This window comes from Pteronotus mesoamericanus, unplaced genomic scaffold (assembly GCF_021234165.1).
Source record: "Pteronotus mesoamericanus isolate MK-2021 breed Mesoamerican mustached bat unplaced genomic scaffold, CSHL_Meso_final contig_37, whole genome shotgun sequence".
NCBI lineage: Eukaryota > Metazoa > Chordata > Mammalia > Chiroptera > Mormoopidae > Pteronotus > Pteronotus mesoamericanus.
This window is the reverse complement of record NW_026555144.1, coordinates 2,360,123-2,432,211: the sequence shown is the minus strand read 5'-3', so window position 1 is coordinate 2,432,211 and position 72,089 is coordinate 2,360,123. Positions and strand designations below refer to the sequence as shown.

At 38.1% G+C, this 72,089-nt stretch overlaps 1 protein-coding gene and 1 pseudogene across 1 annotated transcript; one reads left to right on the top strand and one right to left on the bottom strand.

Moving 5' to 3' along the window:
* The first annotated feature begins 17,096 nt into the window (after positions 1–17,096).
* On the top strand, positions 17,097–18,866 carry LOC129073218 (RNA-binding protein FUS-like). Its single transcript, XM_054576910.1, has one exon. The coding sequence runs from the start codon at positions 17,135–17,137 to the stop codon at positions 18,713–18,715; it is 1,581 nt and encodes a 526-aa protein (XP_054432885.1). The 5' UTR covers positions 17,097–17,134; the 3' UTR covers positions 18,716–18,866.
* Positions 18,867–21,599: 2,733 nt separating this feature from the next.
* LOC129073249 (deoxyuridine 5'-triphosphate nucleotidohydrolase-like) lies at positions 21,600–44,671 on the bottom strand (annotated as a pseudogene).
* Between the last annotated feature and the right edge of the window lie 27,418 nt (positions 44,672–72,089).

The window sequence follows — 72,089 nt, the reverse complement described above, 5'->3', positions numbered from 1 at the left end:
GCCAATGGGTAGCCATAATTTTAATGCATTTAACATTATATTACCACATTGCCCTCCAAACTGCATCAGTGTATAGTCCCACCGAAAATATACGAGAATTCCTTTCTTCCCACATCTTTGTTAGTACTGGATATTAACAATGCTTGTATTTTTATTGTTTCTTTTAATTTATTTTTTCAAATACATTTATCTCTGCCTACTCCTCACCACTTTCCCTTGCCCCTTCCCTCGTTCCCTCCCTCAGCTCTTCCCCTTTGGTTTTGTCCATGAGTCCTTGCTATATGTTCCTTGACTTTACACTTCCCTTCCTTTTCCCGGCCCCACCTCCCTCCTTCCCTCTTGTCTCTGTTGATTTCTTTTCATTTCACTCTGACTGGTCTTATTTTCCTTGCATCCTTGTATTGTTGGTTAGGTTCTACTTATAGGTGAGATCATATGGTATTTGTCTTTTGCCCCCTAGCTTATTACACTTAGCATAATGCTCTCCAGTTCCATCCATGCTGTCGCGAAGTTTAGTAGTTCTTTCTTTCGGCTGCGTAGTATTCCATTGTGTATATGTACCATTACTTTTTGATCCAATCATCTACTGATGGACATTTAAGTTGCTTCCAAAAACTGGCTGTTGTAAATTGGGCTGCGATGAACATTGGGGTGCATAGATTCTTTTGTATTGGTGTTTTGGTATTCTTAGGGTATAGTCCCAGCAGGGGAATCACCGGATCAAAAGCCAGTTCCATTTTCAGCTATTTGAGGAAATTCCACACTGGTTTCCACAGTGGCTGCACCAATCTGCATTCGCACCAACAGTGGACTAGGGTTCCCTTTTATCCACAGCCTCACCAGCACCTGTTGTTTGTGGATCTGTTTATGATGGTCATTCTGACCAGTGTGAGGTGGTACTTCATGGTGGTTTTGATCTACATTTATCTGATGGCTAGTGATGCTGCACATCCTTTCAAATGCCTCTGGGCCCTCTGTATCTCCTCCTTGGAAAAGCATCTGCCCAGGTCCTTTGCCCATTTTTTGATTGGATCATTTGTCTTCTTGGAGTGGTCGAGAGAGTTCTTTATATGTCTTGGAGATCAAACCTGTATCTGATGTATCATTAGCGAATATATTTTCCCATACAGTTGGATCCCTTTTCATTTTGCTGATGTTTTCTTTAGCCGTGCAGAAGCTTCTTATTTTGATGAGGTCCCACTTGTTTATTCTTTCCTTTCTGTCCCTTGCTTTAGGAGACATATCAGTGAAAACATTGCTGCGTGGGATTTCTGAGAGTTTCCTGTCAATATTCTCCTCTAGGGCTTTTATGGTGTTGCAACTTACATTTAAGTCTTTTATCCATCTTGAGTTTATTTTTGTATATGATCCAGTTTCAATTTTTTGCATGCAGCCATCCAGCTCTCCAAGCACCATTTGTTGACGAGGCTATTTTTGCTCCATTTTATGCTTCTTCCCCCTTTGTCAAATATTAGATGACCATATAGACGTGGGCTTATTTCTGGGCTTCCTATTCTGTTCCACTGGTCTATGGATCTGTTCTTGTGCAAGTACCAGATTATTTTGAGTATAGTGGCTTTGTAGTAGAGTTTGATGTCCGGTATTGTGATCCATCCTACTTTGTTTTTCTTTCTCACAATTGCTGAGACTATTGAGGATCTTTTATGGTTCCATATAAATTTTTGAAATTTCTGTTCTATTTCTGTGAAATGTGTCATTGGTATCTTAATAGGGATTGCGTTGAATCTATAAATTGTTTTGGGTAGTATGGACATTTTGATGATATTAATTCTTCCAATCCATGAGCACGGTATATGCTTCCATTTATTTGTGCATTCCTTCACTTCTTTCTTCAATGTTGTATAGTTTTCTGCGACAGGTCTTTTATCTGTTTGGTTAAATTTATTCCTAGGTACTTTATTTTTCATGTTGCTATATCGAGTGGTATTTTTTTTCTGATTTATTTTCCTTCTATTACATTGTTGGTGTACAAAAATGTCTTTCATTTCTGAATGTTGATTTTGTATCCTGCTGATTTGCCAAATTCACTTATTAGGTTGAGAAGTTTTCTGGTACAGTCTACAGGGTTCTCTATGTACACTATCATGTCATCTGCAAACAATGATAGCTTTATTTCCTCTTTCCTATTTGGATAACTTTATCTCTTTCTCTTTTCTGACTGCTGTGGCTAAGACTTCCAATACGATGTTGAAAAGAAGTGGTGAGAGCAGACATCCTTGTCGTGTTCCCAATCTTAGTGGGAAAGCTTTTAGTTTTTGCCCGCTTAGTATGATATTGGCTGTAGGTTTTTCCTATATGGCCTTTATTACATTAAGGAATGCCCCATTTATTCCCATTTTGCTGAGTGTTTTGATCATAAATGGGTGCTGTACCTTATCAAATGCTTCTTCTGCATCTATCGAGATGATCATGTGGTTTTTGTCTTTTCTTTTATTTATGTGATGTATCACATTTACTGATTTGCATGTATTAAACCATCCCTGCATGCCTGGGATGAATCCCACTTGATCGTGGTGGATAATCTTTTTAAAGTATTGCTGGATGCAGTTTGCCAATATATCGTTGCGGATTTTAGCATCTATGTTCAACAGCGAAATTGGCCTGTAATTTTCTTACTTTGTAGTGTCTTTATCTGGTTTTAGAATCAGGGTGATGCTGGCCTCATAGAAAGAGTCTGGGAGTCTTCCCTCATCTTGCATTTTTTGGAATAGTCTCAGAAGGACAAGGGTAGCTTTTCTTAAATGTTTTGTAAGATTCTCCTGTGAAACCATACAGCCCTGGGCTTTTGTGTGCCAGGAGTTTCTTGATTACCGCTTCCATTTCCCCAGCTGTTATTAGTCTGTTCAGTCTTTCTGTTTCTTCCTCCTTCAGTGTTGGAAGATTATACTTTTCTAAAAATTTGTCTATTTCATCAAGATTTTCAAATTTCTTGGCATATAATTGTACATAGTAGTTTCTGGCGGTCCTTTGTATTTCTGTGGTATCAGTTGTTATTTCTCCTCTTTCATTTCTGATGTTATTAATTTGGGTCCTCTCCCTTCTATTCTTGATGAGTCTGCTTAAAGGCTTGTCAATTTTATTTATCGTTTCAAAGTACCAGCTTCTGCATTGGTTGATCATTTGAATTGTTCTTTTCCTCTCTATGTCATCTAGTTCTGCTCTAGTCTTCACTATTTCCTTCCTTCTCCTTGCTCTGGAATTTATTTGTTGTTGTTTCTCCAGTTCTTGAAGTTGTAGTGTTAGGTCTTTTATTTGAAATGTTTCTGTATTTTTTAGGTAAACCTCTATTGCGATGAACTTCCCTCTCAGAACTGCCTTTCTGTGTCCCATAGGTTTTGGACTGTTGTCTGTTCATTTTCGTTTGTTTCCAGAAATTTGTTGATTTCTTCTCTTATCTCATTCTTGACCCATTCATTGTTTAATAGTGTACTGTTCAGTCTCCATGAGTTTGCAAGTTTTTGAAGTTTCTATTTGAGGTTGATTTGCAGTTTCAAGGCCTTGTGGTCCAAGAAAATGTTTGGTGTTATTTCAATTTTCCTTAATTTGCTAATGTTTGCTTTGTGTCCTATCATTTGGTCTATCTTTGAAAAACTGCCATTAGCATTTGAAAAGAATGTGTATTTTTGGGGGGGGGATGTAACGTTCTATATATGTCAGTGAAGTCTCTTTGATTCAGTATGTCATTCAGCGCCACAATATGTTTATTAAAGTTTTGTTTGGAAGATCTGTCCATTTTTGACAGTGGGGTGTTGAAATCCCCTACTATCAGTGTGTTGCTGTCTATATCTCTTTTGAAGTCATCCAACAATTTCCTTATAAATTTGGGGGCTCCGATATTGGGAGGAAATACATTTACAATGTTGATGTATCTTGATAGATTCTTCCTTTAAGTATTATAAAGTGCCTCTATGGGTCTCTTTTTATGGCCTTTGTTTTGAAATCTACTTTGTCTGATACAAGTATGACAACTTCAGCCTTTTTCTCTTGCCCATTTGCTTGGAATATTTTTTTCTATCCCTTTACTTTCACTCTGTGTAGGTCTCTTGCTCTGAGATGGGTCTTTTGTAGGCAGTATATGTGTGGATCATGTTTTCTTATCCCTTCAGCTACCCTGCGTCTTTTCTTTGGGGCATTTAGTCCATTCACATAAAGAGATATTACTGATGGAAACTTACTTATCTTTTCTCTTTGTACCTCTGTTCCTCTCTCTCATTCTTTTCCTTCATCTTCTTAAACCAGTCCCCTTAGCATGTGGTGGACTGTTGGTTTGGTAGAGATCTATTCTTTTAGTCTTCTCTTGTCTGGGAAACTCAGTGTTTCCCCTTGTATTTTCATGGAGAGCCTAGTTGGGTAGAGCAGCCTTGGCTGTAGGCCCTTGCTTTTCATGGCTTGGAATATTTGTTGCCATTCCCTTCTGGCTTGTAGTGTTTCTGTTGAGAAGTCAGTTCCTAGTCGTATCGGGGCCCCCTTGTATGTTACTTTCTCCTTCTCCCTTGCTGCCTTGAGGATTCTCTCTTTGTTTTTGATAGTTGCCATTTTAATGATGATGTGTCTTGGAGTGGACCTCTTTGAGTCCCTCTTGAGTGGGGTCCTCTGTGCCTCCTAGATCCATGAGAGCTTTTCTCTCCTCAAATTAGGGAAATTTCCCAGCATTACTTTTTCAAGGAGGGTCTCTATCCCTTGCTCCTCTTCTTCTCCTTCTGGTATCCCTATTATACGGATATTATTGCGTTTCTGTTTTCCTGCCTTTCCCTAAATGCCTCTTCATTTTTTTTGAGTCGTTTTTTTCCATTTCTTGTTCTTTCTGGGGGCTTTTTTCTACCTTATCCTCCATCTCACTGATTTGATCCTCGGCTTTATCCAGCCTGCTTTTGATTCCTTGTACTATGTTCTTCGATTCAGAAATGGTATTCTTCATATCCTGTTATGTCTTTTTGATAATTTCTATGTCCTTTTCCAGGTTATTATAGTTTTCTGTAAGATCCTGATAGTTTCACTGCAGTTTCTCATAGTTATCTTTGTGCTGACTGAGCTCATTGAGATTCCTTAGAACCACTGTTTTGAATTCAATATCTGATAGTTCCCTTGTTTCTATTCCATTTAGCTCTTTCTGTGGGGAGTCCCCTTTTCCATTCATTTGGGGAGAACTTCTTTTTCTTCCCATTTTGTGAGAGTCTGTTAAGTAATTCACTTATTTTTTAAATTTATTTTTGCTTCTGTTTCAATTGGGCTGTCTAGATTTCTAGACTTTGTCGATTAAATTTCTATGGTAGCAGGCAGGTCTTTTATTTATTTATTTATTTATTTATTTATTTATTTATTTGTTTGTTTGCTTGCTTGTTTATCCCTTTACTTTTCTTTCTGGGCCTTCCTCTTATGATATCAGTTGTTGACCCTATATATCCTTGGGTTGTTTGTTTGAGTCTTCCCGATGTCTACTGTCTATGTCTGACTCCTGCTTGGGGCAGCTCTGTGACTCCTTCCGTCAGGGCTGGACTATTTTTTAGGATCGCTCTGCACTCTCACGCCAGGTCCTTGAGCGTGCTCTCTGGCGGGGCAGGATCCCTTGCCTGCCTGGGCTCCCCCTGCTCGCCCCAGACCAGGGTGCTTATTAATGACCTCGTGTACGTGTATGGCCCCCGTGGCTTGCAAGCTCCCCGGCACTGGTCATGTAGGGTCGTTTATTGTGTGTTTTCCCCGCTTTTGGCTCTTTGGGTGCGTTGCTTGCCGTTGCCAAATGGAGACTACGGAAATGGGAGGAAGTCAGCTCCAGGACTCTCCGGTTAATCCTGTCTCAGGTCTCTCCTCCAGGGACTCTGGGCAGCTCTGTGACCCCTTCGGCTCAGGATCTACTAATTTTGTGAGCCGGTCTGCAATTGAGGGCTGTGTGGATCAATTTACGGCTGCCCTTGCCGCTCTGTGTACTCCCTTGCAGGCCCTATAGGTGCCAATCTGTGGGAGGCCTTGCCGGCCATTGCAAGCTTTCGCCAGCCCACGCGGGTCACACACATTCTCGCCAACCCTCCCCAGTCACTGGGCGCAAGTGCGCGCGCCTGCACTGGGTGGCTTTGGGGTGCCTATGTGTGCTTTTCAGCTTTTGGCTCTTTGGGGGTGTGGCCTGTTCCCACACAATGGATACTATTGCAAGGAGAAGGAGTCGTGACTCCCTGTTTTCTCCTCCCATTCTTTCCCCAATGCCTCCATTTCCAGTCTCTCCTCAGGGGTCCCTGGGCAGTTCTGTGACCCGTTCGGCCAAGGATCCACCACCTGTGCAGACTGCGATTCAATCGCAGGCAGTCTGGTTTTGCATGCCCCTCTTCTGCCTCTTTTGGGTCGCGCCTTTCCAGCCCACAATGGAGACTACAGAACGGGGAGGGAGTCAGGACTCCCCAGTTCCTCCTCCGGTTCTTTCCCCAATGCCTCCCTCTCCAGTCTTTCCTCAAGGCTCTCCCAGCCAGTCTGCACTCAGCCCCTTAGTTCGCATGCAGAAGCTGTGTGCAGAGCACACAAAAGGCAGGTTAATTGATTCCCTTATGCCTGAGCGAGATGGTAGCTGCAGGGTGGGAGGTGCGTCATCACCGGGGCGCCACCGGCCGCCCTGTCAATTCTCTTCACAAAGTTTTCCTCACCAGTATTGTACCAGGCACCAGGCCACCCTGCTGCCCCCTCTACCCAGAGATCAAGGAGGGTGACTGCCACTGCAATTTTTGCGTTGGCCCTGTAAATGTCTTTTTGCATCCCCAGCCACCTGTCTCTGGCAGAGAGCACCCCTAAGTTTTTCGGGGTTGCGTTTTGTCTGTATTGTCTTGGTTTTAGCTGCTGTAGTTTAGGGGCCCCTGTTTTTGATTCAGACCCCATTCTTCTCGGGGGAAGCTAACTTGCCATTTCAATGTCCCTCTGTTGCTAGTGCCTGCGGGCACCGAGCCCACCCTCTCGAGCCTCCCCTCCACTTCTCACCCGTTGGGATGTGTGAGAGTCGAATCCACTGTCCGCAGCTCCAAGGCTCCTCTCCCACTATAGTTCCATTGTTTTCCAGGTGATTACTCCACTATTTAGTCGCAATTCCAGTTTTGTCTTCGGAGGAGGTCAGCGTGACTCCCATTCACTCCTCCGCCATCTTAATCTCTGTGTGATTTTTTTTCCCTCCCTAGGGCCAGGGACTGCCAAATTTTGGCTCTCCGATCTGGAGCCGCTTGGCCCCGCTGGGCCCACGGAAGTGTTGCGTCGTGGGTTCCCCACTGTCTGGCCACTCGGGCCTCTTCTTGCTGCTCCCAGTTTCTTCCCCTCTTTAAAAATAAATAAATAAAACCTTTTAATTTTTTTTCTAAAAAAATTTCCATATTATCCTAAGAAATCTATATATTTAACACAATTCTCAAATACAATACTAATGGCATATTTCACATTTCTATAATAAATATTCAAAAAATGTACATGGAATCAAAAAGACTCTGAGTAGCTTCATCAATCTTTAGAAAGAAGAATAAAGTTGGAGGTATCATGCTATCTGATACCAAACTATACTACAACTTTATAGTAATCAAAACAGCCTGGTCCTGGCATAAAACAAACATATAGATCAATGGAACAGAACTGAATGCCAACAAATAAACCGATACCTTTTTGGTTAAATATTATTGACCAAAATGTTCACAAGGGAGTTAAGACAGTCAGTTCAATAAATGGTGTTGGGAAAATTGGACAGGTAGATGCAAAAAATGAAACTAGATCACCAATTTACATCATACACAAGGAGAGACTTGTTGTCTTCAAGAGACACACCTCAGAATTAAAATCCACATTAGTAAAATAAAACTGATAGAAACAGTTATTTCATGCAAATTGAAAGGGAAAAAAAGCTGGGAGGGTACTACTTATATCTGACAAAATACACTATAAAACAAAGGCTAAGTAAGAGACAAGGAAGGATACTACATAATGCTAAAGGGAAAAATCCAAAAAGAGGATATAACCTTTGTAAATGTCTATAGACCTAACATAGAGGCACCCAGATATGTAAAGCAAAGCTCAATGTACATATAGGAAAAGGCTTACAGTAATACATTTGTAGTAGTGGATTTTAACACCCTATTGACATCATTGGATAGATCTTTCAGGTAGAAAATCAACATGGAATTGGTGGCCTTAAAGGACACAGTATATCAGATATTTAATTGATATCTTCAAAGCATTTCATCAAAAAACAGCAGAATATACATACTTTTCAAGTGCACATGAAACGTTTTCTAGGATAGGCCACATGTTAGCTCATAAAACAAATCTCAATAAATTTATAAAGATTGAAGTCATATCAGGCATATTCTCTGACCATAATGGTATAAAACTAGAAATCAATCAGAAAAAGAAAACTGAAAAACATACAAAGACATGGAGGCTGAATAACATGTTACTAAACAGTAAATGGGTTAACAATGAGATCAAGGAAAAAGTCAAAAGTTACCTTGAAGCAAATGAAAATGAAACACAACCACCCAAAATCAATAGGGCATGGCAAAAACCATCCTAAAAGATAATTCTATGCTTTATCAGCCCATCTCAGAAAACAAAAAAAAATATTGAATTACCAATCTCACTTTACACTTAAAGATTCTTGAAAAAGAACAAGATGTTAAAATCCTGAACAAAATATTGAAACACCACATTCAGCAATACATTAAAAAGATCATAAACCATGATCAAGTGGGATTCATCCTAGGGGTGCAAGGATGGTATAATTTTTGCACATCAATAAAAATAATACTCCACATAAAGAAAACGAAAGACAAAAATCACATGATCACATCAATAGACACTGAAAAAACATTTGATAAAGTAAAACACCCATTTGTGATAAACACATTCAGCAAAGTGGGAACAGAGGGAGCATTCCTCAACATACTAAAGGCCATGTATGAGAAACCTACAGCCAACATCATACTCAACAGTCAAAAACTAAAAACTTTCCCACTAAGATCAGAAACAAGACAAGGATGTCAACACTCACCACCTTTGTTCAACATAGTATGGAAATCAGACAAGTAATCAGACAAGAAAAAAAATGAAAGACATTCAACTTAGAAAGAGGTAAATAAAACTGTCATTGTTTGCAGATCACATGAAGGTGTACATAGAAATTCCTATAGACTCCACCAGAAAACTACTCAACCTAATAAGTGAGTTTCACCAAGCAGTGGGATACAAAGCCAATATTCAGAAATCAAAGGCACTTTTGTACACCAACAATGAAATATCAGAAACAGAAACTAGGAAAAAATCCCATTTACTATAGCAACAGGAAAAATAAAGCACCTAAAAATAAACTTAACTGAAGAGGTAAAATACCTGTGCTTGGAAAACTACAAAACACTGAATAAGTAAATTAAGGAAGATACATCGAATGGAAACATATACCATGTTCATGGATTGAAATAACCAACATCCTCAAAATGTTCATACTACCCAAAGTAATGTACATATCAACTGAAATCCCTATTAAAATACCAATGACATATTTCACAGATATAGAAGAAATATTTCAAAAATTTATATGGACCCAAATATGGCACTGAATAGCTGCAGCAATCTTGAGGGGGAAAAAAAGACAAAGTAGGAGGGACCATAATACCTGAATTCAGACTATACTAAAAGACCTCTCTAATCAAAATAGTCTGGTACTGGCATAACAGACACATAGATCAATGGAATATAACAGAAACCCCAGAAATAAACTTATGTCTCTATGGACAATTAATATTTGACACAGAAGGCAGAAGCATGGAATGGAGTAAAAGTAGCCTCCTTAAAAAATGGTGCTAAGAGATCTGGAATGGCACATGCAAAAAATGAAACTAGACCACCAAATTACACCATACACCAGAATAAACTCAAAATGGATAAAAATGTAAACATAAGCTGCACTACCATAAAAGCCCTAGAGGATTACATAGGCAGTTACATCACAGATATTCCATGCGACAATATTTCTGCTGATACATCCCCTAGGGCAAGGGAAATAAAGGAAAGTATGAAAAAATGGGACTACATCAAACTAAAAAAATTCCTGCATGTCTAAAGAATACATCATTGAAATGAAAAGGAAACCAACCATATGGGAAAACTTATCTGCCAACTATACCTCAGACTAGGGTTTGATCTCCAAAATGCATAAAGAACTCATATGACTAAACACCTGGAAGACAAAAAAAAAAATCCAGTTAAAAAATGAGCAAACGACCTGAGCAAGCATTTCTTCAAGGAGGACATACACAGGGCCCAGTGACATATGAACATCAGATGCTCAATATCACTAGCCATCAGAGATGTGCAAACTAAAACCATAGTGAGATACCATCTCACACTAGTCACAATGGCCATGATGAACAAATCAATACGCAAAATGTGCTGTTGAGGTTCTGGAGAAAAGGGAACTCTAGCACACTGTTGGTGGGAATGCAGACTGGTGCAGCCACTGTGGAAAATAGTATGGAATTTCCTCAAAAAGCTAAAAATGGAATTGCCTTTTGATCTAGAAATTCCACTGCTGGGATTATACCCTAAGAATACTGAAACACCAATTCAAAAGGACCTGTGCACTCCAATGTTCAGAGCAGCATTATTTACAATACCCAAGTGCTGGAAAAAGAGTAAGTGCACATCAGTAAATAAGTAGATCAAAAAATTGTGGTACAACCCTGGCTGGTGTGGTTCAGTGGATTGACTGCTGGCCTGTGAACCAAAGGGTCACCTGTTCGAATCCCAGTTAGGGCACATACCTGGGCTGTGGGTCAGGTCCCCAGTAGAGGGTGCATGAGAGGCAACTACACATTGATGTTTTTCTCCCTCTCTTTCCCACTCCCTTACCTGTCTCAAAAGATAAATAAAATCTTTTTTTTTTTAAAGGCTCACTTTCCCTTAAAAGAAAAGAGAGATAAAGGTCATTAAAAAAAACCCTGTGGTACATTTATGCAATGGAATACTACACAGCAGAAAGAAAGAAGAACTCTTACCTTTTGTGACAGCAAAGATGGAACTGGAGACTATTATGCTAAGTGAAATAAGCCCAGAAACTAAAGACAAATACCATATGATCTCACTTATAACAGGAACCTAATGAACAAAAAAAAAAAAAAAAAAAAAAAAAAACAAGTGAGTAAAATGGAACCAGAGGTGTGGAATCAAGGAACAAACTGACAGGGACCAGAGGTGAAGAGGGGGATAAGGGAGGAAAGAATGTCAAAGACCTAGTTAAAGAACAAGTATAAATGGCCCATGGACATAAAGGACAGGGTTGAATTGACCCTGGGTGCAGGGTGTGCGTGGGGCAAGGGAAAGCAATTGGGGAAATCTATAATAAAACAACAATTTAAAAACATAATTACAAAAGAACAACAAACTTAACCCAAGTGAGTAGAAGTAAATAATTAAGTTCAGAGCAGAAATAAATGAAATAGAATATAAAGAAAGACAAAGATTAATAAAACCAAGAGGCAGTTCTTCAAAAAGGCAAACTAGATTGTTGAACCTTTAACCAGACTTATGAAGGAAAAAAAAAAAGAAAGAAGGTACAAATAAATACAATCAAACTTAAATATTAAACTTGAAACCATAAAAATCTTAGAAAAAACATAGACCATGAACTCTTGAGCATTTTTCATAGTTCTATATTTTCTGATATTCCTCCTCAGGCAAGGGAAACAAGAAATAATTAAATGGGACTACATCAAGCTAAAAAGGTTTGCACAGAAAAAACAAACAAAAAACAAAAAGAAACCATCAACAAAATGAGAAGAGAGGGAATACGGCTGAAGAGTGAGTGGAAGTCACACTGACATCCTCCCAGGACCAAACTGGAATTGCAACTCAATTGTGGAGATATCACCTGGAAAACAATGGAACGATAGTGAGAGAGAAGCCTCGGAGCCTCGGACAGACAGTGGAATCGACTTTCGCACTTCTTAATGGATGAGAAGTGCGGTGGAGGCTCAAGAAGGTGGGCTGGGCGCCCACGGATGCCAGCACCAGAGGTATACTGAAACTGCCAATTGTATCCCCCTGAGAAGAACAGGGTCGGAATCGTAAGTGGGGACCTCTAGCCTACAGCATCAGAACCCAAAAAAGCACACAGTAAAAAGCTGTGAAAACTGTAGTGGTGCTCTTTGCCAGAGATAGGCAGCTAGAGACCCAAAGACGTTTAAAAGGCCAATGAAAAATTTGCAGTGGAAGCCACCTACCTTGGTCTCTGGGCAGAGGTGGGGACAGAGTGGGCTGGAGCCTGAGGAAAGATTGGTGAGGAAAGCTTTGGGGATAGAACTGAGACAGTGGCCAGCAGGGCCCCGGTAATGACTCACCACCCACTCTGCAGCTTCCATATTGCTCGGGCATAAAGGAAACAATAGCTCTGCCCTTAGTACACTCTGCCCCAGCCAGGAGTTGCATCCAGGCCTGCATGCTGAGTGCAGAGCGCCCGGCACAGAAAGTGTATCACTGGCTCAAGGGGATACAGAGCTGTCTAGAGATGCCTGAGGAGAGACTGGAGATGGAAGCATTGGGGAGAGAACTGAAGAAGTGGCCAGGGGGCTATCAGTGATGAATCTTCGCCCACTCCTCAGCTTCTGTCTTCCTCAGGCAGATAGCTCCCATGAGTGGCAGCAGACTGTAAGGGCACAATAGCCTCGCTCTCAGGAAGCACTGCCCCACTCTGTTTTGCCTAAGCCTAAGGGATGAGGGCAGAGTGACTAGATTAACAATTGCAGGAGACAGACACAGACAGTAGATTCCTGGAAGTCTCAGACAGACTGCTGAAGAACAGATGAGGTCAACATATGACATCATCAGGGGAGACCCAGAAAAAAATAACCAGTCTAGTAACATAGAAGTTCACACAACAAAGTCAGGAAATCAAGGCATATCAATTTAACAAGCAGAAGAAAAAAGAAGAGTCTCACAAATAATGTGACAGAAAACAAACACCCCCAAACAGGGGTAAAGGAGGAATCCCCAAAGACAGAACTAAATGAAAGAGAGGCAAGTAAACTATCAGATATTGAGTTCAAAACAACGGTTCTAAAGAAACTCAGTGTTCTCAAAGAGAATTACCAAAAAACTACAGGAAAAATATGAGGAACTTATTGCAAACTATACAAGCATGAAGAAGGACATAAAAACTATCAATAAGAGAAAAGAGGGAATGAAGAATACCATTTCTGAATTGAAGAACACAGTAGAAGGAATCAAAAGCAGGCTTGATGAAGCACAGGATCGAATCAGCAAGGTAGAGGACAAGGTAGAAAAAAGCTCCCAAAAAGAGCAAAAAATGTAAAAAGACTAAAAAAGAATGAAGAGGCATTTAAGGAAATGCAGCAGAACATGAAACATAATAAGAGCCATATAATAGGAATACTAGAAGGAGAGAGGAGCAAAGGATAGAGACCTGCTTGAAAAAGTAATGATGGAAAACTTCCTTTATTGGAGGAGAGAAAAAGTAACACAACCCAGGAAGCAAGAGGGTTCCATTCAAGAGGAACCCATTGAGGCCTATTCCAAGACATATTATCATTAAAATGACAAACATCAAAGACAAAGAAAAAATCCTAAAGGCAACAAGAGAGAAACAGGTAGTAACATACAAGGGAGCCCCAGTGTGGCTAGCAGATAACTTCCTAACAAAAACACTACAAGCCAGAAGGGAAAGGCAAGAAATATTCCAAGTAATGCAAAGTAAAGGCCTACAACCAAGGATGCTCTACGCAGCAAGGCTCTCAATTAAAATGGAAAGTGAAATAAGAAGTTTCCCAAACAAAGTAAGTCTAAAATACATATATATATATATATATATATATATATATATATATATATATATATATCCACCAAACCAGGACTACAGATATGCTAAAGGAACTGGTTAAAGAAGATGAAGAAAAAGAGAGAAAAGGACAAAAACACACGTAGAAAGAAAAAAATGAATAAGTACCTATAAATCATAATTTTAAATGTAAATGGACTAATGCCCCAATCAAAAGACACAGGGTACCTGAATGGATAAGAAAACATGACCCACACGTATGCAGCAAACTTCAGAACAAAGGACCCACACAGACAGAAAGTAAAGAGATGGAAAAAATATATTCCAAGTAAATGGAGAGGGAAAAAAATAGCAGAGGTAGCAATACTTATATCAGACAAAATAGATTTCAAAACAAAGCCATAAAAGAGACCCAGAAGGACACTTCATACTAATCAAAAGAAGAATCCATCAAGATGACATAAACATTATAAACATATATGCACCCAACATAGGAGAACCCAAATATATAAGAAAAGTATTGGAGGATATCAAGAAAGATACAGACAGCAACACATATTTAGTAAGGGATTTTAACACCCTATTGTCAAAAATGGACAGATCTTCCAAAAAAAACATAAACAAGTATATTGTGGAACTGAATGATGCATTAGATGAAATGGACTTAACTGACATATATAGAATTTTCCATCCCAAAGAAACAAAATACCTGTTCTTCTCAAATGCACACAGAACATTTTCAAAGATAGACCACATGACAGGACCAAAACAAGCCTCAACAAATTCAGGAAAATTGAAATAAGAACAAGCATTTTCTCGGACCACAAGGACTTGAAACTGGAAACTGAACTCAAGGATAAAACCCAAAAGCTTTAAGAGTCATGCAGATTTAAAAACACACTATAAAACAATGAATGGGCCAATAATGAGATAAGAGAAGAAATCAAAAAGTTTCTGGAAAACAAGGAAAATGAACACACAACAGGCCAAATCCTATGGGACACAGCAAAGACAGTCCTGAGAGGGAAGTTCATAGAAACACAGGCTTACCAAAAAAAGAAAGAAACATTTCAAATAAATTACCTAACCCTACAACTTCAAGAACTAGAGAGAACAAATGAATCACAGAGAAAGTAGAAGGAAGGAAATAATCAAGATCAGAGCAGAACTGAATGACATAGAGATGGAAAGAACAATTCAAAGGATCAACCAAACCAGGAGCTCGTCATTCGAAAAGATAAACAAAATTGACAACCCTTTAAGCAGACTCATCAAGGAAAAAAAGGAGAGGACCCAAATAAATAATAACAGAAATGAAAGAGGGGAAATTGCAATTGATACCGCAGAAATACAAAGGATTGTAAGAAATCATTGTGAAGAAATAGGGAGGGGGGCAGGGGAAAAGGAAGGGAAGGGGAAAGTAAAGGAACATATAGCAAGGACTCATGGACAAAACCAAAGGGGAAGAGTTGAGGGAGGGAGCAAGGGAAAGTGGTGGGGGGAAAGCAGAGACAAATGTATTTGAAAAAATAAATATTTTTTAAAAAAGGAAATATATGCCAAGAAATTTGAAAACCTAGATGAAATGGACAAATTTCTAGAAAAGAATAACCTTCCAACACTGAATGAAGAAGAAGCAGAAAGCCTGAACAGACCGATAACAGATGGTAAATTGACAGAGTGATGAAAAAACTCCCAGCACACAAAAGCCCTGGACCGGATGGTTTCACAGGACAATTTTACAAAACATTTAAGGAAGAGCTAACTCCTGTCCTTCTTACACTATTTCAAAAAATCCAAGAAGAGGGAAGACTCCCAGACTCTTTTTATGAGGAGAGCATAAACCTAATCCCAAAACCAGATAAAAACAGAACCAAGAAACAAAAATACAGGCCAGTATCGCTTATGAACATAGAGAGTAAAATCCTCAACAAGATATTGGCAAACCACATCCACCAATACATTAAAAAGATCATCCATCATGATCAAGTGAGATTCATTCCAGGGATGCAAGGATAGTTCAATATATGCAAATCAATACATGTAATACATCACATAAACAAAAGGAAAGACAAAAACTACATGATCATATCAATAGATGCGGAAAAATAGTTTGGTAATGTACAGCACCCATTTATGGTAAAAACACTCAGCAAAGTGAGAATAAAGGGGGCATACCTCAACATAATAAAGGCCATATATGAAAAACCTATAACCAACATCATGCTAAATGGGCAAAAACTAAAATCTTTCCTACTAAGATCAGGAACCAGACAAGGACGTCTGCTTTCAAAACTTCTATTCAACATAGTATGATAATTCTGGCCAAAGCGGTTATAAGAGAAAAAGAAATAATAGCCATCCAAATTGGAATCAAGAAAGTAAAGCTATCATTTTTTGCAGATTACATGACAGTGCACATAGAAAACCCAATAGACGACACCAAAAAACTTCGAGACCTAATAAGGGAATTTGGAAAAACAGCAGGATACAAAATCAATATTCAGAAATTGAAGGCATTTTTGTACACCAGGAATGAAATAGCAGAAGCAGAATTCAGGAAAAAAAATCCCATTTGCCATAGCATCAAGAAAAACACCATACTTAGGAATAAATTTAACCAAGGGAGTTAAAGACCTGTATGCAGGAAAACTATACAACACTGAAGAAAGAATTTAAGAAAGACACACACAAAAAAAATGGAAGCAAATACCATGTTCATGGATTGGAAGAATTAACATCATCAAAATGTCCACACTGCCCAAAGCAATTGATAAATTCAACGCAATCCCAGTTAAAATACCAATGATGTATTTCACAAACATAGAACACACATTTCAAAAATGTATATGAAACCATAAATGACCCCGAATAGCCACAACATTTTGAGAAAGAAGAACCAAGCAGGAGGGATCACAATACTGAACATAGAACAATGTTACAAGGCCACTGTAGTCAAAACAGTCTGGTATTGGCACAAGAATAGACACGTAGATCAGTATAACACAATAGAAAGTCCAGAAATAAAACATGTCTCTATGATCATTTAATATTTGACAAAGGGGGCAGAAGCATAAAATGGAGTAAAAAAGCCTCTTCAACAAATGGTGTTGGGAGAGCTGGACAGCTACATGCAAAAAAATTGAAATTTGATCATCAACTGAAGCCACACACACACAAACACACACACACACACACACAAATCCTCAAGATGGATAAAAGACTTAAATATAAGTCATGACACCATAAAATTTCTAGAGAGAGGCTCAGTGCTCGAGGCATCGGTGCGCCGCGGTACTTAAGTCTTATCGCATGTCGGCCAGCTGCGCGTGCACCAACATGGCCTCAAACGACTATACCCAACAGGCAACCCAAAGCTATGGGGCCTACCCCACCCAGCCGGGGCAGGGTTATTCCCAGCAGAGCAATCAGCCCTATGGTCAGCAGGGTTATGGTGGCTACAGCCAGTCAGGGGACACTTCAGGCTATGGCCAGAGCATCTATAGTTCTTATGGACAGACCCAGAACACAGGCTATGGCACTCAGTCAGCTCCCCAGGGATATGGCTCAGCTGGTGGCTATGGCAGTAGCCAGAGTTCTCAGTCGTCTTATGGGCAACAGTCCTACCCTGGCTATGGCCAGCAGCCAGCTCCTAGCAGCACCTCGGGAAGTTACGGTAGCAGTTCTCAGAGCAGCAACTATGGGCAGCCCCAGAGTGGGGGCTATGGTCAGCAGTCTGGCTATGGTGGACAGCAGCCTGGCTATGGACAGCAGCAAAGCTCCTATAATCCTCCTCAGGGCTATGGACAGCAGAACCAGTACAACAGTAGCAGTGGAGGTGGTGGAGGGGGTGGTGGAGGTAACTATGGTCAAGATCAGTCCTCCATGAGTGGTGGCGGCAGTAGTGGCGGTTATGGCAATCAGGACCAGAGTGGTGGTGGTGGCGGTGTCTACAGGGGAGGCCAGCAGGGCCGTGGAGGACGAGGCCAGGGCGGTGGCAGTGGTTACAACCCCAGCAGTGGTGGCTATGAACCCAGAGGGCGTGGAGGTGGCCATGGAGGCAGAGGCGGCATGGGTGTAAGTGACCATGATGGCTTCAATAAATTTGGTGGTCCTCGGGACCAAGGATCAAGTCATGACTCTGAACAGGATAATTCAGACAACACCACCATCTTCGTACAAGGCCTGGGTAAGAATGTTACAATTGAGTCTGTGGCTGATTACTGCAAGCAGATTGCTATTATTAAGACAAATAAGAAAACAGGACAGCCCATGATTAATCTGTATACAGACAGAGAAACGGGGAAGCTGAAGGGAGAGGCAACAGTATCATTTGATGACCCACCTTCTGCTAAAGCAGCTATTGACTGGTTTGATGGTAAAGAATTCTCTGGGAATCCTATTAAGGTCTCATTTGCTACTCGGCGAGCAGATTTCAGTCGGGGTGGTGGCAATGGCCGCGGAGGCCAAGGGCGAGGAGGACCCATGGGCCGTGTAGGCTACGGAGGTGGTGGCAGTGGTGGCGGTGGCCGGGGAGGATTCCCCAGTGGAGGTGGTGGTTGTGGAGGACAGCAGCGAGCTGGGGACTGGAAGTGTCCTAATCCTACATGTGAGAACATGAACTTCTCTTGGAGGAATGAATGCAACCAGTGTAAGGCCCCTAAACCAGACGGCCCAGGAGGGGGACCAGGAGGCTCTCATATGGGGGGTAACTATGGAGATGATCGTCGCGGTGGCAGAGGAGGCTATGATCGGGGTGGCTACCGAGGCCGAGACGGGGACCGTGGGGGCTTCCGAGGGGGCCGGGTTGGTGGGGACAGAGGTGGCTTTGACCCTGGAAAGATGGACTCCAGGGGAGACCACAGACAGGATAGCAGGGAGAGGCCATATTAGCCTGCCTGCTGAGGTTCTGGAACAGCTTTTCTTCTCTACCCAGTGTTACCCTCATTATTTTGTAACCTTCCAACTCCTGATCACCCGTGGGTTTTTTGTGTCGGACTATGTAATTGTAACCATATCTCTGGTTCCCATTAAAAACCATCATTTTAGTTAAATTTTCTCACTCTACCCCTTCTTCAGAGGATTGATGTCTGGGTCAGGAATGCGGGGTGTTTTTTCTTCAGGTCATTCTGCTTAGCAGGAACTGGAATAAAGTGTTTGGTATTTGGTCCAGGGGGGAAAAAAAATTCTAGAGAGAACATAAGCAGGAAACTCTGATACTCCACGCAGCAACATTTTTGCCGATGTCCCCTAAAGCAAGGGACAGAAAGGAAAGAATAAACAAGTGGGTCCTCATGAAAATAAGAAACTTCTGCATGGCTAAAGAAAACATCAGAAAAATAAAAAGGCAACCAACCATATGGGAACATACATTTGTCAATGATACATCAGATAGGAGTTTGATATCTAAAATATATAAAGAACTCACACAACTCCACTCCAAGAAGACAATCTTATAAAAAAATGTGCAAAGGACTTGGACAGACACTTCTACAAGGAGGACATAAACAGGTCCCAGAGACAAATGAAAAGATGCTCAGCATCACTATCCATCAGAGAAATACAAATTAAAACCACAATGAGATACCACTTCACACAGGTCAGAATGACCATGATAAACAGATCAACAAATGGGTGCTGGTGAGGCTGTGGAGAAAAGGGAACCCTAGTACACTCTTCGTGGGAATGCAGACAAGTGTAGACACTGTGGAAAATAGTTTGGAATTTCCTCAAAAACTAAAAATGGAACTGCCTTTTGACCCAGTGATTCCACTGCTGGGATTATACCCTAAGAATCCCAAAACACCACTTCAAAAGAACCTATGCACCCCAATGTTCATAGCAGCACAACTGACAATAGCCAAGTGCTGGAAGCAACCTAAGTGCCCCTCAGTAAATGAGAAAACTATGGTACATTCATACAATGGAATATTGTCTTAGAATATTTTTTCCTTCCCTTTACTTTCAATATGTGTATGTCCTTTGTTCTGGGGTTGGTATAGGCAGCATATATGTGGGTCATCTTTTCTTACCCATTCAGCTATGCTTATCTTTTGATTGGGGCATTTCATACAATTACATTTACAGTTATTATTGACAAGTACTTTTTTATTTTTTCCTTTTGTACATGTGAACCTCTCTTTCTCACTTCTTTTCTTCATCATCTTAAAGCAGTAACTTTAGCATGCCTTGTAATGCTGGTTTAGTTGAGGTGTATTCTTTTAGCTTGCTTTCATCTGGGAAAATCCTTACTTTGCCTCCATTTTAATTGAGAGCCTTGCTGGGTAGAGTAGTCTTGGCTGCAGGCCCTTGCTTTTCATTACTTGGAATATTTCTTGCCATTCCCTTCTGGCTTGTAGTGTTTTTGTTAGGAAGTCATCTGCTAGCCATACTGGGGCTCCCTTGTATGTTACTACCTTTTTCTCCCTTGCTTCCTTTAGGGTTCTCTCTTTGTCTTTGATATTTGTCATTTTAATGATGGTGGGACTTGGAATGGGCCTCAATGGGTTCCTCTTGAATGGGATCCTCTGTGTTTCCTGGACTTGCGTGACTTTTTGTCTCCTGAAATTAGGGAAGTTTTCCGTCATTATTTTTCAAACACGTTCTCTATCCTTTCTTCTTTTTCTCTTTCTGGTATTCCTATTAGATGGATATTATTACGTTTCAGGTTGTCCTGCATTTCCCACAACAGCTCTTCATTTTTTTCCAAGTCTTCTTTCATTTTCTTGCTCTTTCTGGTAACTTTTTTCTATCTTGCTCTCCAGCTCACTGATTTGATCCTCTGCATCTGTGAGCCTGCTTTTGATTCCTTCTAGTGTGTTCTTCAATTCAGAAACTGTATTCTTCATTCCCTCTTGTCTCTTATAGATAGTTTCTATGTCCTTTTTCATGCTTATATAGTTTGTGATAAGTTCCTCATTTTTTCCCTGTAGTTTTTGGTAATTCTCTTTGAGCTCACTGAGTTTCTTTGGAACCGTTGTTTTGAACTCAGTATCTGATAGTTTATTTGCCTCTATTTCATTTAGTTCTCTTTGTAAGGATTCTTCCTTTCCATTCTTTTTGGGAGTGCTTCTTTTCCTTCCCATTTTTTGTGAGACTCTCTTTTTTTGCTTCTGTTTCTTAAATTGATCTGTCATGACTTCCTGACTTTGTGGTGCGAACTTCTATGATTGGAGACCACTTTTTTTTTTCCATTCTGGATCTGCCTCTGGTGTTGTTAGCTGTTAAGCCATCCGAACTTAGGCAGTCTTTAAGAAACTTCCAGGAATCTAGCATGTGTGTCAGTCTCCTCCAGTGGTTAATCTAATCACTCTGTCCTCAACACTCAGGGTAGGGTAGAGTCTCTCCTTTTGGTAGGGCTTTTGTGTCTTTCACACTACTGCAGCTCAGTGGGAGTGCTCCATCTGAACAAGAGGGCTGTTGCCATATGGGGGAGGAGTCAACCCCAGGATACCTCTGACTACTCCCTCATTCCTTTCCCCAGTGCCTTCATCACCAGACTTTCCTCAAGTGTCTCTTGTCCACTCTGTGTCCCATTTAGCCATGGATCTACTATCTGTGACTGCTGCTCTGTACTCAGCACCCAGGTCTGTGCAATGCCTGGCTGGGGCCGAGCCTCCTGGGGACGTGGCTATTGTGTCCTTTCACTCTGCTGCCACTTGGGGGAGCGGTCTGTCTGACTAAGATGGTTGCTGCCGTGTTGCGGAGGAGTCAGCACCAGGATCCCCCTGGCTACTCCTTCAGTTCTCTCCCCAATGTCTCTGTTGCTAGACTATCCTCAAGTGTCAGCAGACCAATCTGTATCCCCTTCAGCCGGGGATCCATCATCTGTGATGCCTCTCTTCACTGGGCACCTGGATCTGCACAATACCGGGTCGGGGCCAAGCCTCCTGGGAGTGTGGCTTTGTGTCCTTTCTTGCTGCTGCTGGTTGGGGGAGAGGTCTGCCTGAGCAAGATGGCAGCAGTTAGATTGTGCCAAAGCCAATTCATCTGTCTGTCCAAGGTTTTACCGGTTCCTCTCTCTCTATTGTTCAGTTGTTTTCCAGGTGATTTCTCCACAATTTAGCTGTAATTCCAGATTGGACGTGGGAGGAGGTCAGTTTGACCTCCACTCACTCCTTTGCCATCTTTAAGTCCCTCTCTCAATTTTTCTTGACTTAAATTTTCTACCATACATTGTATGCTAAATACACAGTTTGATCCCCTGTCATACTCAATCATTTACTTTAAGAACTCAAAGAAAATTTTTAAAAAGTTGTTATGCCTACAGTTAGAGTTTATTACAGTGAAAATTCAGGTCAAATAGATGAAAATATGAAAACAGTACATGAGATAAAATCCAGGAGAAACCAAGCTCAAGCTTCCAGGTGTCCCCTTTCATTGGATTTGTATAGGAACATGCTTAAGTCCTTCCAGAAACAATGTGTGACAACACATGTAAAGTGTTGCTAATCAAGGATGTTCACCTAGCCCTTGGTGTTCAGAGATTTTGAGGAGGTAAGTCACACAGGCACATGACTGACCTCGCCTACTCAGACTTCCACTCTGCCCATTCCCTAGCCAAAACAGCTTTTACCATAAGTTATAAACTTATCTGGCATATAAAAACAACTTATCGGGTAGAGTATTACAGATTATTTCACAGTAATTAGTCAAAGTCTTGTTCAAAAGACAGTACTTTCTTTATAATGTTCAGTGTTTGAGGAAATCAGGCTAACTGAGTTACATATTTTCTATCCAATCACCTCCCCTGACACTAGGTTTAGGTTCTCTTACAGCAAAGCTGTCACATTTTGTTTTGTGCATCTACCTTCAGTGTACCATTTATATAACAGATAAAGCAATGGTATCTGCATGAATATGCCCAACAGTTGGAGAAACAAGAGGAGGGAAGGAATATATTTAAATAAATAACTAATCTACCCTATATAAGAAAAAATATTTTATATTTTATATTAATTTCACTACTCATTTCCTCCATTAATCTAACATTATTTGTACCTTGTAATAAACTTGTGCAGAACTATTTAACTTAGAATATAGCTGATGGTTGTTAGCTAAATTCAGCTCTTCTACATTCCAGTCATTACTTATCAGTATTATATCCTGAAAAGGCTTTCACTCAATCTCCCAATACATTTGATCATCAGTATTGATATTTCCATATGACTTATTTACCTAAGGCAGTTACTCAAGGTGGGGGAGTTTAACTTATCATGTGATATTTTATTCCCATCAGAAATCCTTTTATTTTTTACTGTTCCATTTAATAGTTTTCTATCCACAAAACAGGGGTAATATATATATATATGCACACAATAAACTGTGGGATGTTGGAAATGCTACTGCTACATTTAATCTGTTATAACCAGGGACCTTTCTACTTATTGGTCACCAAGGTTTATTAGTTACACATTCTTCCTGGAGCTTCTACTCCACAGACCAATGGCCCAGTAGGGAGTAGCTCCTGGATTCCTTCTCAATTATACCTTATGTAGTAGATGCAGCCAGAAAAAATGATTTAAAAGATACTGGCACATGAATATAGTTCCACACGGAAATTAACTATAGGACTCATTTCATCATATTATATGACCAAAATGTGTCCCAGAGAAATGCCACTCAGGTTTTCATGTTTCCATTTGATCTTATCAGGTTCAAAAAGTAAGATTGGCCTTGGAAAATACAACTCATATGGTTTTATCCTGCTTGAGCATTAGGGTATAATTATGCTAAGAGTCAATATCATTTTCTTGCTCAGCCTTTTTCAAGACACCAGTGTAATATTGTAGTATTTCCCTTTTTACATAATCTAATTAGTCATTTCTTTAACTTCAACTATTATTACACTTTTTCTCAATTTTTTGATTTTTATCCAAACTTTTTCCATCTTTGGAAAGAATGTTAGTTTGAGCCATTGTGTTGGTCCAGAATACCAGTCTATCAAGTGCCTGACCCCAACAATTTCTGTGTAAGGATAAACCCAGTCCATTCTGATCCACATAGGATTTGGTAACATAAGTACAGAACTAGTGGGCTTTCTTGACCACTAGGCAAATACAGCTTAATTCACTATCAAACCCTATTTTTCCAGATGAAGTGAAGGAATAATCCATTACAGGAGATCCTTAGGAATACTAGCATAAATGTTTAAAGTTATAATTACAGTTTCTTGGTTAGGAATCATTCCTGCATACAGCACCTACAGCCCTTGTTCCAGGACCACTGAATCAGGTAGGAAAAAATAAAGTTTTGGTGATTTAGAAAAACATGCTATAGGTGCAAGTGGAATGCATTGACAATCAACCAGTCTCTTCATTGCTGAAGTTACACTATGCCCACTAATTTTATGGACCCAGCTGGCCACCTCAAATAGGCACACAAACGTGTCCTGTTGTGGATTCCAAATACCTTCTGGTTTGGGAAAGAAGCAGCTCTTCAATGTGCATCTTACATTATCATAGTGATTTCCACAGGGCTCTGATATATGCAGGAATCCTTTAATAGTCTAATTTTCCTTTGTCCATCTCCCTGCCTTGTATGGTGAGGCCACTGACCACCTCTATATTCCACTTATCCTACCCTCAGACTCTTAAAATTTTATTGTTCAATTCTTCCATCACTCCAAAGAAAAGAGCATGCAGTTTAGCCCATTGAACTCATTTACTCTTATCTTCTTCAGAGTTTTTCCATCTGTAGGTTAAAGAGCAGCAGCCTTCTAAACAGGATGTTTCTCATTTACTTTGTAACCAAGACCAAAGCAGATTTTGTTTTTGCCCATTGAAAGCTGTGCATAGAACACCACCATGTGGCAATGGGATCTAGTAGTTCTTCTGGTGCTTGCAAAGTTGACCTGAGGGAAAAGTAGCTCTTTAGTTATGAACACAATGAGTATATCCTTGAATTATTTCAGTGACATGTTACTTCTGGACACTGATTTTCTTATTAGAAATCACATGAGAGATATTTAGGTAATGGTTTCAAGATTATTATATGTTCTCCACTCATGAGGGCATTTTCAGTAAGTGTCCAATAGCAAATCAATAATTGTCTCTTAAACTGTGTATAGTTTACTTCCATGTCTGTAAATTTTCTGGATGAAAATTCCAGTGGTAACTGCAGGGCAGCAATCATGGGCTTTGCCTAGGCTCCAGTTTTCATAAATGCAAGTTTCAGAAATCTCCAAAATCAAATCTGTGTGTATATCATAAGGGTTCAAAGTCACCGAGTGCATTTCAGCTTGATATTGTTCAGGTCCCCACTCAAATGTGGCCTTCTTACATATAGCTTTAAGGATTGGAACTAAAAATATTTTTAGGGGTGAAATATGCATCCTACAAAATTTAAAAAATCCAACCATGTGCTATGATTCTTATTTATTTCCAAGGGTAAATAGTGACAGCATTTTATTTTTAGTCAGCTACAGAATGTCATGGTACATACCCCACCATGTTATTTCTACAATTTCACCATTTGGAAAGACCCTTGGACCTTTGTTGGACTTATCAACCAATTTTTATTAGTAATTTTTGTCACAACTACATTTAAATAAGTTGAATATTGCTCTTCAATTTCTAATGAAGAAGTTCACATGAACCTTGGTGGTTTTTACTGGAATTCAATCACATAGTTATGAAGTAACTTTGTGACTGATCATAGTTACTCAGATTCCAGTCCATCCCACAGAGCCCAAATAGGCATTAACAATAAATCACATTATTAGGGTAAACATAACTGGTCAAATAGCTACAGCATGGGCCAAAGACTCAAGCATATAAAGGGAAACTTATTGGAGAGAATATTCCAAGGGCATAGAAGTTACTTCTCAGGACCCAGAGAAGGACCAGCCCAAAAGATAGGCCCTTCTTTGGAAAGCACATGGTTGGGAACAGTCAAAGCTTTCTGAATTAATCTTTTCCTGTCCAAAATAAAATTAACTCAAAGAGCAAACATTGATGTTTCCAAATTCATTCACAAGAATTTAAAAATTTCCTAAGAACCAACAGGAAATAAAATGCCCAAATGAGGAGTCTTTAATCCCCATGGTTTTAACAAAGTGATTCATTTTCTACTATTTCTGTTAAGTCAAAAACAAAATCACTAAACAAAAAATAGTTTTATCTTATGTAATGAAAGTATATTCCTTGCAAAGGTATTAATTTAGAAGTTAAATTCTAATGATCTCTACCCAGGTGGTTAGTTAACATATACCTAAAGAAAAAGAAATCATAGTCATAGAATTTCCTTTAAATACAAGCATGCTTTATAATATGATCCCTGTAGAAGTGACTGAAAACAGGGTGAGTTGAGGAAGTAGTTTTGTTCCCTATCTGACCCTTCCTCCCACACACAGCGCCATAAAGCAATGAAGTGTGTTGCCCCACCCAGTGAATACCTAAGGCTCTGCCCCTTACAACATAACAAGTGTGTGAACATGGGGAGTCAAAGCAGCACTACCTAATACACAGAAACACAAGGAGGCTGCCAAATTGAGGCTACAAAGAAATATGGCCCAAATGAAAGAACAGATCAAAACTCCAGGAAAAGAACTAAGTGACACAGATATAGCCAACATATCAGATGCAGAGCTCAAAACACTGGTGATCAGGATGCTCAGAGAAATGAAAGAGTATGGCTATAAAATAAAGGAAAAAGTGAAAGCTATACGAAGTGAAATAAAGAAAAGTATACAGGGAACCAACAATAAAGGGAAGGAAATTGAAACTGAAATCAATGATTTGGAACAAAAAGAAGAAATAAATATTCAACTGGAACAGAATGAAGAAACAAGAATTCAAAAAAAAAATGTTGAGAGGCTTAGGGACCTCTAGGACAATTGTAAATATTCCAATATCCTAATCATAGGGATGGCTGAAGGAGAAGAGCATGAGCAAGAAATTGAAAACTTATTTGAAAAAATAATGAAAGAAAACTCCCCCAAACTGGTGAAGGAAATAGACATAAACTCAAGGAAGTTTGAAGAGTCCCAAACAAGTTGGACCCAAAGAGGAACACACTAAGAATCATCATAATTAAATTGCCAAAGATTAGAAATAAGGAGAGAACCTTAAAAGCAGCAAGAGAAAGGGAGAAAGCTACCTACAAAGGAGTCCCCATATGATAATCAGCTGATTTCTCAAGAAAAATTTTGTAGGCAAGAAAGGGATGGAAAGAATTATTAAAAGTCATGAAAAGCAAGGACCTAAATCTAAGATTACTCTATCCAGTAAAGCTATCATTTAGAATGAAGGGGCAGATAAAGTGCTCCCAAGACAAGGTACAGTTAAAGGCATTCATCATCGCCAAGCCCTTATATATGAAATGTTAAAGGGACTTATCTAAGAAAAAGAAGAACATAAAAACTATGAACAGCAAAATGACAACAAACTCACAACTATCAACAACTGAACCTATAAAACAAAAACAAAAACTAAACAAACAAGCAGAACAAGAACAGAATCACAGAAATGGAGATCACATGGAGGGTTATCCATTGGGAAGGATGGGGAGAGAATGGGGGGAAAGGTACAGGGAATAAGAGCCATAATTCGGCCTTAGCTTGTGTGGCTCAGTGCATTGAGTGTCGGCCTGCAAACCAAAGTGTCACTGGTTCGACTCCCAGTGTAGGGCACATGCCTGGATTGCAGCCCAGGCCCCCAGCAGGGGTCATGTAAGATGCAACTACAGATTGATGATTCTCTCTCTCTTTCTCACACCCTTCCCCTCTCTAAAAATAAATAAATAAAATCTTTAAAAAAATAGCAATAATTGGTAGGTAGAAAATCGACAAGAGGAGGTTAAGAATAGTATAGGAAATGGAGAAGCCAAAGAACTCATAAGTATGACCCATAGACATGAACTATGGTGAGGGATGCTGGAGGGAATGGGGGTACTGAGCACAGTGGGATAAAGGGGAGAAAACAATGGGACAATTGTTATAGCATAATCAATATAATATACTTTAAAAAAGAAAGAAAGCAAATAATTGAAAATGAAAAAATATTATCAGCTGATTTCTCAAAAGAAACCTTGTAGGCAAAAAGGGAATGGAAAGAAGTATTCAAAGAGATGAAAAGCAAGGACCTACATCCAAGATTACTCTATCCTGCAAACCTATCATTTACAATGGAGGGACAGATAAAGTGCTTCCCAGACAAGGTAAAGCTAAAGGAGTTCATCATCACCTATTCCCCATTACATGAAATGTTAAAGAGACTCATCTGAGAAAAAGAAGACCAAAACTATGAACAGTAAAATGTCAACAAACTCAGAAAAATCAACAATTGAACCTAAAAGAAAAACCAAAAGCAAACCAAGCAAACAACTAGAACAAGAACAGAATAATAGAAATGGAGGTTGGAAGATGGCTGTGAAGTAGGTGGGAGCTGAAACCACTTGCTTGTGTGCCAAACTGGGGCACCTAGCTGATCTTCCAAAGAACAGAGTGAGCAGCCAGCAGAATCATAGCTTATATGAAGTTTGGAAGCCAAAGATTGCAGAGGATGTTTAAAAATGGAAGGTAAGGAGATTTTGTAGGTTGCCAAGAAGGTTCCCACATCAAGTGCAGGGGACCATGGTTGCCACAGGAGCTCTGGAGGAAAGCCAGGTCAGTGCTTGTAACTTGGCAACTCCCTCCCCTCCCAGAGTGGTGAAGTCATAGACCAATGCCAGGAGAGACAAGAATGCTTGAAGTCGCTAGGGGGATAAATTATATTCAAGTTTGTTGTTGTTGTTGTTTGATGTGAGAAGGAGGAGGAGAAGGAAGAGAGAGAGGGAGAGAGAGAGAGATTTGTTGTTTCACTTATTTATACACTCATTGGTTGATTCTTGTATATACCCTGAATGGAAATCGAACCTGCAACGTTGGGGTATCAGGACTATGCTCTAACCAACTGAGCTACTCATTCAGGGCCTATTCAGGCTTTAATCATAGAAAGACATGCGGCACTCTGCCTCATTGTATCATGAGAATCAACCACCCTTCTAACACTTTCCACAGAAGATCATTCCAGCCATACCAAGATTCTTATTATTGAAGATGATAATATAAAAGAATTGAAAAGTCCTACACAGAAGTATAATTCTCTTAAATCTGTTTTTTAGAAGACTTTATCCTAACAACAAGCCAGCAAAAAGGAAATTTCAAAAGCTTAGTTAAAATCATGCAGTTATATCTCCGATTGTTTTGTCTCAAAAATTGTTTAAAGCTACATAGCTCTTGTATAAAACCTGTCATAATATTATTATAGGATCCTTCTAAGTTAATCTTTTGTATTACTTCGTTCTCTATCTGTGCCATGGACTGCTTAGAAAACAGTCTGAAACAGCCAGATATATTTATCAATTGCCATGGTTTTTAATTCTGGTATCTCCTCCCAGAAGTTCTAAATATCTCTGTTAAATAGAACTGATTATTCCAGCGATTATGGCCTGTAGTTCTCCTAACTCACCTAGATAATGAAATCCATTATTACTAAGCTCCTAAGTTTACAGAGATGTAAACTTACCTAGGGAAGCCTCTTTGGACGTTCAGGAAGAATCTTTGAGGAACTAGAGGGAAAAGTATATGGCACGTGGCTTCTATTGATTGCATCATGAATTGTCCTTACTTCACCCTCTTCCTTTTATATTCCCTGTTTCAGAGCAAGAAACAAAAGAGTAAGGGGGGAGATAAATGAAAATAACATAGAACGATACTCAGTAAATTAACATTTAAGACATCTTAAGAAAATAATAACAAAAAACCACAGTCATAGTGAGCTACCATAAAGTTCCAAAAAATCTCCTGTATCTAGAGAGAAAATGTTTAAAAACAGAAGGGTTTTAAGAAAACTAGACAGAATACAATTTCAGCTGTAGACAGGACTGATGTTTGAGTAGCCAGTCTGAGATACATACAAGAATTGCTATTCAGAGAGGATTGCAGTTAAGATACCCTGAAAGTTAAATGCCATAGTCAAGGGCTTACAGGTAAATTTGCCTATAAGGCAAAAAATCCTTTAGCTCAAATCCCTACAAGAGCCTTGTCATAGGAGGGCAAAGCTAACGAATCAATTTTCTGGAATACAATATACCGTATGAAAAGCAGAGCCTTCCCTTACTAGGTGGGTTTCCTACAAGCAATTACTTCCCCATCAGTAACTCTGAAAGCTTCCCAATAAATCATATGTATGCATACATATATGAATCTCCCTCACATGAAGAGACAAACATCAATGCCTCATTTCTGGAGATGTGTTCTGTTATTAATCGGAGTATTTTTAGTGTCCTTTGCAGATATAGAATGCACTATTCCAACAACTCAATTACAAATAAAATGTTTCCAGAAGAAAAACAAAAGCAGAATATGTAAGTGGTGGTTCTTTTCACATAATACTCATTTCATGAAGCATGGATTTGGGGCAACTGTGACCCTTCCTCCTCATGACTATGTCTAGACTTTGAGATCACACTCTTTGTTCCCATAAAAAAAAAACACACACACTTACTCTCTTATTTGTGTGGTCTGCACAAATGAGTTCACTCCCCCTCATTTCTTTCACTCCTATCTCACTGTCGTTATAAAACACTGACTGTTATAATTTTTGGAGACTAAGAAATATTCAGAAAAAGAAGAAAAAAAGAGAAATATTCACCTAGGAGATTGTTCCAATAAACTGGCCTCATGGTTATTGGAGACCCTTTTCTCCTGTAATCTGGACCTCCATCCTACCTCAGTTACTTAATCCTATAGTCATACCTTTAACCTTAGTGTTATAATAACTAAAATAGCTCCATAACTTTAACTTCAAACATTCCAATTTTTAACCACCACTTCTTATCTTTTCAGCTAATGTTCTCTGATACTTTGACTGTAACAATCCTTCCACTGAACTAAGACACATAATCCTTGATCTGTCCATCTCCCACTTGACATCCTGCCTTATTTTCCTCTTGATGAAGCTTAAATTCTAAAGTCCATTAGTATAATGAATTTTGTGCATATACCCTCCTATGCCTCCCATTACCTCCTATGCTTCTCTTCCTCACTTCATTTTACACACCTGAGACTAAATCAAATTCTCCAGCTACTATACTTACTGTATTTATACTCCTGCAGCTGAATATAGCCATAGAAAATACAACCATATTGCATGGTCTCACATTTAATTCATGACCATTAGCCTCAAATAGGCCTTTAAGCTGACTGGCTATTATGCCATATTTCCTTAGTACATTCACTATCCCAAACTTCCAGCTGACTATTCTATACTTGCTCCTGTTCCCTTAAATGTTTACTCCCTCTTTCTCCCATCCTCATGCCCAGATTATGATATTGCCTCCTATTCCATTGAGAAAGCTGAATAACCAGATAAAACTTCCATACATTCTTACCACATTTACCTAACCACCTGTATCTCTACCCATATATTCTCCTTCACTTCTGTTTCTATGAATGGGTTGCCCATGGTCCTTTCCAAGGCATCTCCCTGTGAATAAGACCCTGTCTGTCACCACCATTGAAAGGCATTGCTCCAAATATCCTCCCCCCTTTTAAATCAAGTTGTTCTTTTTTAATAATTATATTTTATTGTTTATGCTATTATAATTGTCCCAATTTTCTCCCTTTGCCTCTCTCCACACAGAGTCTATACTCCCTCAAGCAATCCCCACACTGATGTCCATGTCCATAAGTCATGCACATATGCTCTTTGGCTACTATATTCCTTATGCTGTACTTTATACCCCCATGACTATTCTGTAACAAGCAATTTGTACTTCTTATCCCTTCACATTTTTGCCCATCCTTCTGATCCCCCTCCCGTCTGGCAACCATGAAAACTTTCTCTGTATCTCTGATTCTGTTTTTATTCTGCTTGTTTTTTAGATTCAATCGTTGATAGATATGTATTTATTGCCATTTGATTATTCATATCGTTGACCTTCTTCTTAAAGAAGACCCTTTAACATTTTATATAATAGTGGTCTGATCATGATGAACTCCTCTAGTGTTTTCTTGTCTGAGAAACTATCAGTCCTTCAATTCTAAATGATAGTTTTGCTGGGTAGAGTAATCTTGGTTGTAGGTCCTTGTTTTTCATCACTTTGAATATTTCTTGCCAATCCCTTCTAGTCTGCAAAGCTTCTGTTGAGAAATCATCTGAAAGTCTTATGGGAGCTCCCCTGTAGGTAATTAACTACCTTTCTCTTGCTGCTTTTCAGATTCTCTGTTTATCTTTAACCTTTGGCATCTAATTATGATGTTTCATGGTGTGGGCCTCTTTGGTTTCATCTTGTTTGGGACTCTCTACCTTTCCTGGACTTGTATGTCTGTTTCTTTCACAAAGTTAGGGAAGTGTTCTGTCATTTTTTTCAAATGGTTTTTCAATTTCTTGCTCTCTCTCTCTTCTCTGTTTGGCAACACCATGATATGAATGTTGGTACACTTGAAATTGTCCCAGTGACTCTTTACATTATCTTCATTTTTTGGATTCTTTTTTATTCTTGCTGTTCTGATTGTCGATTTTTTTGCTTCCTTGTATTATAAATAATGGATTTGATTCTCATCTTCATTTACTATACTGCTGATTCCCTGTAAATTGTTCTTTCTTCAAAAAATGTATTCTTCATCCGATTGGACTTTTTGTATACTATTGAGGTTGTTACTAAGTTCTTTGAGCATCTTTATAACCAGTGTTTTGAACTCTGCATCTAGTGGATTGCTTGTCTCTAATTTATTTGGTTCTTTTTCTGGTGTTTTGTACTGTTCTTTTATTTGGACCATGTTTCTATGTCCTCTCATTTTGACATCCTCCCTGTGGTTGTTTCTGTGCATTAGGTAGAGCTGCTACATCTCCCAGACTTGGTTGAGTGGTTTAATGTAGTAGGTGTCCTGTAGGGTCCAGTGACACAGCCTCCACGATCACCCAAGCTGGGTACTCAAGGTACACCCACTGTATGGACTGTGTACACCCTCCTCCTGTAGCTGTGCTTTGGTGTGGTTGGCAGACAAATGGGAGGGATTTACCCAGGCAATTAATCTTCAAGGACTGGCTGTGACCACTGACCACCAACCTCTGACCACCATGGAGAGTCAGCTGTACAGGGGCCAACCCCACATAGCAGTACTTTTTCAGCATGGCTCTGATGCCTGCTGAGTTTGCCCCTTGAGTGTGTTGCTTGTGAAGGTGGTTGGGCTGTGATGCTCTAATATGATCTGAAGCTGTCCACTGGGTGCAGGCTCTGGGTCTTTCTTCCTGGGAGGTTCAGGCCAAGGTCAGCCAACACCTGTGTTCTGCCTAGGGTCATTTATCATGAGCTACAAAGTGATCTGCAGATGGCTGCTATTGTGCTGGGCTTGGAGGTTCCCAGGTGAGGCCAAGCTGTGAAACAAGTCAAGATGCTGCTAGTGTCAGGCCTGGTACCACTTAGTGAGGGGTACAAGGCTTGCTGAGGCCATATGCTGCTTGTTGGAGAGAATTTAGGAAAATCTGAAGCATGAGCTAAGACAAGCCATTTGTATGGAAAAAGCCACCAGAAACAGCTTGGGTGAGTCCAAAATTTGGGTGGAGTGGTGTCCCAGAGAATCACAAGGATGTGGCCAACATTGTAAGCCAAGTTGGTGGAGTCTCATTTATGGCACCTGCTTTCTGGTTTTGTGGGGGGAGAGCTCATCACAGGAACAATGGCTTCTGTTAGCACTTTTGTTTGGGAAAAAGCTTCCCCCACCCAGGTCGTTCCCTGATGCCAGACACTTCAGTTCTTCCCCATATGTCTCTGGTGTCTTTCCAGCTGCTGCCTACCCTCCCACCATCCACTGGTGATCAGAGGGAGTGAGTCTGAGTAAGTCCATGTGGAGGCCCTTTAAAAGAAATGCCTGGAACTCCAAGAGTTTCTGTCTCCCACAGCCTCAGTCCCCACTGCTTTTTACAGCAGACATTATGGGGACTTATCTTCTTGGCACTGGAACCCTGGGCTGGGGGCCTGGGGTAGGACTGGGTCCCCTCACTCTGATATATTCCTCCCCAACTTTATCCTCCACATGTGGATGTGTGGCCAGCCAGTTTTGTGTCTCCTTCCCTCCTACTAGTCTTGATGTGGTTTCTTCTTTAATTCTGTAGTTGTAGGACTTCCATTCAGGTTAATTTATGGTGGTTCTGTTTAATTGTTGTTTTGTAGTTTAGTTGTAATTTTGATGTTGTGTGAGGAGGCAAGCCATGTTTACCTACATTGCCATCTTTTGGAAACATCAAAATTTTTCCTCTTTACTAAATAATCTCCATCAGTACATGAACTGTTATTTCTCCCATTACAAACACAAAAATTCTCTTGACCTGATTTCTTCTCCAGTTACCATGCTACATCTTTCTTTTCTTCTATGAAAAAAAATTATGAATTGACTATATGCCTCTCTAATTTCTCTTTTCCATTCCCTCTCGAATCCACATCCATTGGGTATTCATACTCAGCTGAACACAGAACCAGATTTTCTCTCTCATAGTTGCTAATAACCTCATATGCAATGGTCATTTTTCTGTTCTCTTCTTTGACTTAGCAGCAGCATCTGTCAGAGTTTATCACTATTTCCTCCAAAGACACTTTGTTGAATAAAGGAATTGCTACACTCACCTAGATTTCTTATTTTTATGACTTTTTTTAAATGTCTTTCGTTAGTCTTTTCTACATTAGTCTAAAAACTTTGTGTTTCCCTAAAGTTCAGTCTCCTTTCCTATTTATACTTACTTCTTTGGTAATCATATGCAGTCTCAAGGCTTTCATTATAATCTACATCTTGGCTCAGACCTCTTCTTTGACTTTCAGACAGCTATTGCCAATTGCTTTTTTGATATCTTCACTTGGACGCCTATTAGTCACTGAAGCTTAATACGTTCAAATTCAGTTCCCATTATTATTTCCCAATAATTTTTTCTTCTTGAAGTCTTACCCATCTGAGCTAATTTCAGTTATTTTTGTCCAAGGCCTTGACTTCACCTGTGATTCTCCACATTCTCTCACAGCTCATCTCTATTACATCAGCAAATCCTGTTGCACTAACTTCAAAATATATTCAAAATTCAACATTTCTACTACTTCACTACTACTTCCTTGGTCCAAGATACCATCATCTCTTTTCTAAATTAATAAAATAACATTTTTTCAAATGTATTTATTTATTTTTCAAATACATTTGTCTCTGCTTACCCCCCACCACTTTCCCTTGCCCCCTCCCTCCCTTCCTCCCTCCCTCAACTCTTCCCTTTTGGTTTTGTCCATGAGTCCTTGCTATATGTTCCTTGACTAATAAAATAACCTTTTAATTGAGCATTCCACTTCCATTCTTAATCTCCTAAAGTCTTTTCTCCACATGGCACAAAGAATGATCCTGTTAAAATCTGTCAGGAGATGGCAACAAGATAACTGGGAGCTGAATCCATTTGCTCAAACACCTAACAGGGACACCTAGCTGATCTTCTGAAGAACAGTGTGAACAGCCAATGGGATCTCAGCTTATATGAAGTTTAGAAGCCAAAGATTGCAGAGGATGTTTAGGAATGGATGGTAAAGGGATTTTGAAAGCCATTAGGAAGGTCCCCGGACCGTATGCCAGAGACTGTGGCTGCCATAGGAGCTTTGGAGGAGAACCAGGTCAGTGATTGTAACTTGGCAGCTCCCTCCCCTTCCAGAGTGGGGAAGTCACAGACCCACACCAGGAGAGACCTGGACACTTAAAGTCACTGGGGGGGATAAAGACATACTAAGAGACACACAGCTGGTAGCAGGCCCCAGCTGGGTCTGTGGTCACTGGCTGGGACAGTACCAGATAAATTGAGCAGCTAGGTGACACCTGGAGATGGGAGAAGAGAATAGATGCAACTGGCTGTGACCTAGAGAGTCTCTGCACTGGTAAGAGAGCTGGGCTGTGTGAAAAACTGGTGCTTGTTAGGAATGGCCACCCACAACCAAGGGAGATTCACTCAAAAATGGCTCTCAGCTGCTGTGCAAGGACTTCTCGCATGCAATAGCCAGGCCAGTGAAGAGGGAGGAGCAGGACATGATTTTCTCCCAATCAGGGTGCCTCTTGGATTGATCAAAAGGATGCAGCAGGGGTTCAGGGAGGTAGCAGCCCTCACAGAGACTGAATTTAATAAGGGAACTAAACTGCCCTGAAGGGATGATTTGTGCATTCAGTGCCCAGGCCAACAAAGAGGGAGAAGGAGGGGTGCGATTTGCTCCCACTCAGTGTACCTTGGACTAATCAAAGGGCTGTACAAGGAGGTGGATAATAGGGGCCAGCATGGCGCATATGGACAGTGTGGGCCATGCAGTGCTCTGAATTGTGTAGGCTGGAGGCTAGGCACCAGTAAATGTTGTAGCCCAGATGGAGCCTCCATCCTCCTAGAACCACAGGAAAGGAAAAAAAACAGAGCCCAGCCTACCTCTGTCTGCAGCATCCAGGAAGACCAGCAAAACTCGCTTGGCAGGGTTTAAAGTCAACAAGAGGCTTTTTCTTTTTTTTTTTCCTTTTCTTTTATCAAGTGTAATACAATAAGACCTGGAGCTGTGACAGAACAAAGACAGATCCAGAAAGAGGTCAGAGGCTAACATCAACAACTGAGACAAATTTCTCTTTGCTATTCCTCAAAACTTGCATTTTATTTTCTTTGTTGTTTTTATTTTATTTTTTATTTCTCTTCTTTCTGTTTAGTGTTTTTGTTTTGTTTGTTTGTTTGTTTTATTTCCTTGTTTGGTTGATATTCTTTGTTCCCCCTGCCATATTGCATTTTAATTTTTCTTCTTTCAAATCACTCGTGTTCCAATAACACACTACTCTTGGTTTTTTACTTTATATTCTTTTTATTCAGGTCATATATTTCCTGTAATATTATTGTTATTCTAAGTCCCACATAGTACCCTTCTCTGGTCTTGGTCCTTTACACTATCCTCCTGAGATTTATTACTATTGTGGTTAATTTTATTAACTCACACACTATACCGAGTTTCTATCCCTTACTCCCACTATAATTCACCATCTAACCTTGAATAAGTGCTCTGCTTTCTAGAGTCAACTCACATTCTTTTCTCAATCTAATAAGAGTCTTAACTCTTTTTCATCTTTTATAAAAAGTGACTCCTTGGGTGACATATCACAGTTATTGTATACTTCTCCAAAGGATCTCCAATGTGTTCTCTATTTGTTGGTACTTTAAATCTAATATAAAATTCTCCTGCTGTCTTACTCCATTTTGCCTTCACCCTGTCCCTGACCACATACAAGTTAAGGTGGAAGTTGTAAATACCAGTAAACTTGCTGGAGGGGAGAACCAACCAACAAAAGAGCCACCAACAGGTGAAGCCCAAGTAAACAAGAGAGCCCACACAAACAGAAGAAAGGGAAACCCTAGAGCATCCAGACAAGAAGATCAAAGAGACCACACCACTGAGTCCCACAGAACTCCTACCATAGAAGTTCATCCTACGAACACAACCCATGAAACAGAACATCAGGAATCACAGAAACAAACAAAAAGAGTCACCTAAAATGGGGAGACAAAGAAAAAACCTGCAATCGAAAGGAATGAAGATTCCCCAGTAAAAGAGCTAAATAAAATGGAGTCAAGCAAACTATCAGATACAGAATTCAAAAAGATGGTAATAAGGATGTTCAAGGAACTCACAGACAACTACAGGAAACTGAGGGAGAATGACAACAGTATGGAAAAGGAAATAAAAACTATTAAAAAACCTGGAAGAAATGAAGAATAAAATTTATGAAATAAAAAAAATACACTAGAAGTAATTACAAGGAAGCTGGGTGAAGCAGAAGAGAGAATTAGTGAGCCAGAAGGCAAGGTAGAAGAAATACTCAGGTAGAGCAGATACATGAAAAAAGGGACTAAAAAATATGATGATAAATTAAGGAAACTGCAAGAAGACATGAAACTCAAAAACATTCCAATCATAGGAATACCAGAAAGAGAAGAAAAGCAAGGGATAGAAAACCTGTTTGAAAAAGTAATGACAGAAAACTTCCCTAACCTGGAGAACAGAAAAACCACACAAGTTCTGGAAACACAAAGGGTCCCAATCAAGATGAACCCAAAGAGACTTACTCCAAGACATATCAAAATTAAAATGCCTAATTTTTAAGAGTATGAGAGAATCTTAAAAGCAGCAAGAGGGAAACAAGAAATAACATACAAGGGAGCTCTGATAAGGCTAGCAACTGATTTCTCAAGAGAAACACTACAAGCCAGAAGGGATTGGCAAGAAATATTCCAATTAATGAAAGGCCAAGGCCTGCAAACAAGACTACCCTACCCAGCAAGGCTATCAAATAAAATGGAAGGCAAAGTAAGGAGTTTCTCAGACAAAAAAAGCTAAAAGAATACACCTCTACCAAACCAGCAATACAAGACATGCTAAAGGGAATGCTTTTAGAAGGGGAAGAAAAAGAGTGTGTGAGAGAGATACAAAAGTACAAGGGGGAAAAATAAGTAGCTATCAAAAATAACCTTATATATTAATGTATTAAATGCTCCAACCAAAAGATATGGGGTAGCTGAATGGATAAGAAAACATGACTTGGAAATATGTTGCCCACAAGAGACCCACCTCAGAACAGAAAATCTTCACAAACTGAAAGTGAAGGGTAGGAAAAAATATTCCTAGCAAATGGACAGGAAAATAGATAAGGTAGCAATTCTTATATCAGACAAAATAGACTTCCAAACAAAAGCCATATGAAAAGGGACACAGAAGCACACTTCATAAATACTCAAGGGAAGAGACCATCAAGAATACATAAAAATTATAAACATAAATGCACCCAAAATAAAAGCACCCAAATATATAAAGAAAATCCTGGAGAACTTCAAGAATGATATAGGCAGCAACAAACTTATACTATGGGATTTTAACACCACACCAAAAAATGGATAGATCTTCCAAACAAAATATCAACAAGGATACTGCATCATTGAATAAGCCCTAGATCAAATGGACTTAAATGATATATACAGAATGTTTCTTCCCAAAGAAGCAAATGCACATTCTTTTCAAATGAATAGGGAATATATTCAAAGATAGACCGCATGATAGAACACAAAACAAGTCTCAACAAATTCAAGAAAATTGAAATCATAACAAGCATTTTCTCAGACCACAAGGGCCTGAAACTAGAAATCAACATCAAAGAAAAAAATAAAAACAATCACGTTCATGAGGACAGAATAGCATGCTATTAAACAATGAATGGGTTAATAATGAAATCAAGGAATAAATCAAAAACTTTCTAGAAACAAATGAAAATGAACACACAACAGTCCAAAACTTATGGGACACAGCAAAAACAGTCCTGAGAGAAAAGTTCATAGTGATACAAGCCTACCTAAAAAGGATAGAAACATTTCAAATAAACCACCTACACCTACATCTACAAAAACTGAAGGAATAGCAACAAACAAAGCCCAGAGCAAGTAGAAGGGAGAATATAATCAAGATCAGAGCAGAATTAAATGACAGAGAGATGAAAAGAACAATTCAAAGGATCAATAAATCCAGGCACTACTTCTTTGAAGAGATAAACAAAAAATTGACAAGCCTTTGAGCAGAGTCATCAAGAAAAAGAGAGAAAGAATCCAAAAAATAAAATCAGAAATGAAAGAGGAGAGATTACAACTGATACCACAGAAATTCAAAGGACTGTAAGAAATTACTACAAACAACTATATGACAAGAAATTTGAAAAATTGGTTGTAATGAAATATATCTAGAAAAAAATAATCTTCCAAAACTGAATCAAGAAGAAGCAGAAAGCCTGCACACACCAATAACAGCTGGTTAACTCAAAGCAGTAATCAAAAAATTCCAAGCATACAAAAGCCCTAGGCTGAACTGTTTCATAGGAGAATTTTACAAAACAATTAAGGAAGAGCTAACCCCTGTCCTCCTCAGACTATTCCAAAATATCCAAGAAGAGGGAAGACTCCCAAACTCTTTTTATGAGACCAATAGCATTCTAATCACAAAACCAGATAAAGACACAACAAAGAAAGAAAATTACAGGTCACTATCGCTGATGAACCTAGAGGCTAAAATTCTCAACAAAATAGTGGCAAAGTGCATCCAGCAATGCATTAAAGAGATCATCCACCATGATTAAATAGGGTTCATCCCAGGAATGCAAGAATGGTTCAATATTCACTAATTAATAAATGTAATACATCACTTAAACACACAGAAAGAGAAAAATCACATAATCACATCGATAGATGTGGCCAAAAAAATTTTTGATAAGGTACAGCACCCATTTATGATAAAAAAAAAACACTCAACAAAATGGAAGTAGAGGGAACATACCTCAACATAATAAAGGTCATTTACGAGAAACTTACAGCCAGCATCATACTCAATGGGCAAAAATTAAAATCTTCCTCACTAAGATCAGGAGCAAGACAAGCATGTTGGCTTTCACCACTTCTATTCAAAATAGTGTTGCAAGTTCAAAGCACAGCAATCAGACAAGAAAAAGAAATAAAAGGTATCCAAATTGGAAAGGAGGAAGTAAAACTGTCATTGTTTGCAGATGACATGATAGTGTACATAGAAAATCCTATAGACTCCACCAAAAAACTACTCAACCTAATAAGTGAGTTTGGCAAAACAGTGGGATAGAAATTCAGTATTCAGATATCGAAGACATTTTTGTACACCAACAACAAAATATCAGAAACAGAAACCAGGGTAAATAAACCTATTTGCTATAGCAAAAGAAAAATAAAGTACCTAGAAATAAACCAAACCAAGGAGGTGAAGGAACCTGTTCTCAGAAAACTACACAACACTGAAGAAAGAAATTAAGAAGGACACCAATAAATGGAAGCATGCACTGTGCTCTTGCATGGGAAGAATTAAAATCATCAAAATGTCCATCCTTCCCTTAAATAAATAAAAAAAAAAGAAAAAGAAAAAGATAAGAAAAAAAATGTCCATCCTACCCAAAGCAATTTATTGATTTAAGGAAACCCCTATTAAAATACTGACATATTTCACAGACATAGAACAAGCATATCAATTGTTTATACAGAACATTAAATGACCCAGGGCAGCTGCAGCAATATTTAGAATGAAGAACAATGTAGGAGGGATCACAATACCTGACATCAAACTATAGTACAAGGCCACTGTAATCAAAACAGTCTGGTACTGACATAAGAACAGACAGATAGATCAATGGAACAGAAGAGACAACCCAGAAGTAAATTTATGTCTCTATGGTCAATTAATATTTGAAAAGAGGGACAGGAGCATAAAATGGAATAAAAATAGTGTCTTAAACAAATGGTGTTGGGAGAGGTGGACAGTTACATGCAAAACATTGAAATTCGACCACCAACTGACACCATACACATAAATAAACTAAAAGTGGATAAAAGACTTAAATATAAGTCAGACACCATAAAAGTCCTAAAGGAGAACATAGGCAGGAAAATCTCTGATATTCCACACAGCAATATTTTCACTGCTGTATACTCTAGAGCATGGGATACAAAGGGAAGAATAAATATATGGGAACTCATCCAAATAAAAAGCTTCTGCACAGTAAAGGAAAAATCAGTAAAATGAAAAGGTAACCAACAGTATGGGAAAGTATATTTCCCAATGATACCTCAGACAGGGGTTTGATCTTCAAAATATATAAAAAACTTATACAACTCCACTCCAGGAAGACAAACAATCCAATTAAAAAATGTGCAAAGGACCTGAGCAGATACTTTTCGAAGGAAGACATACAGAGGACTCAGAGACATATGAAAGGATGCTCAGCATCACCAGCCATCAGAGAGATGCAACTTAAAACCACAGTGTGATATCAGATCAGAATGGCCACCAAAACCAAATCAACAAACAAGGTGAGGTTGTGGAGAAAGGGAAACCCTATTCAATGCTGGTGAGAATGCAGATGGTGCAGCCACTCTGGAAAACAGTGTGGGATTTCCTCAAAAATGTTAAAAAAAAAATGTACCTGTATTTTGAACCAGTAATTCCAGTGCTGGAATTATACCCTAAGAATCCTGAAACAACACTTCAAAAGAACATATGCACCCCAATGTTCATAGCAGCACAATTTACAATAGCCAAGTGATGGAAACAGCCTAAGTTCCCATCAATAAATGAGTGGATCAAAAAACTGTGGTACACAATGGAATGCTATGCAGCAGAAAGAAAGTAGGAGCTCCTACCCTTCATGACAGCATGGATGGAACTGGAGAGCATTATGCTAAGTGAAATTAGCCAGGTGGTGAAAGACAAATACCGTATGATCTCACCTATAGGTGGAACCTAATCAAAGAGAACAAAATTTTTTTTTCTTTATTTCTCTTGCCCTAGGAGACATATCAGCAAAAATATTGCTGCACGATGTATCTGAAATTTTACTGCCTATGTTTTCCACTAGGATTTTTATGGTGTCCTGACATATTTAAGTCTTATCCTTTTTGAGTTTATTCTGGTGTATGGTATAATTTGGTGGTCAAGTTTCAGTTCTTTGCATGTATCAGCCCAGTTTTCCTAACACCATTTATTGAATTGAGTACCTTTACTCCATTGTATGCTTATGTCCCCTTTTTCAAATATTAATTCACCATAAAGTCATGGGTTTATTTCTGAGATCTCTATTCTGTTCCATTGATCTATGCATTTGTTCTTATGCCAGTACCAGACTTTTTTATTACAGTGGCCTTATAGTATAGTTTATTACCAGGTATTGTGATCGCTCCAACTTTGTTCTTCTTTCTCAAGATTGTTGAAATTATTCGGGTCTTTTTGGTTTCATATAAATTTTTCGAATATTTTTCTTGACCTGTCAAGTATGCCATTGTCAAGAATTATGTTGGATCTATAGTTTCCTTTGTGTATTATGCACATTTTAATGATGTTAATTCTTCTAATCCATGAACATTTCAGAAATTGATAGCTTTTTTGTACTCCAACAGTGAACTATCAGAAAGAGAAACTAAGAAAAATAAATTAAAGTAAAATTTAAAAAAAAAAAAGAAAGAGAAACTAAGAATAAAAAATCTCCATTTACTATAGCAATAAAGAAAATAAAGTGCCTAGAAATGCTGTGCACTTTTAAATGTATTTATCTTTTTACTTAAAATAACAATGTTAAACCTATTTCATGTTTTACTAAAAAGCACATACCTTAAGAAAAAGCACATTCTTTAAGAAAAATAACTATATTTTTGAAAACTAAATATTCCATTTAATTTAGTAAATTTGATCAACCTTTTGTAGGTAGAAAAAGATATTACTTTATTTCACTGAAATGGAGACTAAGCATTAGAGTGGCTGAGTAGCATGATGAAAGTCATATCATTGATGAATGGCAGAGCTGAGACCCACAGCCTCATCTGTCTTTCTGACTGATTTAAAACTAGTGACTATAAAAACACCCCACTCTTTGCCTTCACTGAGAAAGTAAACAGTCTAGATTATGGGTTTTCATAACCATTGCCATTTCTTGTGCCCTAAGAATCTGTCTAAATCCTTTATATAATTTGCATACTGGTGTTATCTCTAATACAGCTTGGTAATTCTCTTGTGGATCCCACATACAGTGAGTTGACTTTGTTTTGCTATAATGTGCATAGATCCAACAATATGTTGTACATGGCTTGGACGAGAACATAACAGCTTGATCTGCATCACTTGCCATTACAGTGTTCAGAGACATCATCTTGGTGGCTAAAAATGTAGGCTATTGTATTGGAGGGCAGTTACACAAAGAAATCTGGAAATCAAAACTGCAAGCCCACTCACCTGAAGGCCTATTTCATGCATGTTACTACCCAAGATTGACCACACAGTCATCACCTCTAAGCTTATTATAGGAGAAAGTACTGCACCATAGTGCAGTCTCTTTAATGTGAATGACAGTGTGTGATAGAACTTTTGCGTGCTTGTGTGACCCTGATAATAATTTTGTACAGTACTTATCAACTTTACTGAATTTTTAAAAAATCTTTTAATTTCAACTTTTTATTATGTTTTAGTTCAATTTATGTAATAATCTGTATCATTTTTAAAGAAAAATGAAAAATAAGCTGTTGAAGAGGTAACATTCTGTAAATAATATAGTGCCAGGCAGAAATCTATAATTGATTTACATTTTAATGTAAAAATAAACTGTGTTATGTTACCATGCAGATTTATACAGGAAATGCAGAAGAACACAAAATAAGTACCCTCTTCTTGATCAGAAGAGAACTAAGTATTTTTATAAGCTAAAGCTATTAAATTTACAACAACAAAACACTAAACAAAAATGTATTTTTAAGAAAAAAGTATTTCTCATTTTCTGTTCTTGGCATCAATTTTAATTCTTTCCAGGGAGCCAAAACCTCCTGAATCCCTTTTGGTGTTATTCAAACCTTGAATTTCCTCTATTTCTGGATAAAAAATCCGTTCACAGATGAGCTGTGCAATTCGGTCACCTTTTTTGACTTCAAACTTTTCTTTGCCAAAATTAAACAGTACAGCACCAATATTTCCTCTATAATCTTCTATGACACCAGCTCTTATGCCTATGAAGGGTTTTCCAGCCAAGCCAGAACGTGGAGCTAATCTTCCATAGCACCCAGCAGGCAGAGTGACCTGAATGTCGGTTTTCACAAGGGCTTTCTCTATAGGTGGCACTGTGTAATCATAGGCACTATTCAGATCATAGCCGGCGGCTCACGAAAACCCCTTGGTTGGGGCGGTGGCACGCTCCGAGAGCTGCACAAAGCAGAACCGAGCCCAGCCCTCCTCCGCAGGCTAGGACCGCTTGCTGGGGGAGATGGTGGGTATCTCTTCAGAGCACGGCATGGCAGAACAGAGCGCGGGCACCGGTTGGAACAGAGGAAGAAGAATACGCGAATAAGCCTAGATGCTTGTTTAAGAGCTCAATATTTCTGAATTTTTAAAAATCTTAACATGGTACTCTTAAACATAATAGTCAATGGCAGTGTGTTTTCAGCATCACCTGGGCAGAACAGCTTCTCACATGTGAGATACTTTGCTTTATCACCCTGTTGCCATGGATATTTTGTGAGGGTTGTTTTGGGGTTTTTTTTGTTTTTTTTTTCTCAAGAACCATTTTATCCTTGCAACTCTAATAATACACATTTGTCAAAATGTAGGCCCAGTTTTCTTTGACCCTGGCAAAACCTGATGTTCTAGTTTGCCTTCCTCTGACTCCCAAATGCTTAAACATCTGCAGGTCATTTTAAAGTGGCCAACAGTCCTCAGGCTTCAACCTGCACAAATGCACCTGGCTTCTCATGTTATGGCAGGCTAAAAGAAACTGGAATATGATCTGTGTCTCTAACAAGGGAACTATACTTCTTACCCTCTGTTTACATTTTCAATAACCTTCTGTATAAAAAGCTCTTGTCTCCAAATGCCCATTACATGGAGAACTTCAGGTATTATGATTATACACACACACACACACACACATACACACACACACACATATACACACACATGCATACACACATATATACACACATAAAATTACATTTGACATTCAATATTAGTTTCAGGCACAGCATAGTGGTTAGACATTTATACAATTTATGAAGTGTTCCCCTGATAATTCTGATATTTCATTTATTCATTAGATATGGCATGATATAAATAACTAAGATTAAAAAGAACTTTCAGCTTCTGAAGATATATGTTCATTTCCTGGTTTTCTTATAAAGCTAACATTAACAAGAATGTTTGGATGACATTCTGGTTTCTATGGCAACTGAGAGATACCATTTTATGTAGGAGGCATAAACAGTTAACAAAGATATTTACAAGGTGGAACGATGGACCAGCAGAAAAAATATGCAGTCTAGTAGGTATCTACTGTCACTTTGAGATAGTTTGTGTATGTGTGTGTGTCTGCATGTGGGTCTTGGAAAGGTGACGTATTTAGTTGGGGATTAGGAGTTAAAAGCCCTCCTGTTTTATTGGAAAAGCTCCAAGTTCCTACTGAAGAGACCCTGAGGTAATGAGTCACCTTTCTGTGTTTCCATGTTCTAAGGTAACACCTGTTGTATGGGTCATTGTGGTCTGAGATTTAAAGCAGAGGTCTCCAAATATTTCTAAACTTACACCTGTTTTTAAAAGATTTTTGGTTGTACCCTAAAAATATACACTTTACTTCTTTTATGTCCATTAAAATTAGTAGGTGTACACTATGGGAGAGAAAAGTTGAAATTAACATGAAATAAAGTGAATAGGATTGGAAGCTTTAATATGCCTTTGTGGAATTTCAGAGTAATATGGTGCTCATCTTGAGTAGCTGACACTAAATTAAAGAAGATCTTTTCTTTAAAAGATAAATGTACTGTCATTGTACAGCTAATTAAAATTTGTAAATGGCTGCCCACTTAGCATATAAGATTAAAGTATGAGCTTCTTAACAAAGGTTCTGATTTTTGTTTTTCTGGTTTAGGAAGTAGATGTTGCTGATATTTTATTATTTCTGTATTTATTATGTTTCCAAAGAAAGTCATAGCATCTAAAAGACTGTCAAATTTGTCTTCAGGCTATGTGCATTATAAAGTAGTAGGTATTAGGTGAAGGATATCTAAATCTATCTTGGCACCAAATCTTGTACACAGATCTGTGATTCTGACACTCTCATGCTATCATTAAATGAATACTTATCTAAGTTATTATTTATCTCAATACTTAATAAAAGTACCAGTAAAAAATTGAACACACTTTTTAAATAACAATTGATTGTGGGAATGATGGTTGACAGTGGAAGATGGTATGGGGAAATAAATGGTAATTGAAAAAATACAATGAAAAAATGTAGCCAAAAAAATGTTAGGTCTCAATATGTTTTTAAAATTTTTTAAATTTATTTTAAAGAGAGGGGAAGGGAGGCAGAAAGAGAGGAACAGAAACATCAGTGTGTGGTTGCCTCTCATGCACCCCCAACTGGGGACCTGGCCCCCAACCCAGGTATATGCCCTGACTGGCAATTGGACCAGCGACCCTTTGGTTTGCAGTCCAGCACTCAATACAATGAGCCACACCAGCCAGGGTGGTCTCAATATTTTTTATAGGGCAACTTATATATGCATTGGTAAGAAAAGTAATCATTTGCATTGCTGTGGACAGGAAACAGTGGCATTACTATTAGGTTTCTACATGCCAGCTTCTATTGCTTAAAGATTGGTAAAGTAGTCTGAACAATCATCAAAGGCAATGAAAAGGCCGTAACTATACAGAATGATCTAATATTTTGGGGGGCCATTAGCTAATGCCCAATGTTCCACTCTAAGGTGCCAGTGATTTCTTAGGCTTATTTATAAGTCTATGACATGATTTTCAAGTATAGTGGTATTAAGAGAAGTGCTCGCCCTTTGAAAGAAGGCCTCACTAGAAGTGTTTTTTCTCTTTTTATTCACTGAAGAAATATTCAAATCCATCACTGTGGTCAGCAGGTGGCACTTATGATATTGTGCTCTTATATGCTGACACACAAATTAATAAAGTCTCAATAAACATTCCCTTTATTCTTAGTGAAAGAAATAAATGGAATTTGTGCCACCACACCACTAACTGAACTCTGTAAATGGCTTTTCATTTAATATATAAGCATAATGTACAGGATCCTTAACTAAAACTCTTATTTTGGGGTTTGCATTTTAGAAAGTGAATTTTGTTGAATTTATAGTTATTTCTGTATTTATTATGTTTCTAAAGAAATGCATAGCACCTTCACCCTCAATCCTTCCCCCATCAATGTGTGGTTGCCTCTCACACACCCTCTATTGGAGACCTGGCCTGCAAGCCAGGCATGTGCCCTGGACTGGGAATAGAACCAGTAACACTTTGATTTGCAGGCCGGTGCTCAATCCACTGAGCTAGGAGGTCGGGGTGGGTGGGGCAGGGAAAAGTGGTGTCAGGAAAATGGATACAATTGTACTTAAACAACAATAAAAAAAAGAAAAAATGAGCAAGGAATTATAGAGAACAACAATCTTTATTTAGGTTTTTATTAAATTCATTGGGGTGACATTGGTTAATGAAATTGTGTACGTTTCTGTAGCTTATTTGGTAGCATAAAAGAATAAAAATATTTTTGGTTATTAAAAAGAGTTTTTTAAATCAAATTCTAGGCCACTAAAAAGTAGCATTCCTAACCAAATAATCAAAGGTACCCTAGGAAAGTGCTAAAAATCAAGTTATGTGACTGCTATGGCCAGACCCCAAGTTGTTGTTTTATTTTTTATTGAGTTTATTGGGGTGACATTGGTTAATAAAATTAAATAGGTTTCATAAAAAAAGAAATGCATAGCATCTAAGAGACTTGCTGTTGCATTCTTTGTGAGAATATGTGTTTTAGGAAGAAGCAGGTGATAATTAAAGATAGCAAAGTCTTTTGTCTCTATGTCATATACTCTATTCCATGATGCTGGACTGAGAATCTGTCAAGCCCATTTTGCCTTTACCAACCTGCTCCCTGGTAGGCTCTACCAGCAAGGTTCACCAAAGTGAGACAAGAAGTGTGGAGGAAGGAATAACTGAATGTGTCTTCTTTGTTCCTATTCCTCCTGTTACCAAACCCAACTAGTGGCGGGGGCGGGAGGGGGGCTACCACTTGCTGCTTATTAGGAAAATATCCAAGGACAGAGTTTGGTGAAAAAAAAGGAACCTTTTATTTAATGGCAAGTTTCTGCCTAAAATATCTGGGTGACAAAAGTAAGGGGAAATAAAAAGTGAGAGTATGACATCAAAAATAGCTATTTTCCACAGTGGCTGCACCAATCTGCATTCCCACCAACAGTGTACTAGGGCTCCCTTTTCTCCACAGCCTCGCCAGCACTGGTTGTTTGTTGATCTGTTTATGATGGCCATTCTGACTGGTATGAAGTGGTATCTCATCGCGGTTTTAATTTGCATCTCTCTGATGGCTAGATCTCACTTGTAAGTGGAACCTAATCAACAAAACAAATGGGCAAGCAAAATATAACCAGAGACAAACTGACAGTAACCAGAGGGGAGGGGGAAGGAGGATAACGGGGGAAAGAAGGGGAAGGGCTGTCAAGGAACATGCATAAAGGACCAGTGGACAAAGCCAAAGGAGGGTAGGATTGAAGGTGGGAGGTGGGGGTGGGTGGAGTAGGGGAGCGCGGAGGCGGGAAAATGGAGTCAACTGTACTTGGACAACAATAAAAAAAGCTGTTTAAATATGTGTCATTATAACTACTACATAGGTTAAAGAACTGAAAATAACACAAGAACAAGAATGTGTTCACAATGCTGAGTGTTATCACTAAGGTCTTTGGAAATAATGACAAGTTTCTGCCTCGAAGCCCATTCCCTCTAAAACACCCAAAGAAAAATCACCGTCACTCTCTGCCAGCTCAGTTCAAGGTTGCACCAGGAACCTCTTCTCCCACCCAAAAGTATCATGAACATAGATGACTTAGCTGGTCTCCAGACACTGTCCAGCTCCAGGTATCTTTTGGAGTCTGTGCCGCTCACAGGGCTGCAGTGTTCTTCATTGACAGGCCTTCTGGTGACCATTGACACTCACTCCCTGCCCCGGCCTGGGAAGGGAAAGAACCAACTAACTTTTAACTTTCCTTCATGCTCCATTTCAAAAGCTCTCTCCCAGAATCCACATGTGCTGAAGGTCAGTGGAAGTGTCCAGCTTTCCAAACATTGAGGAACAGTGTTGTTCATGTTTGTCTTTGACCCTCTTCTGGCCACTGTGTTTAGCAAGGGGGCAGAGTCTCACATCACAAGCATGCAGCTCAAGCCCCTTCCCCTTTTCCAGGGAAGTGTTTCCCCCCACCCCATTACACTCCCAGTGTCACCTGAATAAATGTCCTACACAAAAACAAGGCCATATGATATCATTAGGAGCAGAATGTCCAAAATATAGTTTTGGTACACACCTGGCTGGTTTGACTGAGTGGATTGAGTACCAGACTGCAAACCAAAGGGTCACCGGTTCCATTCCAAGTCAGGGCATGTGCCTGGGTTGCAGGCCAGGTCCTCAGTAAGGGGTGCATGAGAGGCAACCACACATCGATGCTTCACTCCCTATCTTTCTCCCTCCCTTTCCCTCTAAAAATAAAAAAAAATAAAATCTTTAAAACAAAATTTTAAAAAGCCATCACCCTTAAAAAAACACTTTCCATATCAGGTCTCTCATAAAGCCCAGCACCCCTTAACTGATAGACTCTCTCTCCCTTGAATTTTGGGTCTCACATTTAAGGGTCACCTCCTCTGAGAACCTCATGCTCTGGAATGAGCAGAGATCAGGTCACTATCATCAGAAGCAGGTGTCTGGTTTCAGGAGTCCTTCCTCTAATATTCCTTAGAAACCACTTCCAGCTGGTCAGCTAGCTCCCTTTCTTTGGAATATGTGTCCTGACTCTGAAAGACCCCTCCTCTCAGCTTATGTGTTCTTAAACCACTATATCTTCTCTTGCTTTTTTTTTTTTTCAGACATTAGAGTCCTAGCTCCTTCCTATTATTGCCATCTGCACATTACCTCATTGTTTATGCCTTTTTCAGCCTAAAAACAATTGTTGAGTTCACTCTAATTTAAAAAAGAGAGACATTCGGCTTGTTAGTCAAGCTTATTTTTGTTTTTGTTTTTTTCTAAGTTTTTTCCTTAAACTTTGCTATACTCACCTAGGGCTGTGTGCATGTGTGTGTGTTTGTGTCTGTCAGTACATTTGTGTGTATGTGAATGTTATATTTTTATTACCATATCTTGAATATTCCACTTGATATTGCCCATTCTTTTGGAAAATTCTCAGCTATTATATGATTCCTTCCAATATTCTTTTTTCCAGGCTCTCTCCTGGTACTCCTTATATATCTCTATATGGTTAGGTATATTAATTTTAATAAAAATATTTCCTTTGATCTATATAAAATATCAACTTAAGAACTCTTTTACATATTTTCTTACATTCTCTTTGTTTTGTACCATTTTTCTATGGTTGCTTTATTTTTTGTTTTTCACTTATATCTGATATTTTATATCTCCTTAAAGTCTCTATAAAGGTGTGTGTGTATATATATATATATATATATATATACACACACACACACACACACATCTATGTATGCATCCTCTGTACAATCTTTTACAATTTTATGGAGGAAAAAATCAAGCCTACTGTTATATCCTTGTTTCATGTGTACCACATTATCAGGTTTCTGTTTACTTTTTGAAACATTGTCCTATATTTATTTTAAAATAAGCATATATAGCATTGTTCTCCATGTATATGTGTGTTTTTACATCACCGGTATCACTTGTGCTTCATTGGCTACTAACCTGGTTATATTAACCTAAATTTTTCTTCTATGTCAGTACATTTGGATCTGCATTGGTCTTTGTAATGGAAAAATAATGTATCTTTGTTGGCTTAGACTACCAGTTTTTTAGTCTCTCTTATGGGTAGCACTTTGTTTTTATCTAATTTTGCCATTGTCTTTATGGTGAACTAAAACAAAATTACTGATCTTATGAACATAAGCAATTTTTTATCCTTGCACACAACTTAGGGAAATCAATAGCTTCTAAAACACACATCTTGTTCCCTCAACTAGATGTTAGTAATTATGAAAGTCTCACTCTCGGGAAAAGAAGAAGCTACCTCTTACTTTTTAACTCAAAATACAATGCTTCATATTATTACAATTACAGAGGAACTGGATATCTTTCCTGTGGAAAGTTAATAGGGACTGAAGTGTTAAAAGAGCACCTTTGAAAGAAAGTTGGCTTACTGAAGTGGAAAAACAATCAGTTTTGAAAAGGAATCAGCTTTGAAAGGTAAAGTGTTCGCTCTAGTTTTAAAATAATGCCCTAAAGACAAACTATGAATTTTGTAATTTTGTATTTTTTTCTGAAGTGTTCACTTTTTTCTTTTTTCAAGTAGAAGATGGCCTTATAAGGGTATGTACCTGAAAATTAGGTTTTATGATTGGTTATTTGTTTAAGGAAACACTGGAAGTCAGAGATTAAGTACTCAAAGTTTGGTAAGTTAAATGTTTATATATACATTTATGGTCATATGATATAACTTGGGAAATGAGAAATAAGTCTAGCATTTATTCCTAATTAACAAACTGAGGGCAATTTCATAGTCCTCAGTTTGTAAGAGTTGCTACTTAAATGCTATATAAAAAAAACAACCCTCCTAAAATTGGGGATGGCCCACTGAAGAAGTATATGACCTAGTAAACAACATAAAAGAAAATTTAAAGATAAAAACTCTTATCCAAATGCTCTAAAAATGCACTGGTAACCTAATTAAATATTAAGAGCTTTTAAAAAAGTTCATGTGAAAATTTATGTTAAAATTAATCTGAAGATGGAAAAGTACAATAATAAGCAAGAATGTTATTTTCTTTATAAAAATAATTTTATTGAACATGCCTTTATTCTGATAAAAAGAACTTCTAACACATATTTTGTTAAATTATTTTTTGGGGGGTTATAACATGTTAAGCCTGGAGCTCACAAGAATCTCTAATAAATAGCTAATAATTGTAGGGAAGTGGCATTGGGATAAAGATGAGAGGAAATGAATTTTTGCCTCCAAGTAATGGTGTGGTAGGGTTTATATAAAGAAAAATATCTTCATTTTCAGAAAATGACTTGCTGAAAATTATCTTTTTGCCACAGAATTTATTTAAGATGTCACGAGAAAAGAGTTAACAAAATAGAACTTTCAGGATAATCTCTCCAGAAACCAATGAGTGTTCATTGGCAAAATAAAGTTATTTTGCATCTGAAGAGCAAATGTCAAAGAACAGAAGGTAGAATATTGGAGTTCCTTGTTTGGACATGGATTATTCTGATTTTGTGGAAAAAGTTTTGTAAGTCCTGCTGAAGGGAAACTGAAGTGAGTCACCAGTTTTTCCTTTCCTTCTTTTTCTGTGTCCTCATATGATGCCTATATTTTGAGACCCTCTTAGTCTCTAAGTTCTCTGAAACAGAAGCCTCCAAACCTGTATGATCACATACCGCATTCTAGAAAAATGCTAGAGCAGGTTATAATAAAAATATGTATATTTAAATGCCATCATATGTCATATATATGAGTATGTGTAAATAAACATGCACATATATGCATTTATTATGAAAATAATTTTATATTATGAAACATAAAATTTGAAGTCAGTAATGCATGAGGTAAAATATACAAGTGAATTTTAATACATATTTCTATAATGTGTACAGAAAACTGGAAAAATATGTGCCAAGCCATTAACACAGTATATCTGAGAAGGAGGTGGCAAGGGAGAGATTGAGAAAACAATTTCAACTTTCACATTATTCATTTCTGTGTTGCATGACACTTTAAAAAACATTTTGGCAACATTAAAAATGTAAAATATATGCATAAAAGTGATGTTTAAAATATTTACATGAAAAGGTGTTCAAATATGCTTTTGAATAAAAAGAAAGTTTTATGTAATATGTACATATATTATATATGATGCTTTTTAGTCAATCCCTCCACCCTCTTACCGCTCCCCTGACTAGCTGTCATCCTGCTCTCCTTCTATAAGTCTGTCCCCATTTTCCTTGTTAGTTCACTTTGTTCATTCAAGTCCTCATATGAGTGAAATCATATGGTATTTGTCTTTATCTGAATGGTTTATTTCACTTAGCAGAATGTTCTTCATGTCCATCCATGCTGTTGCAAAGAGTAAAATTTTCTTCTTTTTCACTGCCAAGTAGTAGTATTCCATTGTGTAAATGTCCCATACTTGTTTTATCCACTCATCTATCAATGGACACTTGGGCTGCTTACATATCTTGGCAATTGTAAATAATACTGCAATGAACATAAGGGTGCTTATGTCATTTCCAATTAGGGTTTTGGGATCCTTCAGATATTTTCCCAGAAGTGGGATCCCTGTGTCAAAAGCCAGATTCACTTTTAATTTTTGGAGGTATATCCATATTGCTTTCCACAGTGGCTTCATCAGTCTGCCTTCCCACCAACAGTGCAAAGTGTTCCCCTTTCCCCACATCCTCACCAGGACTTGTTGTTTGTTGATTTATTGATGATAACCATTCTGACAGGGGTGAGATGGTATCTCATTGTGAATTTTGTTTGCATTTCCTTGATGATTACTGACATCGAGCATCTTTTCATATGTATATCGGCCATCTTTTTTTTTGAACCTGGATGCAGAGAATAAATACTTTATTAACTGATTACAGTTGAAAGTCACAAACAAAAAAAGGGGTATATTACAGAAGAGCCATATACACATATATATATAACATACACATATATGGCATATATAGAGAGAGAGACAAATCCAAAGACTGTTACCGCTTTACATTTTAATAACCTCTGCATTTTTGTTTTACACATTTAGGCAGTGTGTTTTCTTTTCTTCTCAGTTAAAGAAACAAATTTTGGCCAATATTTCAAAATTGTATTTTGGTAACAACTTACAGGGTCACAGAATTAGACAATAACCAAGGTATCAAATACAATCTGACAGTTTTCTCAGTATATTCCATGTGTGTTGGTATATTTATGTTGGTGTGGAATATCTGATAATCATCTTCTCTTTCCAGTAAAACTAACACATAATTTTTAAAAGATGATTTTAATAGTCTTAACTAAAATAAGCTTGGACTTCCAAGTCTGTCAAATGCCCAAAGCATATTATTCTCTGCCCTTCCCTAAACTCTTCTGTATGTTTTAATTAGCCTTTAGAATATGTTCACATGGCTTTATTTTAGATCTATAAATTTTGAGTTTTTCAAAATCCAAAATAACTTCCTTATGCAAAGTGACAGTGTAAATAGCAATCCTACATAGTGAAGAGCAATTTTTCTTCTGTATAACTCCCTTTTAAAAAATGGGCAATCACACACACACACACAAAAGACCAATTTAGCCCATCTGAAAAAGCACTCCAACTCCCTAATTCCACTCTTGAAGGAAAAGGCAGAGGCAAGTTTACATTATCCCAGATAACTGAATAAATGACTTTATTTGGTATCTTCAAGAAGCTTCTCCTTCCGTAGGAGGTGTCAGTGTTGTGGGAGAAACTGTAACTGGTCTTCGTGTAATTCTGGCCATCTTTATGGTCTCTTTGGAGAAGTATCTATTCAGGTTCTTCGCCCATTTTTCAATTGGGTTGTTTGGTTTTTGGTGGTGATAAATTTCGTATATTAACCCTTATCAGATGTATTGTCAAATATGTTCTCCCATTCTGTAGGTTGTATTTTGGTTTTGTTGACAATTTCTTTGGCTCTGCAAAAACTTTTTAGTTCTATGAAGTACCATTTGTTTATTTTTTCTTTTGTTTCCCTTGTCTGGGGAGATATAGCTGACAACAAATTTCTAGGACCAATATCAGAGATTTTGCTGTCTATGTTTCCTTTTAGGAGTTTTGTGGTTTTGGATCTAACATTTAAGTGTTGATCCATTTTTAATTTATTCTTGTGTGAGGTGTAAAAGGGTGATCTAGTTTCATTTTTTCTTTTTCATGTACCTGTCTAATTTCCCCAACACCATTTATTAAATACAGTTTTTAAAGATGAATCAAGATGGCGGAGGAGTGAGTGGAAGTCACTGACCTCTTCCCAGGACCAACCTGGAATTACAATAAATTGGGGAGAAATCACTGGGAACAAAAAACTGAACAATAGTGAAAGAGGAGCCTAATAACCTCAGACAGACAGAAGAATCGGCTTTAGCGCAAAGTAACTGGTAAGGAGTGTGGTATAGACCTGAGAAGGAAGGCGGGGCACCCACAGATGGCACCACCAGAATGATATTAAAACGGCCAGTTGGCTCCCCCTGAGAAGAGTAAGGTCTAAACCAAAAGCAGGGATCTCTAGCACACAGCACCAGAGCCCAAAAAGTACACAGAAAACAGCCAGATGAGAAAAGTAACAGGGTTTCTCTCTCCTAGAGACAGGCGGCTAGAGATGCAAAGAGCCTTTCAAAGGGCTAACGCAAAATTGTTATTTGCAGCCACTTACTCTGGTCTACGGCAAAGGCAGGGGCAGAGTGGGCTAGAGATGACTGAGGTGAGAATGGGGAAGGAGGCTTTGGGTAGAGAACTGAGAAAGTAGCTGGTAGGATCTCGGTGCGAACTCATCCCCCATGTGTCAGCAGCCATCTTGCTGAGGCAGAACCCACTCCCCCTGAGCAGCACCAACAACAAAGGACCCAATAGCCCCACCACTAGGTGGGACTCAACTCCTCCCTGTGCTATCTAAGCTGCCTGCTGAGTGCAGAGTGGCAGCCACAGAGAGTAGATCCCTGGCTAAAGAGGACGCAGAGAGGTCTGGCAACACTTGAGAAGAAACTGGGGATGGAGGCACTGGGAAGAAAACAGAGAGAGTATCCAGCAGGATCCCAGTATGGACTCCTCACCCAAATGGCAGCAGTGTGAAAGGACCCAATAACCTCGCCCCCAGGAGGGACTCTGCACCACCCTGAGCTGTCTAAGGCCCCCTGATGAGTGTAGAGTGACTAGATTAACAGCTGAAGGAGAAAGCCACATACAGTAGATTACTGGAAGTCTAGAACAGACTGCCTAAGGTCAGACAGGGTCAACACCTGACATCATCAGAGGCAGAACCAGAAAGTAAAAACAGCGGTCTCCAACCATAGAAGTTCACACCATAAAGACAGAAAATCAAGACAGATCGACTTAGGAATCAGAAGCAAAAGAGAGGTCTCACAAATAACGGGAAAGCAAAGAAATATGAACCACTCAAAGGGAAAGGAAGAATCCCCACAAAGAGAACTAAATGAAATAGAGGCAAGTCAACTATCAGATATTGAGTTCCAAACAACAGTTCTAAGGAAGCCCAATGAGCTCAGTAGCTCAGAAAGAATTACCAAAAACTACGGGGAAACTACAAGGAACTTACTGCAAACTATATCAGCATGAAAAAGGACATAGAAACTATCAATAAGAGACAAGAGGAAACAAAGAATACAATTTCTGATTGAAGAACACAGTAGAAGGAATCAAAAGCAGGCTATCAAAAGGAAATAAAGATGAAGCTTAGGACCAAATCAGTGAACTGGAGGGCAAGGTAGAAAAAAGCTCTCAGGAAGAGCAAGAAAATGAAAAAAGACTCAAAAAGCACAAAGAGGCATTTAGGGAAATGCAGGAAAACCTGAAAGGTAATACTATCCGTATGATAGGGATACCAAAAGGAGAAGATGAGGAAGGAATAGAGAACCTGTTTGAAAAAGTAATGATGGAAAACTTCCTTAAGTGGAGGAGAGGAAAAGTCATAGAAGCCCAGGAACCACCAAGGGTCCCATTCAAGAGGAACCCAATGAGGCTCACTCCAAGACACATCATCTTTAAAATGGCAAATATCAAAGATAAACAGAGAATCCTAAGCAGCAAGGGAGAAAGAGGTAGTAACATATAAGTGAGCCCCACTACGGGTAGCAGCTGACTTCTCAACAGAAACACTGCAAGCCAGAAGGAAATGGCAAGAAATATTCCAAGTCATGAAAAGCAAAGGCCTGCAACCAAGACTGCTCTTCCCAGCAAGACTCTCAGTTAAAATGGAAGGTGAAATAAGGAGTTTCCCAGATAAAAGAAGGTTAAAAGAGTACGCCTCCACCAAACCAGTACTGCAAAGTATAATAAAGGAAGTGTTTTAAGATGAAGAAAAAGAGTCTATGAATACCCAGTTCCTTTCAGAGTTGCCAATAATTGATATTACCAATATTTTTGTTCTCAATAATCTGATTGTGCCAATGATGTTATTTTAATTGTTCCTTTACCATTTGTTAAAACTAAACCTGTTTTAGTATATTTCTTGCCTATTTCTATTATTTTTTAAAATTTTTAAAATTAATTAATTTATTATTTTCAAATACATTTGTCTGGGGGGGTAGGCAGAGACAAATCTATTATTTTTTTTAAAAAAAGTTTTAAATGAGTTTTTGGTGTTCTTAATCCATTTATTGATTAAAGGTTTGTAAACCTTTTTTCCCTAAAAACAAACAAACAAACAAAAAAAAACCAACCTATTAACCATGTTTTAGATGTGTTGCAAATACCTTTCTGTTCTAGTACTTGTCCTTTAACTTTTTTTATATGTATATTACTATACAGTTAAACGTTTAATATAGTCATATTTTCAATATTTACTTTATAGCTTCTGGGGTTGAATATTTTACTTCATGTCATGAAAAATATTAGTTCTATTTTCTTCTAAAACTCCTTAGATTCTACATAATTGATTTTTCATTCACTTGAGTATTTCTTGTATAATGTGTGAAATAGGGCTCTATATTTGTTTTATTTCAAGTAATAGTGGTCCAGGCACCTTATTTCTTGAATAAGCCTTATTTTTCCCATTGATTTGAAATATCAACTTAATCATATATTATATTGTTAGACAGATATATATGTTTGTCTCTAGAATGTTCATTATATTTCTTTGATCTAGTTGATTATTTCTGTGCAAGTGTCATGTGGGTAATTGCTGACACTTTATAAGGTTTTTAAATTTTTTCAATATATTATAATTAAATTTGACATTTAAAAAATAAATAAAATCAATCTGCATTTAGAAAAAAAGAAAGAGAGAGAGAGAGATGGAACTCTTACCTTTCGCGACAACGTGGATGGAACAGGAGAATATTAAGCTAAGTGAAATAAGCCAGTTGATGAAAGACAAATACCACATGATTTCACCTATAAGTGGACTCTATTCAACAAAATAAACTAATGCACAAAATAAACCACAGGCTCGGAAACATGGAGCAGACTGAAAGTGACCAGAGCAGAGGGGGAAAGAGGACAATGGTGGAAAGAAAGGTAAGGGACTAGACAAAGAATATGTATGAATGACCCATGGACATGGACAACAGAGTGGGAATTGACTGTGGGAGTGGGGGGTGGAGGTGGGATGGGTGGAGGGGGTAATGTGGGAAAAATTGAGACAATTGTAATAGAATAAACATGATTTATAAATTTAAAAAAAGAATAAGCAATTTACATACACACAAGAAAAAATACATGTTATAAGAAAAAGTTTAATTTCACTAGTCATCAAAGAAATGCAAATAATATTAATAGCAAAATACAATTTTTAGCTACTTACCTGGAAAAATCAACATTAAAAGATAAATTAACATCCACTAATATTCTGGAAATGATATCAATTAACAAACAAAACTTAACTTAGAGGGAAGTACATTTTAAAATCCTAAAAAAAAGAAAGAAAGAAGAAAGAGATAAACTAAGTATAAACTTTTGGAATGATAATCATAAATCCTCAATTCTAGAAAACTTTCTTTTCCAAATTAAAACTATGCCCAAAGACTTTATAAATTAAATGCATAATTTTCATTTATGTATTAAATATTTATCAAGCACCCACCCAGCTCCAAGTACTGTAACTGAGAGTTGAGACAAAGGAATAAACAAGGCAGAGAGAATCCATGCTGTCACAGAGCTTGCTAATTTCTCAGAGGAAATACACATAGTAGATAAGGAACCAAATACAAAAAATGTTATAACTTTAGGATTTGTTGAATATACAATAAAGAAAATATGCAGAAAACCTGTAATAGTCAGGGAAGGCTCTTCCTAAGATGTTATTTAAGCTAAGAGCAGAAGGCTATAAAGGAAATATTTATGCCAAGAGCCAGGCACAGAAAACAGCAACAGAAAAGCATCTGACAGAAAAGAATTGGAATACTGGAGAACTGACAGAAGTCCAGGAAGGTCAAATAGAGTACCCTGGGTGTCCTGGGGATGGGGTAGTGTGGCCGTTTGTGGAGACAGGGTGGTAGTAGTGTGTTCATGGCAGTGAGGGGTGAGGTGGGCATTGGCCCTCAAAAAATGACTTTTTGGGACATGATAAGCAGTTCAGACTTTGTTCTGTCTACAATGGAAAGCCACTGAAGGTTTATATGGAGGGAAGAGGCAGAGTGTAATTTATACTTTTAAAATATTCCTTCTGTTGTAATGTAGAGAATGAATTAAAGATGGTGGGTGGGTAGAGTGTGAATATAGGTAGATTAGTTAGGAGGCAATTCTGAAGTCAGAGAGGTGTGGTGGATATATGTGATGGTGGAGAGATAAGAATGTAACAGAGGTAATTATAATGGTAAACATTTTGGAAACTACCTCTACTTTTCTGCAAAAGAGGATGTACTGAATAAATGCATATGCTCCTAAGCTTATTAAATCTGAGTTGTTAGAAACAACATTGATACAGCAGGCCCCTTTTGAATCTCTGGTGCATAAACTAGAGGACAAACAAACTGAAAAATAAGAGAAAATAATTGGTGGAACCAAGACTTGGAGAAGCTATAAGGGGTAAATTTCTTTTTATGATCATATGATAAAAATCTTTGTTAATACAAATTATTACCAACATTAAATTTCCTCATTTATTTGAGACTGTTCTGGCCACTGGAGCTATAACAAGAAGGAGAGAGAAAAGTTCAAAGAGCTTCTTCTACTGGCATGTGGTGTAGGGATGAAACACAGTCTTTGCAGCCAGGCTTATAAGGGGTAAATTGAAAGCAGAATTGAGCAATACCTCTTGGCAAGGAAAGTTGCTTTTCCCAAGGTGACCACAGGGTCTGGCTTGCCCAGGAAGGGCCTAGTATACCCTGCATGTATAGTTCTAGTGTGTTGTGTTCTTGTGTAAGTATTTCTGTGTTCCATTTCACTCTCAGAAATGTCCTGGGTTTGAATGAGAAATTATAGAGTCACTCCACAATGCTTCATCAGTAACAGAATTTTATGGAAGAAAGAAGGCTCTATTAAACAAGCGGGGAGATGTTTAGTAGTGGTGACAGACCTCAGAGAGATGACCTAAGTAGGATCTTGGGTCATTAGAGTGCCTGTGGGAGGGACAGGCTGGGGTCTTGAGCAAAATGGAAGAGACTGGTACCACCAGTGAGTTGGAGCTCATAGCTTAGACACGAGCAGAAACATGCTCAGAAGTCTCCAAGGCTGGACAAATGTCATCAATGTCATCTCCATTCACAGTCCTATTATTCAAGTATCAATATTCATAATTTATACTTCGCAGAGAAAGATTTTATTATCTTTGGTGTCATCTTGTGGGAGACTTATTTTAATTCTTGGAAAATGAGAAAGCCATGTATCTGAAATTCACAAAACCAGAACCTGCCATTCAATCCTTTCAAAAAAAACTAATTCCTTGTATCAATGGTGATGGATTTTAGCTTTCACCTTGTGGTTTATTCAACAGGTATTTATGTATCACAGCCCCTTGCTATGTGTCAGGCATAGTGATGGGACATGAAGATACAACTAGGATTGTGTCCCCATGTGACAGCATGACAACTGGTCCCACCAGCCTCTGCCAACCTGTCTGTGTCCCCACCTTCTTCCTTGCAATACAGGCTGTAAACATACACACACTTTCCAACAGACATTTTCTATCATATCTTCATGCACAAGTTCTCCCTCTCCTAGATTCAGCCACTTTCCAGCGAGAATATATTAGATTTTTCTCTTTCAATATGTCTTTGCTTTCCTATATTCTTGTAGACTAATATATTAAATGTGTTTTTAAAAACTATGCATAGAAATATTTTAATACAAATGTTTCTAGGAGCTTTATTCATGAATTCCAAAAATGGGAAGAAACTCAAATGTCCATCAGTGGATAAATGAATGGTGGTATAGCCACACAATGCAATTGTGCTGATCAGGATAAAGAAACTGATATGTAGAGCAACATGGGTGAGTCTCCAAAACATTATATTGATGGAAAGAAGTCAGATTCGCAGGGTTGTACACTGTAGGATTCCATCTATATGACATTGTGGAAAAGACAAAACTATGGAACTGCAAAATGGATTCATTTAGGCTGGGAGTGGAGAGAGGGGCTTGACTACAAACGGGTATGAGGAAAATTTGGAGGTGATTTAAAAGCTCTGTATCTTGGTTATTATAGGACTGTATATGTTTCCAAAATTCAATGAGCCATATATCCAGAAAGGATAAATTTTATTGTATGTAAAGTATACCTCAATAAACCTGACAGCTGAAAATTTCAAATAAATAAACAAATAAATAAATAAAAATAAATACGATATTTAGCCCATTGTATATGCTTGTTTCCTCTGTCAAATATTAATCAATTATAAAAGTGTGAGTTCATTTCTAGGCTCTCTATTCTTTTCCATTGATCTATGTGTGTATATGCCAGTAGCAGGCTGTATTGATTATTATGGCCTTGTAGTATAATTTGATATTAGGTAGTGTGATTACTCCAAATTTGTTCTTCTTTCTCAGCATCACTGTTGCTATGCAAGGCCTTTTGTGATTCCATATGAATTTTTGAAATATTTGTTATAGCTCTGTGAAATACATCATTAGAAACTTGATAGGAATTGCATTTAAACTATAGATTGCTTTGTGTAGTATGGACATTTTAATGATGTTAATTCATCCTATCTATGAACATGGTATATACTTTCACTTATTTGTATCTTGTTTAATTTCTTTCTTCAGTGTCTTATAATTTTCTGTATATGTTTTTTTCATCTTTGGTTAGATTTATTCGTAGGTATTTTCTTCTTTTTGAAGCAATTGTGAGTAGTATTATTTTCTTAATTTCCCTTTCTGTTAATTCATTATTGGCTGTTGGAAACCGTCCCACCTGGTTTCAGGACTGTATCCTCTCTGACAGGCAAGAGGACCCCAAGGCTGGAGCTGAGCAAGGAGGCCTTGAGAAAATAGGCCACTGAAAAGACAAAATCTGTCCTCCTGGCAGGGGCACAGCCCCTGCCTCTATCAAATCACCTTGCTTGGTCCCGGAGGGTGACTGATTAGTCAATGATGGGTAAGACCCCTCAATGGCGGGGCAAACTAAGACAGGCACAGTCAAATGGGGCCATCAGGGAAGGGCTTGGGATACATGGAGGAAGGGCAAAAGACCCTCACCCCTCAGCTTTGATATGGCCATAGTCTTCATTCTATCTGAAATAAGTCTCTTTATCTCTTGGCAGCTCTGCCCCACTGCCTGACTGGGTCAATGAAACAATACTAAAGGCAGGTACGGCCCTAAACTGAATCAGGTGGTTCCTGGGGACAATTAGGCCTGGAAAAGGAATGCATTAAATCTTATGAAACTTACTTTGCTATGAATGCCCTCGAGTTAAGGATTACTGAAGCTTGAGGTTGAGCATAGAATGTGATCAGTTTCCCAGGTTTCAGGGCCAAATGGGTGCTACGCTGTCTACCAGACCCTGACCTGAGGCAAAGCTCTTATGTTCCTTCAATTGTTTTCTATGACCTCTATTTGTTTTCTGTAAACATAGCCTTTTTACATTGATCATTGAGCTTTGCATCCATGCTGTATACCCCTGCGCATATAGTTCTCAATAAAATCCACTTCAAGAGAAAGGCTTGGGGCATTCTCCACTAGAGGGAATCACTACCCCTTTCCCTGGCTAACAGAGAAACGTGTCTGGGGTGGCTTATTTTTATTTCCCCATCAGTGACGACCTGGAACATACTCTGCGGGCCAGATTCCTGCTCCTACTCAGCTGGCACCCAATGTAGGGCCTTCAGGACCCACACCACCTCAATTGGCATATAAAAATGCAACTGATTTCTTAATATTAATTTTGTATCATGCTACTTTACTGAATTCATTAATCAGTTCTAGTAGTTTCTGGATGGTGTCTTTAGCATTCTCTATGACCAATATCATGTATCTGCAAATAAAGGCCATTTTACTTCTTCCGTTCCAATTTGGATGTCTTTTATTTCTTCTTCTTGTCTGATTGCTGTGGTTGACTTCCAGTACTATGTGGAATAAGAGGTGAAAGCAGACATCCCTGTCTTGTTCCCTATCTTAAGGGGGAAATGTTGTAGTTTTTGCCCATTGAGTATGATGCTAGCAGTGTTTTTGTCATACATGGTCTTTATTATGTTTAGGTATGTTCCCTCTGATCCCACTTTGCTGAGAGCTGTTATCATAAATGGGTGCTGGATTATATAAAAAGCTTTTTCTGCATCTATTTATATAATAATATGGTTTTTATCCTTCTTTTTGTTTATGCAGTGAATCACATTTATTGATTTGGGAATGTTGCACCACCCTTTCATCCCCAGAATAAATACCACTTGATTATGGTATATGACTTTTTTGATGCTTTGCTGTATTTGGTTTGCTAATATTTGGTTGAATATTTTAGCATCTATGTTCATCAATGAAATTGGCCTATAATTTTTTTATTTGTAATGTCTTTATCTGGTTTGGGAATTAAGATGATGCTGGCTTCTTAAAATGCATTTGGGAGTCTTTCCTTCTTTTAAATTTTATGAAATAGTTTGAGAAGGAGAGGTGTTAGTACTCAGAATGTTTAGTAATATTCATCTGTGAAGCCATCCGGCCCAGGGCTTTTGTTTGTTAGGATTTTTTGCTTCAGTTTCATTAGCCGTAATCTGTCTATTCAGATTCTCTGATTTTTCTTGTTTTATTTTTGGTAGATTGTATATCTCTAGGAATTTATCCATTTTGTCTCTGTTATCCAGTTTGTTGCCATAAAATTGGTCTTAATATTTTCTTAAATCCTTTGTATATCTTTAGTGTCAGTTGTAGTTTCTCCCCTTTCATCTCTGTTTTTTATTTATTTGGGTCCTCTCCCTTTTGTTCTCGATGAGTCTGGTTAAAGCTTTGTCAATCTTGTGTATCTTCTCAAAGAAGAAGCTCTTGAATTCATTTTTTATCTTTTTTTAAGACTCTATTTAATTTATTTCTTCTCTGATCTTAATTATTTCCTTCCTTCTACTTACTTTGGGCTTTCTTTGTTTTTTCTTTTGAAGTTCCCTTAAGTGTGAAATTAGATTTTTTCTTTGAGCTATTTCTTGGTGTTTGTTTGTTTCTTTGTTTGTTTGTTTGAGATAGGCCTGTAATGCTATGAATTCCTCTCAGGATTGCTTTCCTAGTGCCCCACAGATTTTGGATTGTTGTGTCCACATTTTCATTTGTTTCAAGGTATCTTTTGATTTCTTCTTTGATCTCATTCTCGACCCATTCATTGTTTAATAACATGCTGTTTAGCTTTCATGTTTTGATATGTTTTTCAGTGTTCTTCTTATGGTTGATTTCTAGTTTCACAGCATTGTGGTCAAAGAAGATGCTTCATATCATTTGAATCTACTTAAATTTATTGAGACTTGTTTTGTGTCCTAGAATGTAGTCTATCCCACACAATGGTCCATGCCCACTTGAAATGTATATTCTGCTTCTTTCAGGTGAAATGTTTGAAGTTATCAATTAAATCCATTTGATCCGTTGTGTCATTTAAGACTGCTGTCTCCTTGTTGATTTTCTGCTTGAAAGAGCTATCCATTGAAGTCAATGTGGTATAAAAATCCGCAATTGTGACTATATTTCTGTTGATCTCTCCTTTTATGTCCATCAGGGTTTGATTTACATATTAAGGTGCAACTATGCAGAGTGTGTAAATGTTTACTAGGGTTATATCCTCTTGTTGGATTGTCCCATTTATCATTATGTAGTGTCCTTCTTTATCTCTTACTATAGCCTTGGTTTTAAAGTCTATTTTGTCAGATATAAGTACTGCTATCCCAGAATTTTCTTTTCCATTTGCATGAAATATCTTTTTCCAACCTGTTATTTTTAGTCTGTATGTATCTTTTGATCTTAGATGGGTCTCTTGGTGGCAGCATATAAATGGGTCTTGTTTTCTTATCCATTCAGCTCCTTTCTGTCTTCTGGTTGGAGCATTTAATCCATTTACATTTAAGGTGATTATTGATAGATACATATGTAGTGCCATTTTATTGTTAGACTGTTTTCCTTCATTTTTTTCCTTTCTATTTTTCTTTTTCTTCTTAACCCAAGCCGTTTAACATTTGTTGCAGCATTGGTTTGATGTTAACAAACTCCTTTAGCTTTTTCTTGTCTAGGAAGCTGCTTATTTCTCCTTCAATTTTAAAAGATAGCCTTGCTGAGTAAAGTAACCTTGATTGTAGGTCCTTGCTTTTCATCACCTTGAATATTTCACACCACTCCCTTCTGGCCTGAAATGTTCCTGATGAGTAATCAGATGATGGTCTAATTGGTACTCCCTTGTAGGTAATTACCTGCTTCTCTCTTGCAGTTTTTAATATTCCCTAATTATCTTTAAGTCTTGTAACTTTAATTATGATATGCCTTGGTGTAGGCTTCTTTGGGTCCAACTTGTTTGGGACTCTATGAGCTTCCTGGACTTGTGCGAATTTTTCCTTCACCAGATTAAGGACATTTTCAGCAATTATTTTGGCAAATATGTTCATGATCCCTTGTTCACTCTCTTCTTCTGGTATTCCAATGATGCAGTTATTATGCTTTATGTTGTCCAAAATATTTCTTAAACTCTCATTTTTTTAATTCTTTTTTTTTCTGTTCTTCCTGATTTCTTTTTCCTACCTTGTCTTCTAAAACACTGATTTGATCATTTGCTTCATCTAACCTACTCTTTATTCCTTCCAGGGTATTATGTATTTCAGATATTGCATTATTTATTTCTGACTGGTTCTTTTTTATGGTTATATGTCTTTTTTCATGCTCTTCAGTATCCTTATAATCATTACTCTAAACTCTTTCTAATAAATTGCTTACTTACATTTCATCTAGTTCTTCTGGATAATTCTCTTGTTCTTTCATTTGGGGTTTATTTCTTTGTCTTCCCATTTTGGCTTCTTCTTTGTATTTTCTGCCTTAGATAATCAGTCCTTAAGCTGATTAGTAGTTAATGTAATCAATATGTAATTCACATCCTGGCTTAAGCAGCACAGGGTGGGGCAGAGTAATTTGTGTGGGCAGGGCTATAGCTTCTGCTCAGGCTGATGTCATTCAGAGAAGAGTACTCTGCCTGAGAGAGATGGCTCCTGCAGTGTGTGAGATGACTCGGCATATGGATTCTGATGGTTGTTCCCTCAGTTATCTCCCCAACTCCACCAACCCCAGACTCTCCTCAAGCATCTTTAGTCCATTTTGCCCTCCCTTCTCCAGCACCCAAGGTAAGTGGCTGCAAATGAAGTTTTGTGTTTTGGCTCTTTAAAAGACTCTCTGCATCTCTAGCTGTCTCTCCCTGGGCAACAGAACCTCTGCTACTTTTAAGAAAAAGGTGTTATCTGGGTTCCTTTCCGGCTCTGGTGCTGTAGAATGAGAGCCCAGCTTGGGGTTTAGACCCCACACTTCTCAAGGGGAATACCCTGGCCACTGAAATATCCCTCTGGAACTTTGGCTGCCACCCATGAGTACCCAGCCAGCCCTCACATCTCTTCTGCACTCCCTAAGAGTCATGTAGTGCTGGGATGTTTTCTTCTTTCTGTCTGTGGTTGTAAGGCTTCTCTCCAGCTGGTGTTCTATGGGTTATTCAAGATGATTTCTCTACAATTTAGTTGTCATTCCAGACTGGTCCTGAGAGAAGGTTAGTGTAGCTTTCACTTATTACTCTGCTATCTTGAGTCTCTCCCTTCACATTTTTTATGTATCTCCCATTCCCCATTCATCTGACAACCATCAGTATGATCTCTGTTTCTATGAGACTGTTTTTGTTTTGCTTTGTTTATTTGTTCTGTGTTCTTAGAGTTCACATGTAAGTAAAAGCATACAATATTGGTCTGTCTCTAAGTGACTTATTTCACACAAAAGAATGCCCTCTATTGCAATCCATGTTGTCACAAATGACAAGATTTCATTTTGTTATTGCTGAGGAATATTCCATTTTATATAGGTACTACATCTTCTTTATCTATTCATCCTTCAATGGACACCTAGGCTGCTTCCATATCTTAGCTATTTTTAATAGTGGTGCAATGAACATAAAGCTGTATATAGCTTTTAAAATTAGTGGGTTTTTTTTTCAGATAATACCCAGAAATAGGATTACTGAATCAGGATGGTAGAATTGCCTTTAGTTTTTCTCAGGAATCTCCATACTCTTTTCCATAGTGGCTATGTAAACGTAATTGCAGTAACATGAAAATACTTTGAAAATAAACATATCTACAATATCAATAAATGAAATTAGCATTTCTCTTTCGGAGTAGCATACTTTATAGAGTTAGGAAAATTATTAATTCAACCCATTTAATTGGTTTGATTTACTTTCTGCTTTGTGTTTTATGGATTTCCATTAGATGTACACAGTACCTGTATTACTACATTGATGCCATTTGAGCCCTGGAAAAGTAGTCACTTCAGAAGTGCTGAGCAGGGTAAAGATTCTGCTGGACAGCAGTTGGAATGAGAATCAAGATCTACAGTGATCTGCATCATGTTGCATAAGACTGTTCACATTTTACGAAGCATTATTTTATAATGCTTTTATGTTGGGATATTGTAGTATAATTGATTTTCTCCTTGCTCTACAGTAACTTCTTTATATAATAACAGCCACAGATATGGTGTTGGGAAACAACAAAATATTTTAAACCACAATATAAGAATGACGATATGCAGGTCCCAGCTGAAGGCCTGTGCCACAAACAATCTTTTTTTTTTTTTTTTTTTAAGATTTTACTTCTTTAGTTCAGTGGAATTAAGTACATTCACATAGTTTTACAAACATCACCACCATTTATCTCCAAATTTTTTTCATCTTTTAAAACTGAAACTCTCTACCCATTAACTCTCAATTCCATCCACCACTCAGCTCCTGGAAACTAACATTCTGCTTTCTGTCACTATGAATTTGACTACTCTATGAATTTAAGGTACTTTAATACACATGAAAGTGGAATCATCCATTATCGGTCCTTTTGTACCTGACTTATTTCACTTAGCATAATGTCTACAAGATCCAGCATTGTCATAGCATATGTCAGAATCTTCCTCTTTTTATACGCTGGATAAGTTTATGTCGCATGTATATACTATATTCTGTTTAAATTATTCTCACAATGGACATGAGTTATTTCCACATTTTTGTTATTATGGATAATGCTACTGTTAATGTAGGTATATAAATATCTGCTCAAGATACTGACTTGAACTATATTTTTAATTTTTTTGATGTTCCACCATACTGTTTTCCATAATGTCAGCCCCAGTACATAGCCACCAGCAGTGCACAAGTGTTCCAATTTATCCATATTCTTGCCAATGCTTGATATTTTCTGTTTCTTTTTAAATTTTGGGATAATAGCCATTCTAATAGGTGTAAAATATTAGTGTTATAGCTTTAAATGCATTTCGCTAAAGATTAGTGACCTTGAGCATATTTTCTGAGGGGATGTGATGTTCAGTATGTGTGCAATAAAAAGAAAATTTGTAAATGTTCTTCCTTGCCCCTATAAAAACCACATGACACTGCAGAGTAAACAGCCTTTGTTGGGATGACACAGGTAACAAAATAAATCAGAAAGAAAATGCAAACTGCTTCTCTCTCCTCTTGATTTCTTGACTCCCTGTTGCATTATCAATGATCAACCCAAACAGGTGGAAAGAACAAACAAGTTTCTCAGTGTCCTCGACACAGCACCTGTGCACACACTAAGGCATGTTGATTGAGAGATTCAGATAACCCTCTCTAATATCTCTTTCCTCTTAAAATATATTTAATATAAGGAAAGCATAAATAAGTACTGAAGAGACTGTGCATTTCTTTCCAAGCATAAGTGATATATTAAAATATTAACTGCATCTTCAACAACATCTACTAGCAGTCACCCAAACTAATGTAAAACAATCTGTGTTAAAGGCATTGTGCTTTATACTACAAGTAAATGGAGGCCATACGAAGATTTAAATTACTGGTGGGGAAAAAACACAAATATTCCTGCAAGGAACTGGTTTCTAAAGTGATGCATAGCTATGTAGGTGTTAAGAAAGATGATCATGTACTGGAGCCCACAAAGATAATATTAGATTTTCCAAACATTTAAAATATGACCTTTTATAACACAGGTTAGCAAAATAATGCCTGATGGCTATATCTAGCCTGATACTTTTTTAAAAAATCACTTTTATTACACCTTAACTACTCTAATTTTTAATCATGATGTCTATGGCTGCTTTCTTGTTATAAAGACGGAGTTCAATAATTGACCCCAAAATATAGCTTATCTAGTGTCTGGCATTTTACTTAGAAATTCTGCCAACTCCTGCATTTTAGCATCAAGTTTGTGTGTATTTCTTAAAGTGTGAAAATAGTTATTATTCTATGTAGATATATAATGACATATGATACATCTTTTAAGTACTGGAAAAAACTTTCTTAAACAAGGATGCTTGCCTATAAAAGTACAGAGACCTCTGTTTTATTAAATCAGAATCCAACTGCATAGCTAGTGTAGAGGTCTTATCATCTTAGTTCACAGTCAAGGAGGGAAAAACACAGGCTGGGATCTCAGTCTCTTAAGGCTCTTCTTATCAAGACCTGCTAGTGTGTCTCCTATGAAACAGGAAAGATCAAGTCACCTTCATATCCCAATAAATACCTCAACCCCAAACATAGACACATACAAACACGCTATGATGATAGACTTTCAATAGGCTTGTAATTGATGCAGATTCCTCACCTTTTCTGCCTGCAATTCTATCAGATTTCTCTTATCAGGAAGAAATATTATAAAGAGTTTTTATACAACCAAAATGTTACCATATTTTCTGCATGAGTGTTACAATTATATGGAAAATGGTATATATATATTCACTGTCAGAATCAGGTTCATAACTGAGAGATGAACCACTCCAGCCTATACCACTCCAACTAGTGAATGTATAAAATCACTTTAGGGAACATGCTATCAACCTTTAAATAACAGGTGTGTCATGAAATAAAGGTTTCAAATAATGGTAATGGAGAGCATTTAGGATTGCTTATAGGCTCAGATTTCCTATTAGAACCACTGTCAGGATTAACGTACAATAAATGATACCATATGAGTGATCCCAAAGGGATGTCAAAATTTACAAGCCTCCAAAACTACCCCCAATAATCAGTTTTCACAAGTGGCCACTGCAATCCAGGGCAGGGAAGAGTTATCAGAGATACACCCCACTGAGTGCCTTAGGACTGACTGCTGTGCCAATAAGGCTTTCAATATTTGCATCCATTAGCTAACAGAAACACATTCAGTGCTACAAAAGTTGTGTCACAGTGTTTTCAGTAGCAGACTGTGATGTACATAAGCTCATTTCAGCTACTAACACAGCTTTGTTACTCACCTTCCAGGAATAAATCAGTACAGCACCAGTTAACAAAAAACTTCCTTAGCATTTGAGTCACAAGATTAATATATATTTTCTATCACACATTTATTTTATCATTAGATATTCATCATCACAATAGACCTCAAAGTCTCAGATGTGACTCACATTGATACAACTGAATGAAGTAGAAGAGAAGGTGTCAGAACCTCAGGAGAATTTTACAAAACATTTAAGGAAGAGCTAACCCCTGTCCTTCTCAGACTATTCCAAAAAATCTAAGAGGAGGGAATACTGCCAGACTCTTTCTATGAGGCCAGCATCACCCTGATCCCAAAACCAGATAAAGACCCTACAAAGAAAGAAAATTACAGGCCAATTTCGCTGATGAACATAGATGTTAAAATCCTCAACAAAATATTGGCAAACCGCATCCAGCAATACATTAAAAAGATTATCCACCATGATCAAGTGGGATTCATCCCAGGGACACAGGGATGGTTCAATACACGCAAATCAGTAAACGTGATACATCGCATAAATAAAAGAAAAGACAAAAACCACATGATCATCTCGATAGATGCAGAAAAAGCATTCGATAAGGTACAGCACACATTTATGATCAAAACACTCAGCAAAATGGGAATAAATGGGGCATTCCTCAACGTAATAAAGGCCATATATCAAACACCTACAGCCAATATCATACTCAACTGGTAAAAACTGAAAGCTTTCCCATTAAGATCGGGAACACGCCAAGGATATCCACTCTCATCGCTTCTTTTCAACATCATATTGGAAGTCCTGGCCACGGCGGTCAGATAAGAGAAAGAGATAAAAGGCATCCAAATAGGAAAGAGGAAGTAAAGCTATCATTGTTTGCAGATGACATGATAGTGTACATAGAGAACCCTGTAGACTCTACCAAAAATCTCCTCAACCTAATAAGTGAATTTGGCAAAACAGCAGGATACAAAGTCAACATTCAGAAATCAAAGGCATTTTTGTACACCAGCAATGCAATAGAAGACAAAGAAATCAGAGAAAAAATACCATTCCATATAGCAA

Bases quoted from the DNA above. Each gene is read 5' to 3' on its own strand.
- LOC129073218 (XM_054576910.1), top strand. From the start codon at position 17,135: ATGTCGGCCAGCTGCGCGTGCACCAACATGGCCTCAAACGACTATACC.